The sequence below is a fragment of the Antechinus flavipes genome, chromosome 2 (genome assembly GCF_016432865.1).
Source record: "Antechinus flavipes isolate AdamAnt ecotype Samford, QLD, Australia chromosome 2, AdamAnt_v2, whole genome shotgun sequence".
NCBI lineage: Eukaryota > Metazoa > Chordata > Mammalia > Dasyuromorphia > Dasyuridae > Antechinus > Antechinus flavipes.
In genome coordinates this window covers 222,993,594-223,065,682 of record NC_067399.1, presented here as the reverse complement: position 1 = coordinate 223,065,682, position 72,089 = coordinate 222,993,594, and the positions used below count along the sequence as shown (strand labels likewise).

General features: G+C 41.6%; 1 protein-coding gene across 2 annotated transcripts; it reads left to right on the top strand.

Moving 5' to 3' along the window:
• Positions 1–29,225: 29,225 nt before the first annotated feature.
• Positions 29,226–64,654, top strand: FOSL2 (FOS like 2, AP-1 transcription factor subunit). 2 transcript variants are annotated; one of them, XM_051976224.1, is made up of 4 exons: positions 29,226–30,569; positions 43,394–43,645; positions 54,495–54,602; positions 58,666–64,654. In XM_051976224.1, exons 1-4 carry the CDS (start codon positions 30,465–30,467, stop codon positions 59,179–59,181), a joined length of 981 nt encoding a protein of 326 aa, XP_051832184.1. In that variant the 5' UTR covers positions 29,226–30,464; the 3' UTR covers positions 59,182–64,654. The 2 variants fall into 2 exon arrangements, with proteins under 2 accessions (XP_051832184.1, XP_051832185.1); XM_051976225.1 differs by lacking the exon at positions 29,226–30,569 and adding an exon at positions 43,172–43,281.
• The last annotated feature ends 7,435 nt before the right edge of the window (positions 64,655–72,089 follow it).

Sequence of the window (72,089 nt, the reverse complement as noted above, 5' to 3'; positions counted from 1 at the left end):
CTTCTGGCTTAGTCATTGATAAACCCCTTCTTTCCTTCAGTTCATATGAGGTACATACTTACCTTATATGCTTAGACCAGGAGAGCTAAGAAACTGCAATAATCCAGAGTCCAAGTAGCAGATATATGTATATATATAGAGAGAGGAATCCCATTTTAACAGCTGTGGGGGTATGAGCCTATTAGGGAGAAAGTAAGAAAAATAACAATTCATGTTTCTAGAACTTTACAGAGGACATTCTTCACACTAGGTCATTATGGTAAAAGGAAAAAGATTCAAAAGACTTGTGTTGCTATCTCAACTCTGCCCTTGACTACCTGTATGTCTTTGGGCATACTTTATCACTCTGAGCCTCACTGACCTCCTCTGTTGAATGGGGGGGAGGGGTTAGCTTAAGTTACAGATTTTTTATTTTTTATAATAATTGCTTTTTATTTTTATAAATATATGCAAATATAGTTTTCAACATTCACCCTTGTTAAACTTTGTGTTCCAAATTTTCCTCTCCACTCCTTCCTTTCCTTCCTCTAGGCAGCAAATAATCTAATATATTAAATATGTACAGTTCTTCTAAAAATATTTTCATATTTATCATTCTACATAAGAAAAATCAGATTAAAAGAAGAAAAATGAGAAAGAAAAAAAAAGCATGCAAACAACAACAGCAACAACAAAAGGTGAAAATACTATGCTGTGATTCACATTCAGTCCCCACAGTCCTCTTTGGATGCAGATGGTTCTCTTCATCACAAGTCTATTGGAATTGCTTTGAATCCATGTATTGCTGGGAAGAGCCAAATCTATCACAGTTGATCATTACATGATTTTGTTGTTACTGTGTACAATGTTCTCTTGGTTCTGCTCACTTCCCTCATCATCAGTTCATGTAAGTCCAAGTTTTTCTGAAATCAGCCTGCTGATTATTTCTTATAGAACAATAATATTCCATTATGTTCATTTACCATAACTTATTCGGCCATTTCTCAACTAATGGACATCTAGGTTATAGATTGATAGCTAAAGGGAACTTCAGGGGCCAGCTAGTGCCTTTAGTCTCTTGTTTTACAAATGAGGGAGCAGAGAGAAACTCAGAGAAGTTAAAAACCTTCTCCAGGGTCACACAGATATTAATGTCTGAGACCAATTTTGAATTCAGTTCTTCCTAATTCATATTCCAGTCCTCCATCCATTCTACAAAGCTGCCTCTATCTGTCCTCTAAATTCCATTCCAACACTAAATTTACAAACTCTGTGAGAAAAGGATAGTTAATTATTTCCATTTTACAGATGAGAAAAATGGATCTTAGCACAGTTGTGACTTGCCTTGTGTCATACTGCTAGAAAGTGTTGGAGATAATTAAGCATTGTGACAAAAATTAGTCTGTCCTTTTCATATTATTCCCTATTAAAAACAGTAATTACAACGAAAACAAAAAAGGGGAAGCAAAATGAGTCAAAATTGCTGTAAAATGAGCAATGTAATCTCTGCCACATTTGCCAATGTTTTAAGGAGCAAAGCAACATAGTAAAAAAAAGTAACTACAATATAAAATGTTTGCAGGTGTTTTATGGTAGATATGAAGTTTTAATCACTGCTTTCCAACAGTATAATTATGGTCAGTACTGCCATTTCCATCTATGACTATTATTTGGAGATAAAGTTGGAACCCAGATTTTTTTGCTCTATGTTTAAGATACCTGACTATAGACCTGTTTTGTCATCTTCTTTACATGTGGTCTTGGCAGTAAGATTAGAACTGGCAGATCAAACTGCTGGGGCACCATGCAGGGTCATCCATGGCCAAGGGAAAAGATTTGGGGGACAGTTTTATACTTCATAAAGAAATAGGAACAGCCTTAGTATAGGCAACCATGGGGAAGAGTATGATCCTCCTTTAGATGAAGTGCTAGAAAGAAGGTTGGAATCTTTCAAAAAACACACCAGCCAGATTCACTAAGAGGATGGAAGGGATGAAGAGAATGGAGGAATCAATAAGAACAAGCATAGAATCAGAAAGAACCACAGGGAAAATAGAGGCAAAACCAGATCACTGTGGAAAGCAATATTCTGGTTATATAGTAAGAGCCCTCCAACTTTGACATATTGATTTGGCTGGTAGAGGACCAGCCAATATCAATAATAATGATCAATAGATGGATTAAGGGTAAGATAAGACTCACAGGAATTCTGAGAGATTGAATGGGAAGTAGGTAAACTAGTCAAGGGTGTGCAACTAATGCCTTACTCCAAGTCAGCAACATTTGGAGAGTGTCAACAATACCTTCCCAAAGCACTGATCTTTACAAAGCAATCCCAATAGACTTTGAATAGAAAATTCCATCTGAAACCAGAAAAAGAACTATGGAGATTGAAAACAATACATGCTATATTCACTTCTTTTTTCTGTTTTTTTTCTCTTCCATGTTTTTTTCCTTCTGTTCTGATGTTTCTCTCCCAATATGATTCATAAAGCAATGTGTCTTAAAAATTAATTAATGAATTAAAAAAAACACCACTGATCTTTCCCCCAACAGCTATACTCTTCATCCTGAATCCATTCCACAACATAAGCTGGTCCATCGCCAATTTAGAAACATTATGATGGAACCCAATGAGTACCTCTTCTCCTTATAACAAGCATAGACATTTCTAATTATAATTCTGGTTGACAGTCTGGAGACCATTCAGCTTATGAGAAAGGACTTGTGATGACAAGAATCACTGCAGTAAGGAAATCAATTTGTCTTTCTCAAGGAGAGACTGGCTCTAAGGTGCCAGACATTTCAATAGAGTCTGGGGTCAATTCTTTAGAACATTTTAAATTTATCCAGGGGAAAGGCAAGAGGAAGCGTAAGGCAAAGTACATGTGGATACATCAAAATTCAAAGTCTAACAGAAAAAAAGAAGGAAAACTGATAGATCTAGCATTCTTAGAACCTCTAAAAAGGATTATGGATGGGGGAGGAAAGAAGGAGACATCTCAGACTCTTTATGACCCCATTTGGGGTTTTCTTGGCAGAGACTGGAGTGATTTGCCATTTGCTTTTCCAGCTCATTTGTACAAATGAGGAACCAGAGACAAACAGGATTAAGTAACTTAATCACATAACTGGTATATATATGAAGCTGGAGTTGAATTCAGGATTTCCTGAGTCAGGCCTAACCAGCTCTAACCACTGTGCCACCTAGCTTCCCAGAAAAAGTGATAGAAGAGCAATTAGCAAAGGAAAGCAGATAAAGAGAAAGGGAAGGGGAAAAGTATTATTAACTGTGCATTAAGTGATTTACAAATATCTCATTTGATCTTTGTGAAAACCCTGGTAGTAAGTGTTATTACTCCCCATTTTATACTTGAGGAAACTGAAATAGGTAGAGATTAATTGACTTGCCCCAAGTCACATAGCTAGGAAGTATCTGAGATAAAATTTAAAGTTAGGTCTTCAGACCTAAAACTCTAAACTCTGTGCCATTTAACTAAAAGACAGAGAGAACAATAGACAGGGAATAAACCAGAATAATCAAAATAAAGGGTTTCAATTACATGCATGTCAAGAACAGAAAGGAAGAAAATGGCCTAGTGCTCAAATTCGCTTGATTATGTTTTCAGGTGATGTCTAAATCTATTTCTTAGAAGTCTTTCTAAATTCTTGAGATCTTGATTGAAAAATCAATCCTATTCCCACCCACCACCTCCAACTTATGCAGCAACATTGCAGTGGGAAGCTCTGGGTCTGAATTTCATTTCTATTGCATGAGCTTGAGCATGAACTCTGAGCTTTGGTTTCTTCATCAGTAGAGAAATGGAAAGATTGGGCTAAGTGACCCATTTGGAACCTTTCCCACTTTGATCTTTTTCCAACTCTGATCTTATGAATTGTGACTCTTATCCTTTCAACCTTTTCAACTTTCAAGAAGAGTTTTCTATCAAAGGCCCCCATATTTAAGGTGGATTTATATAGAGCTAGGAGAGAACTTTGAATTCATATAGCCCAACCCCTTAATTTATAGGAGATTAAATTTTCTGTTCAGCTCTAGTCTTTTCATCAGAAATGATTGAAAACTCCCTATTTCATTATTTTTGCCCATCTTTCCCCTTTGAAAGATAATGCTTAATTTTGCTGGGTAGTTTATTTTTGGCTGTAACTCAAGCTCCTTTGCCTTCCAGAATATCATATTCTAGGAAGCTGCTAGGTCTTATGAAATCCTGATTGTGGTTCCTTGATATTTGAATTGTTTCTTTCTGGCTACTTGAAGTATTTTCTCTTTTATCTGACAATTCTAAAATTTAGCTACAATATTCTTTGGAGTTTTCATTTTGGAGTCTCTTTCAGGAGGTGATCAGTGGATTCTTTCAATGACTATTTTACCCTCTGGTTCTAGGATATCAGGGCAATTTTCCTTGATGATTTCTTGAAAGATATTGTGGAGGCTCCTTTTTTCATCATGGCTTTCAGATATTCCAATTATTCTTAGATTCTCCTGGATCTATTTTCCAGATCAGTTATTTCTTCAATGAGGTATTTTACATTTTTAAAAATTTTTTAATTTTAAAAATTTTATATGACTGATTCTTGATTTCTCATTGAGTCATTCACTCTATAGTCAGAGTTCTTTTTGATTTTTTGCTCACTTTTAGAGGTTGAAGTCTGCACTTAGGTCCTGAGTTTTCTCTACAGGGAGACAGGGGCTTTATCCCTGAATGCACTGGTGCTGGCATTGCAGGCTTCCTGAACTGAGTGGCTTAGTCAAGTCCCACCTGTTATGCTGGGGTTCAGGGGCTCATAATTTGCTTTCTGTTGTGTTGGAGATTTCATAGCTGGTCTGTTGCTCTGACCTTCTGAATTAGAACAGAGTATTTTGACTGTGTTTTGGCTAAGAACCTCTTGATAGATTCTCTGTACTGGGCCTCCCTGCACTAGGCTTCCCTGCACCTGACTTCCCCACATCAAGCCAGCATTGGATCTCGTTCCCCCTTGCCCAATTGAGATAGGCTTTTTCTGAAGTTCTTTCAAGATATATTAAGCTGGAAAATTATTGCACTTCGAATGTTTGTGGATTCTGTCCCTCCTAAATCAGTTCAGAGGCTTGATCTAATGTTGATTCTGAGGAAAGCTAGAAAGAGCTCAGGTCATGTCCTGCCTACTCTCTGTCATCTTGGCTCCATACCCTCCCATCAATTTACAGATGAAGAAACTGAGACATGAAGAAATAAAGCTCATGGTCACAGGGTAATAAGTTAGCCTATATTCAAATCTATAATCTTCTGACTCCAAACTCAATGCTCTCTCTACTTTATATAGAAAAACATAGTGAAGAGTTGAGATGGTGGAGGAGGAAAGGCAGAATGTAGTTCTATACCTATTAGTCAAGCTAAGGAACATACTATTTCTTGTTCTTAACTGTTCAAGACCATCTGGTAGTCTCCTAACATCTTCCCTTCTCTTCCCTTGGGTCTATTGTTCCTTTTCCTTTTAGACTTTGAGCAAGTTCTTTCTTCCTTCTGGTACCACAGTTTTGCAACACATTTAATAGGATTCAAAATATTTATTACTCCTTTCTTGCCTTCCAAGACTAGGCCCAAAGAACCTCATACATAAAAATCACTTAATAAATTGACTGAGTCAAATCACTTTGGAAGTGGATTTGGAGGTCTTTGTTAAGAAGCTAGAGCAAATCAAGCTTCCTTGTCTGCCCAACGGATAATGTGGGTAAGATTTAAATTTGGAGCTCTCATACATGGAGTTCCAGAAACCCCTTGATGATCTCATCCATGATTCATATCCTCCATCATTCCCCAACTCTGGGCTAGTCAGTCTTCCTGTTCTATTGTAAGTTCTTCAAGAATAATGCCTGGCCCTCCTTTACCTTTCCTTGGTGCTCAGGATAAAGCAATTGATTTTATAGGTTGGGAGACTGAGGTCCATATTGGTTTAATGATTTGTCCAACATTCAGAATGATTGCACTTTCTTTATAATTATGCTTCTGCTAATTAGAAACAAAGAGGAGACTGGAAGCCAGGATTACTGAATTCTTTCTACTATATTTTGTTGTTGAGCCATTTTCCAGTCATGTCCTATTTTTTGTGAACCATTTTGCGGATTTTCTTAGAAAAGTAGTTTGCCATTTCCTTCTCTAAATCATTTTATAGATGAGAAAAATGAGACAAACAGCGTTAACTGACTTACTCAGGGTAAGTGTCTGAGACTAGATTTGAACTCAGGAAGATGAGTCTTTTATTCTCTCTATCCACTACACCATCTAGTAACTTATCCACTGAAGTTTTTAGTTGCTCTCTATTATATTCAACTGCCTCCTATTCTAGGGAGGGCTCTACACTCTGTTCTTTACTCCTGCCTCTATCCATGTTGTCTTATGCCCCATTCTCTCCTAACTATGCTGTTTTTGATATTGACAATCAATATCTATTATGAACAAACTCTGCAAATCTATTTATGGAAGAAGGCAGACAGCATGGTGCCTTTAGAGGAGCACTGGACTGAAAATCAAGCTAGCTCTGTTACCTACTAGCCAAGTGACTTTAGGCAAATCATATTATTTCACTTGCACTGATTATTGACTATGAATAAATTTGTCCATGGTTAAGTACATTGATTGATTTTACTTTATGCCCCTGAAATCAAGACTTCTTGCCCTTGGCAAGCACAAGTGTGGAAGCCAGTTTTCCATGACTACTGCTGGGCCTTTTGCTTTTTTTTTTTTTTTTTTTTTTAAGCAGGCTCTCCTACATAGCACAATCCATATGAGTAGCTCAGCTGGCTTCATAGAGAAAGGGGCTCCCAATTATTTTCTGGAAGAAAAGAAGTTGCTTTATAAGAGGGTCTAATTAGTGTTTGAGTTATTATAGGATACTAATTTTTGAAATGGAAAGAATCTCAGAAGCCGTGGAATCCAAACCCCTCATTTTACAAATAAGGAAACTGAGGCCCTTGGAGGTTAAGTTTCTTGGCCAAGATCACAAGGACAGTAAATATCAGAGGCAGGAATTGAACCCAGGTCCTCAAATCTAGTGTTCTTTTCATTGTTTCATCTATAAAATGAACTGAGTCAGGGGAGAGAAGGAGAGTTCCTTTATGCTCTATTAATAGTCTCTCATATTTCTATGTTGACTTAATGTTTGCAAGATTGTTTCCTCATAATGGCCTTGTAAGTATTCTTAACCCTAATTTATAGGTGAAGAAATTAAATTTCTGAGAAAACAAGTGATATATTCATGATCACACAGGAAGGAGGGAAACAAGCATTTATTAACTTCTAGGTGCTATACTAAGTAATTTACAATTATTTACTTATTTAATCCTTAAAACAACCCTAGGAGGTAAATACTATTAATATTTTCATTTTATAGTTGAGGAGACTGAGACTGATAGGGGTTAAGTTAGTTGGCCAGGTCACATAGCCAGGAAATGGCTTGAAATTAGATTTGAACTCAGATCTAGTCACTACACTACTTAGCTGCCTCATAGTTGTTAAATATCTGAGGAAAGAGTTGTGCCTAGGGCCTCTGAACAGTACCTTCTGCACCACATCATACCATCCTTTCCTGTCCAACTGAGGACTCTAACATTATAGGATTCTCCAAGGCGAGTCTAGGTCTTCGTGGCCTTAGGTGGCCTCCCCTACCACAGGCTTGATTCCAATCACTGGCTTCTGATCACTTGGCTGAGTGAACATTATATGTTTTGAAAGATTAGCTGTCATGTGTTATCTGGTCATTCAGTCTTGTCCAATTCCTGGGGATCCTGTGAACATTTAATATAGCCCACCCAGTGCTATCTATGAGATTTTCTTGGCAAAGAAATTGGAATGGTTTGTTCTTTCCTTCTCCAGCTCATTTTACAGATGAGGAAACTGAGGCAATGATTCCTAGGGTCACACAGCTTGTAAGTGGGGCTAAATTTTAACTCAGATCTTCCTGTCTTTAGGCTTGGTATTATATACAAAGAGGAATCCGAAAAGGAGAAGAAGAAAAGGAGAGAGATGGGGATGACAGAGAAAATCTAAATGAAGTCTGAAAAGGAATGAGACATGGACAATCTGTGTAGGCGAATTCCTTTACCTAGAAATCTTAAGATTTCCTAAAAAATAATTCCTCCCATCTTGCATTTTTGACTGATAATCAATAAATGAAGAAGCAAGAGTAGAAGATAATAAATTAATTATTATCAGCAGATGGGCAGTTGCTAGATGGGGTTTGGGAGGAAAGCTCCATGGAATGGAAGAATCAGAGGAGTCAGGGGCTCTGGGATGCTTGTAAAGAACTCTTCTAGCCCTCTAGCCCCTTTGCTAACAGTTTTGTTCAAACACAGGAAGGGTCTGGGTTTGAGAGGGAGAAGCCTTGAGAGTGAAGAATCCTGATTTGATTCCTGTCTTTGCTATTTTTAACTCATGACCTGGTCTGACTTGGCTTCTCCCTCAGCTTAGGTTTTCCCATATGTGAAATGGGTCTAATCATCCTCAAAACACCCCTTCAAGGTACTAATTAGTGTCTATAAGGGGCTTTGAGATCCTTGGATGGAATAATAACAATAATAATAACGGATAATAATACTCTGCTCTTCTTCAGGGCCTTTCATCCACAGATCTCAAAGCATTTTATAAACCTTAATTAATTCTCACAACACCCAGTACGGGAGGCTGAGGATGATTAGTCTCATTTTACTGGTGGGGAAACTAGGAGACTGGCTCCAGGCCACACAGCAAGTCAACGGGCACAGCAAGGACTAGACTGGGAGTCCCTGATCTTTAGAGAGATGGTCAGATAGTTCAGGTTCCTAAAATCCAAACAGCAATGTCTATCGAGACCTAGGTAGGAGCCTGCTTCTGGAGTACCTTGCAACAGTCATGTCTCTTAGCAATATTGCACATTCTGCTCGGTGTTAGTGTTGCTGATTCCTTGGCAAATGTGGGTGGAGAGGCTCTGAGTTCTGGTCACCCTTGTAGCATTGGCAAGTCACTGGGCAGTAGCTTTTCTTAGATCATCCCAGATTCCTTTGAACATCACGAAGGGCCTTGTGTGTGAAGATGGTTGAGATCCCATCTGCAAAAACTTTAAAGTCTACTATTATAGCATAATAAATATCATTCCATTACACATATATTATCCCATTCCATTACATACAATTTGTTTAGCCATTCCCTAATTGATGGCATCTCCTCAGTTTCCAAATCTTTGCCATATAGTTTTAGGGTTTTTTGTCTATATGTTGATCATCTTTGCTGATTAGCTCCCTCTTCTTCCTTTTTTTTTTTTTTAAAGAATTATTTATTATGTAGGATAGTTCTCTGGGTAGGGGAGGGAAAAAAGTACAAGAGAAATTTATATTATAAAATATGAATTAAAAATTATTTTTAAAGTGACCCTGCCATATATCTGAAGGAGAACATTGACAAAAAGGAAAAACACTACTGTGTTACATATTATAGCATCACTGTTGATGGTAGCAAAGAACTGAGAACAAAATAGATACCCATAGTCAGGGAAATGGCTAAGCAAATCGTGGGGCTACTAGAAAAGACCATACAAAGACATATGGAAAGATCTACATGAACTGAAGCAAACTAAAGCAAGCAAAACTCAGAAAGCAATCTATACCAAGACTCCAACAACATAAATAGAGAGAAAAATCACCATGAAACAGTATAAACTACAAATTTCAAAACTGAGCCCCAAAGAGGAAAAATTAGAAGTGCCTTCCCCTTTCATTGTTTTTTTGCTGAGTGTAGTACTTGACCTAGAATCAGAAAGACCTGAATTTAAATCCAGCCTCAGATACTTCCTAGCAGTGTGATCCTGGACAAGTCCCTTAATTCCTGTCTGCTTCAGTTTCCTCACTCATAAAATATGTGTCACAATTGCACTGACCTCTTAAGATTGTAGTGAAGATCAAATGAACTCATATTTGTAAACTTAGCATGGGGCTTGGTACATAGTGGACACTTGATGCTTGTTTTCTTTCTCACTTCCTTCCCAAATTAAAAAAAAATTGTTTTTTGTTCTGGTCATTGGCCCTTTAGGAGGGGATAGTCAAGGATACAGAGAGAAATCCAGATGACATATAAACAGAAGATTTTAATTTTTTTTAAACTATTAATTGAAAAGAAAAGTAATTTTGTAAAGATAGACTAGGCTGGTAAAGAGAGTACTAGACTAGAAATTTGGACCTGCAAATTCAAGTCCTAATTTTGCCACTAATGAAATGTGTAACTTAGAGCCTTTTCCATGATGGCTCAGTTTCCCTTTCTGTAAAAAGAAGAGAGTGGATTATATAGTCCCTGCTGATTTGCAAAATCTGTGAAAGTTTTATGATTTAACACTTGTTTTTCACTGAATGGCTTGTAATTTGTGAATAATCTTGTGAATAGAAAGAATTCACCCACTGGGAGAGTCATCCTGGAGTGCCTCAAGGGCCCTGGGAATGGGGTAAAAGACTGACCATATGGCAAAGATTTGGGAATTGATGGGAAATTCATCAGTTGAGGAAAGTCTAAATATGTTCTGTATAATGGAATATTATTGTGCTGTAAGAAATGATGAGCAGGCTTATTTTAGAAAAACCTGGAAAAACTTACATAAACTGATGCAAACTGAAATGAATACAACCAGGAGAATGTTGTACACAATAACAACAGCATTTTGTATAAAATAAAGTCATTTAAAGTCTCCAAGCCTTTGCCCTGGCTATTCTCCATGCCTGATGAATCTCCATCTTTAGTTTTCTTTTTTAGAATCCTTTGCTTTCTTCAAGGTGTAAAGTTCAGCTAAAATATTGTCTTCTCTTGGAGACAAGAACTGAAGGTAGCGTGTGAAGAACAGCTGGAAGTTGAGGTTGCCTGGAAGGAGAGTCATGTGTAATAAGGACTCACAGCTAGGGCAGGGCCAGGTTTGAAGGGCTTTAAATGCCAATCTGAGGAGGTGATATATATTTGATCCTTCAGGATAATAGGGCGGCCTTGGAGGGAATGACACAGTCAGATCTGAGCTTCAGGAAAAATTCCATTGGCAGCCGAGTGAAGGATGGGAGAGGAAAGGCAGGGAGAGGAATTAGGAGGCTGTGCAATGGTTCTGCTGAGAGGGAACAGGGTCTTAATCCTGAGAGTGGAGAGGCAGAGAGAGTGTGGAGACAGAAAAGGCAATTATCAGGCCGCAGGAGTGAAAGGGTACAGTCTTACGTGACCCTGAGTGACTGAAAGGTTGAGGGTACCTTGACAGAAAGAGGAAAATCTGGAAAGGGAGTAGGTTTAGGGGAAGCGATAATGAGCCCCTTTATGGACATGTTGAGCCAGGAGAGGTTTAGTCCATTATGTCCAAAGGGTAGGTCAAGCAAGTAAGTCTCTGCAAAGCATGGTACTAAGCTCTGAGTATATAAAGACAAAAATAAAAGTGTTCCTTCCTTCCATGAGCTTATATTCCATAAGGAAGCAATGTAAATATGCATAAGTGTATAGATGTATATAGAAATATATATGGTTATATATGTAACAGCATATATATCATTGTTATATATAAATACATTGAGACTATTTGTGCATGATTCGTGGCAAAGATTATGAGCTTTTATTGTTCTGAATATTGTTCTGATTAGTCCCAGTCAGACACACTGTACTTTGACCCCAACGTAGTGATGTCATTTTGGTCCTCCTTGAGAATGAAGGACAACAGCCATATATAATGTACACAAAATAAAATCAGGTGATTTGGGAGTGGGGGAGGCGGAAACAGGAAAGGCCTCATGGGGGAGGTGGCTCTTGAGTTGAGCTTGAGGAAATAAAGGATTCCGAGAGGGGGAAAGAGAAGGAGAGTGTCTCAAACACGGGGGTGGCCTGTGGAGGCAGAAGATGGAATACTGTATGTGAGGCAATAACATTGTGCAATGATTAACAATGAACAACTTAGCTCTTGTCAGCAAAATAGTGATCCAAGACAATCTCAAAGGACTCATGATGGAAAATGCTATCCATCTCCAGGGAAAGAACTGGTGGAGACTGAATGCCAATCATTATTTTCACTTTCCTTTTGTCATTTTTTTTCCCTTTTCATCTGTTTCTTCTTTCACAATATGACTAATAGGAAGATATGTTTTATATGATTGTACATATATAAGTTATATTAAATTGCTTGCTATCTTAGGGAAGGGAAAAGGAGGAAGAAAATTTGGAATGCAAAATCTTTTTAAAAGGAATGTTAAAAATTGCCTCTATATTTAATTGGAAAAAATAAAATACTATTAAAACATTGTGTGTGAGAAACAGCAGAAGGCCAGCTTGGCTGGACCATAGGTTGTGTGAAGGGGAGTATCACATAATAAGACTAGAAAGTTAGGTAGGAGCCAGGTTATGAAAGGCTTTCAATGCCAAATAAAGGAATTTGTATTTGATCTCAAGAATAATAGTGAGTCACTGAATTTTATGGAGTACAGGATTGACATGATCAGACCTTTGCTTCAGGAAGATCATGTGGTCAGACATATGGAAGATGGATTCAAGAGAAGGGAGACTCGAGGAATGGAAAGTAATTCAGTTGCCATTATAATGGGCAAGGAGAGGCCGATGATTACCTTATGTAGTAGCTACCTAAATGTTTGCTGATTAATTACTGACTGCCTTATAAGCCAGGGCTCTGAACAAGAAGGGGATGCATTCTAAGCTTAGTGTGTGCTGAAATATAGAGTTAAAAGACTGGATTTCAAATCCTGACTCTGCCATAATACCTGTGTGACCCTGAACCTGCCTTCTCTTGGTCTCAATTTCCTTATCTGGGGCAAAGCTAGCCCATAGGTTCCTTGAATGTCTGAGCCTATTAAACGGGGTCAGGCAGGTGGCTTGGCCCAGCACATAGGCCCGTGTCTGCCTGAGCCAGAGGAAGGTACTAGCTCACCTGAGCCCCAGAGAATTGCTGCTGCCTCCACAGCACAAGGCTGAGGTGGGAGGGAGGGGAACTGGAGAAAACATTCAGAACCCTGCCAGTGCTTTTGCCAAGAGGCTGCCCTGTTTGTGGAGAAAGGTCCCTGCCCTACAGAAATGAAGCAAGTCTCTACTTCACTGTGCCAGAGGAGACACCACCCCATCGCCTCTAGGATAAAATAGCAACTTCTTAGCCTGGCATTTAAGCTCTCCACAGTCTAGCTCTAGCCTGCCTTTTCAGATATTTCATATCGCTCCATTTTCTAGCCAAACTGGTCTCCTAGATGCTCCCCAAATTCAGGAAGGATTCCTTCTTCCACCTCAGTGTTTTTCTCTATATAGGGAAGGCTTCTCCTTCATACACAGAACACAGTCCATTTTTCTTCCTTAAAGTCTCTACCTACCTTTAAGGCTCAGTTCAGGGGTTGTCTTCTATGGAGAACCTTTCCAGATGCCCATAGTTGACAAAATGTTCTGTCCTTTCTCAAATTATCTTGTAACTACTTTTCTATAAACATGCTGCTTCCTTCAGTAGAATATAGCAAGGTCCTTGAAAAATGAGTGATTTTATTTTCATCTGTGTAATCTCAGCCCTTAGCACAGTGCCTGGAACATAGTAGGAGCTTAATAAATACTTGTTTAAAAGGGAGATGGGGGAGAGAGTCAGGAGAGGGGACACCATGTCTGAGTCCCAATCTCAGCAGCATCCTGATTCAATGGAACCACAGCCTGGCCACACTTCCTTTTCCATGAGAGGGAAATAGCTCGTATTTTGGGAGGTACCCAGACGAGGACTTGGTCCCAGCAGTCAAAGGACAAATTTAACCTTGCTAATGAGACAAAGTACACCCTTTGGATGGAGTTAGCCAAGATTGCAAAGAAGCTGGGCGGGAGAGACTAGGGTGGAGATGCCCTAGGCTGGAGTTCATAAGGGCTGGGTGAGGTTTAGAGAACAGGGTGACCTGGACAGAGTGACCCGGGAGATAATTAAACGAGACACCAGGACAAATCGTGTGTGTGTGTGTGTGTGTGTGTGTGTGTGTGTGTGTGTGTGTTCCACTATGTATTTCTGCTAGGGGGCCTGTTGGGACACCTTCCAGCAGCTTCAGCAACAGGAGCTGCTGGATGCTCTCCATCTCTGGTTTGCCACATACAGAAGCTTTTTGGAGGGCTTGTCCCCTTTTCTTTTTCTTCTCTAGAAAGTTTCCCTTGGGTCCAGGAGGTATCTGAATTTTTTTTTTCCTCCCGTCAGGTGTTCAGTCACCTGAGTGCCTGCTCAGGCCTGCCCACCCCCACAATGTACAGCAGGGAACTCCCTCGGGCAAAAAATGTCTCTTCTTGAAGCCAGACAAGAGTTTAATTAAGCCCTAAATGCACACAGTTGAGCCTGAAATTAAGGCAGTGAGGGAGGGAAGCAACTAAAGCATCTGAAGATAGAAAGGACTTCACCCTTAATCTGCCTTAGAGGCTCTTGGTACAGTGGGAAAGAACACTGACTGGAGACTCACGGGACTTGCCTTTGAGTTCTCTCTCTGTCTCTTTCTAGCCACATGACCTTAAACAAGTCACTTTACCCTTACCCTCAAATTTTCCCAGCTGAAAAATTGAGATGGGGTAGGGTAGTCAGACTATGGACCCCGAGGTCCCTTCAAGCACCAGGTCCATGAGACTGTGGGCCAGGTCAAGGAAAGGTTCACCTCACCAGACTTAGGAAAAACAAGACTCCAAAAACCAAAATATTTACAAAACCTCAAATGTTCCTTTACAAAGGTATTTTCTGACTATTTTTTTTCTTTTTGGTTTCTCAAGAATTGGGGGATGGGGAAACAGTAAAAAGTTACAGGCTCTGGCTGCATTCCTGTCTCTGCCTGACTCTTGCATAAGTGATTTTCACTGCCTTCAGAGGCAAGCAGGTGGGCCCATAGCACCACCTCCCAGCTGAGGCTCAAGCTTTGGAGGGAGAAGGGTGTGAAGCCCTAAGATTCTGGCAGTCCTGAGGCTCGGGCTGTTCTGTCAACTATCACACAGATGGTACAAGATAAGAGATGTTTCTGTCTCTGGACAGCTGAAGCCAGCTATGGTGGCCAAGCTCCCAAGACAGATGTTTGCCAGAGGTGCCTGCCGTTTATCTTGCTGGGTTTCAGCTTTTCTGACAATCTGATGTATTTATTTATCTCTTTATTTTTACAAGAAGGGAAGAGTGACAGTCAGAATATTGGTTTGTCCAGCTACATGCACACATTCTTCATGAAAGGTCAAGGTCCTGGACTGGGAGAATGGTGAATAGATGTTTAAAAACTCAGGCTACAGGGGATGGAATGGGGCAGGATTTGGGAAATCTCATGAAGGAAGGAAGGAAGGAAGGTACTTCCTTTCAGAACTTCCCCCCCAAAATTAAAAAAAAAACCTCTAAAATGTAGGGTCGAGTTTTCCTGGTAATTGATGTTCTTTTGCCCTGCAACTTGGGCTGGTCCTAATTTGCCTGGGACTGGGGGCAAGAGTAGACGAGACAGGCGGGCATGTTATCTCTTGTCTTTCAACAGCTTCTAGGTTACCAAAGAGGGAGTTCGTGGAGACGTGCACGCATGAACTTTAGAGAGAACAGCATGTGTGCGGGTGTTTTGGTCAGCATGCTTATGTGCTGGAGGAAGTGTGTGTGTGTGTGTGTGTGTGTGTGTGTGTGTGTGTGTGTACACACCAGAGAACCCTGCTCAGTCCCCCTGAAATGCCCCTCAAAGACAGACCGGACCCCTTCTCTAACTAGCCATCTGGTGGAGAGCAAAGTCTGGACTTGAAAGCCAAAGAAACTGGTTTCAAATCTATCACTCTCTGGGCAAGTCATCAAGGTTCCTGCCTCTTCAAACTCTAAGTTTCTGAGATCTCACTTCCAAACCTAAATCTCTGATCCAGTTGTCAGCTAGGGTGGGACGATCCAGTAGTCTACAGCAGGTGGTAGATCTAGGTAGAAGCCTGTGTGACAGCACCCTGAAACCTGGTTGAAAATGTGCAGATCCATGTAAAAGAGGTCCCCTGGGTTTCAAGAGACAATAGTGGTGGCAGGATTCTGAGAGGTGATTTCCCCTCATTGAGCTGCCTTTACTTGTCTTTCCAACGAAATGCTGCCCTGCTCTTTCTGCATCCTGTAATGTAACATCCTTTCCAACCTGTAGGAGAGTCCTGGGCATGGGTCATCTGATAATCAAGTCAAAAGGAGATGATTTAACCTTTTATTTTTTTGATGAAATTAAGCCCCCTCAAAAAAACAAACAAACAAACCCAAACTGATCAAAGAAAGCATATAGAGCAGAAAGCCCAAGAATGAAGTTCCCTTTTTAAATTAATTTTTTCAAAAATCTATCTTCTTTTCCTTCTACCTCCCCATGCCCATAAAGAAAACAAGAAAAGTAAAATCCCTTATTACAAATATGTATAGTCAAGCAAAACAAATCCCAGCATTAGCCATGTCCAAAAAAAGGTCTCAATCTGCGTTCTGAGTCCATTATCTCTCTACTGTTTCTACCTGTTTCATCAGGAGCCTTCCTGTGTTCATCAGTCCTAACACTTTCCAATGAATTGTCTTTATCACATTGTTGGGGAAGCTAGGTGGCGCCATTGTGCACAGAGCACCAGGGCTGGAGTCAGAAAATTCATCGTGAGTTCAAATCTGTCTGGACACTTGCTAGCTGGGGGGACCCTGAGCAACTCACTCAAGCCTGTTTGCCAAGAAATTGCCAAAAACAGGGAGAGGAAGAGCCGGATCCGACGGAACAACAGCCACCATATTGTTGTTATTGCACAAATTGAACCCTGGGTTTTGCTCATTTCACCCTGCACAAGTCTTTTGGGGCTTCTCTGAAATCCTCCTCTTCATCATTTCTTACAGATCATCAGGATTCCACCACAATCATATACTATAACTTGTTCAGCTGTTCCTCAGTAGGTGGACACCTCCCTCAGTTTCCAGTTCTATGCCATTGCTAATGAAGTTGCTAAAAACTATTTTTGTACATATAGGACCTTTTTCTCTTTCTTTGATCCCCCTAAGAGAATTTCTACTAGTTTTGCATGCATATCCATGTGCAAATTATAGAAACATAGATGCAAACTGGATGGACCTTCTGAGATCCCTATTAGAATTCAGCAGGATAGAGTAGAAAGAACTCTTGCTCCAGAATCAGAAGGCCTGGGTTCAAATCCTGCCTATGTGACTTTGGTCAAGTCATTTAATTTCCCTGGGTGTTATTTTTCTTATCTGTCAAATGAGTAGGTTGGAATATTTGGTCTCTGAGACTATATGTAAGCTTTAGATTGAGGTGCACACAGAATTTAATAAATCTTAAGTAGAACTGAAGTGAGTTAGCTTTGTTCTTTTTCCCATTTTCTGCCCCATCCCTTAGTTGTTTATTGTGAGGGAAAAGAAGATAGCTTTGGAAGGTGAGTTTCTGTTATCTGGAAAATGAAAGTCCCATATTGACAGCCTTTATCTGCAGCTAGTTGGTAGGGCTAATTGCCTCCAGGGAGACCCTCTTCTCTTCCTGGAAGCAGGGACGTGGTCTTAGGGATTAGGTCAGCCGATGTACCTAGAGTCCATAGGGACTGTAGGAGGAAGGAAGAAGAGGAAGGTAGAGTTTCCGCTGGGCGGCTCAAGGCAGAACATGGCAAGAGCTTGGACTCTTGGGATTTAGAAGTCTTTATCTGAACAAGTGGCTAAGCACTGCTCAGGTCTGAATCCCCTGGGCCATCTGGAAGCGCACCTGAGCCTGAAGGTAGGGCTGGGAAAGAAAGCAAGTTGATGAATAGGAAAGGAAAGTGACACTGGATTCAACTCTGGGTGTGAAGAGAGGGAAAGGGTTATTTGGATATGGAATTTACTTTGCAACTTTCAAGATAGCAGGAACCTAACAAAGCCACCAAATTCATCCCTTTGACTTCAGGAAGGACCGGATTTTAAAGGGACAGAAAATTATCTTGGAACAGCCAATTGGCTCTGTGGCCTAGAGTCAGGAAGATCCAAGTTTAAATACAACCTCAGGTTTCTACTAGCTGTGCAACCCTGAAAAAGTCACTTTACTTCTTTGCCTTAATCCCCTGGAAAAAGAAATGGCAAATCACTCCAGGATCCTAACCAAGAAAAATCAATGGACAGTATGGTCCACAGACCAACTGACCACCAACAACAATGCAGTTTTTCTCAGCCAATAAATCAATCTACAAGGATTTATCAAATGCCTACAGTGTGCTCAGAACTGTCAAAGGTGCTGGAGAAATGCAAAGATAAACATGAAATAATTCCTGCCCTCTAGAAGCTTACATTCCACTACTCAATGGCTGTGTTTCTGAATTATTTCCGAGCAGGAAGTTTTTCCTTATGTCTTACCTGAGGCCCCTCCTGTCCCAGGCTAAAAACATTCTAGGTAGTTGGCTCTTGGGGCAGAATCACTCCACCCCAGTCTCAGCCTTTCCCAGTGATAAGCTATACAACTGTGAGGGAGTGGACTCCTAATTGCTAGGGTGGGAATGTTTGCCTTTTGCTAATGAAAATAAGTAAAAGAGATACTGTAGGAATGCCCAGCCCAGTCCAGCAGTTCACCCAGTAATCAGTGTCCCTAACAATAGACCTTGTATTTGCCCATATTTATGCCCTATAGTTATTGGCTCCAGTCCCTACTTAGAAGCACACCTCTAGGCACTAAGTCACTGTTAGGGGGCCAGAGTAATGTCTACCTTCTGTTCTGGCTTAAAATCTAGTCAGTGTCTAGGAGAACGTCTGTTTTTGAAATTCAATTCCAATTCAATTCAGTTTAATCCCACAAATTTATTATGTGTCTACCATCAGCCCTAGGAAATACAATAATGAAATCCGCTACCTGACTTCAAGGAGCTTACTTTTTATTGGGTAAACAAGAGCTATAAAAATACAAGAAAAATAGAAAGAATGAGAAAAAATATATGTTTCCGTTTGCACTCAGAACATATTTTTTCACTTTGTCTGCCTTTTTTTTTCCCCAATGTGGCTAATATGGAAATATGTTTTGCATGACTTCACATGTACAATGGGTATCATATTGCTTGCCATCTCAGTGGGAGGAGAGACTTAAAGGAGGTGGGGGGAATTTGGAACTAAAAATACAAAAAAAAAAAAAAAAAAACACACACTACATGAATTCTATTATTTGGTCCTGACACAGGGTACACAGACCCCTTCAAGGGCCCTTACTGCTTTAGAAGTCTTTTCCTCTTTTTTTCCCTAATTCTAAAGCATAGCATCCCTGAACTTCTTCATGCTCCTAGGTCTATAATACAGGATCAAGAATCATTCTCCAAAGAATTGTCAAAGGAGATAGGATGCAAAATTTATATACCTAAAAATGGAAATAGTCCCACTCCATAAACAAATAAAGAAATTGACGCTCATTGAATTTAAGTGATCAGACAGTAAAGAGGATAGATAAAATTTAAATCTAGGTCCTCTGACTTCAAATGTAGCATCTTCCTACTCTACATACTGCTTCTCCATAAGAACAGTTCTCAAAAGCAACATTGCAAAATGTAACAACCTTATCATAGATTGCTCTAAATCATAAACAATCCGAGAAATGCAAATTTAAAAACAACAATAATAACAAACCTCAAGTTTCACTTCTTACGTAAAAAATAGGGAAAAAAAAATCTTTTAAACAAAAAAGAGTCAGTACTGGAGAAGCTATCTCTGGAAAAGACGGGCATGCTACTATACTACTGATGGAACATCGAATTGATCCAACCATTTGAAAAATCAGAAATGCCCATACCCTATGACCTAGAGATCTCCGTGCTCAATACCTAGCTACCACAGGAGGTCAGTGATAAAATGGAAACATCCGTGTACCTCAAAGTAGTAAAGAACATGATCCTGATGCAACTTCCCCAGATTAACCCAGCCCAGGGGGCAGAGTTCAGAACACTGGGCGGCCAGGCTACTTTCCCATGGACACATAAATAGACAATAAATTCTCATTGCACTTTCTCTGGAATTCTCCTTTAACCCCTATCATAGTTATTTATAGACATTTCTTATTCCTTAGATTTTAAGCTTCTTGAAGGTAGGGATCTTTTTTGTTTTTTTAATCTTTGTATTTGCTAGTGCCTAGCATAGTCACTTCCCTATAGTTAGGAGATGGGAATAGATGCTAGTTAGATTGAATTGGATTTCCTATTTCATCATCTAAAAAAAAGTTTGCGAGCTATTTGTCTTCCTGCTTAATTTCCTTCCTTCCTTCCTTCTTTCCTTCCTTCCTTGAACAGCTTATTCTCTTCTTGCAAGTACTAAAAAATCATTGGCAGGAAATGGTGAGATTTACTGTTTTCTGAGGACAAGGAAGCCAAAGTACCGGAGAGTTTCTAAATTTGCCTGGGGCAGGGGGAGGGAGCACGTGGGGTGGTGAGAGGAGGAAATGATGATTGGCTGCTGGTTCCAGTGGGGATAGCCCACTGACCCACAACTGTAAACTCATCACTCCGGAACTCTATTCCCTGCAGGTGTCCAATCCCAGGAGAGCCAATGCTAGCAAAATAATCTACAGAACTAAAATAGCTGGGGTTTTTTGGTGTTAGAGCTCATAGATTTCTATAGCTAGAAAAGGCTTTAGAACTCACAGATTCAGAACCTAAGAGGCCATTGGTCCAGAGGAATGTAGAAAAATGGAGACCTAGAAAAGTTTAATAATCTGTTCAAGATACGCAGCTATTAAGTGTAGAAGTGCTAGTTGAATCATAGATCTGGAGTTGGAAGGGGATTCAGAGGCTTTTAGTCTAATCCTCCATCTCCTACCCCATGACCATTTTACAGATGGGTAAATTGAAGCAAAATTTCCCTTTATGTAATAAGTGGCAAAAATAGGATTTTGATCACAAAGTCCTCTGAATCCAGAGTTAGCTCTTTCCCTGTACCACGTCAGTCAAAAGGCTCCCACTTATTTGATCGCCTCTAATGCATGGCATGCATTATTTTCTCCATAACATGTGAGATGTAGAGTGCTGTCAAATAGAAACAGGGATCGCTGAATAATATATAAGGCTCCCATGGATAGTATATTGACTTAGAAAACCAGAGGTTTCTTTTTTAAATTAATATATCAACACATTAAAAGAAGATAGGAAGCACATTTTAATTTGGTTTGAGCCACATGCAGGAGGGTTATGGGCCTCAGCTGGAATCCCCATGTTTCATTTGTCTACTGTAATGGATAGAGAGACATCCTCAGAGCTAAGGACATTCTGGGTTAAATGCCTATGATATATAGTAGCTGATTTATCTTGAACTTAACTGCTTTAGATGGTTCTCTGAGACCATAAGGGCAGCTAGGTAATAGAGAATCAGACCTGGACTCAGGAAACCTTCCTGAGTTCAAATCTGGCCTCAGACACTTACAAGCTGTGTGATCCTGGACAAGTCACTTAACTCTATTTGCCTCTGTTTCCTCATCTATAAAATGAGCTGGAGAAGGAAATGGCAAATCACTCTATTTGTCTTTGCCAAGAAAACACCAAAATGGGGTCTCAAAGAGTTGACACAACTGAAATGACAGAACAATGACTAAGACTATGAGTTGCTGAGAATCTACCTTAGTAGTAGAAGGAGTTTCTTCACCTGGGAATACCTTGTATCAGTTAAATCGCAGGTCTTTAACGGTGAGGAAGCTAAAAAGTTCCAGAGAGGATTGGGGAATGTGCTCATGGTCAGTCATTAGCTGTAGTTGAGGCTGGAGCTCAGGGCTCCGGCTTCCTAATCTGCTGTCCTTCCCCTCTATACACTGATCTATCTCTAGAAAGGGAACTGAGAGGAATTTTTCCTCTGTTCCTCTTCTCTGGACACGGCAAACATTCCAACCATGCATGATTTTTTTCTTGACTCATAAAGATATTTCTGGATATTGTTGCTGTTTATTTATCACGGAGCTTTATCAGGCATTTAAAAAAAATCTTTGTAAAGAATTCCCCTCTTTCCACTGTAAACCCATCCATCCATATTGTCAAGTGAATTCCTGGAGGAGTTGAAAGGGGTCGGCTGTTCAATAGTAGAAAGGACCTTGTTTTCATATGGTTTGTGGGAGATTTTGCATCTAATTTAAGTATACTTGTATCAATTTACACCATCTGATCTTAGGAAAATTTCAGTGTTTAAATATTATTATTGTCCTAAAAGTCATCATTTTAAAAAAAATGTCCTCTTTATCTGGATTCCTGGAAAGAGCACTTGCACTTTGAAGTCACTAACCTCTTTGAGCTTCTGACAACTTATTTGAGATACTGACTTGGCCATTTACTACCTGTGGCAAGTCATAATAAATCAGAGACAGTAAAGAATAGTTGAGGCCTTCTAATTCTTATAAGAATGAGAATATACCTGTCAATTGGCCATTTAGCTTTTGCCTGAAAACTTCTGGGTACTGGAAGCCCAAGACATCCCTTTCTGCTTTTGTATAATCCTAATTGCTGAGGCAGCTGGATAGATGGGTCAGGGGATAGAGTGTTGGGCCTGGAGTCAAGAAGATCTGAATTCAAATTCAGTGTAAATCTAAACGCTTTTTAACTGTTTGTTTTAATCTACTGAAGAAGGAAATGGCAAACCCTTCCAGTATCCTGATCAAGAAAACTTTATTCGAGTTCACAAAAGTGTCTGACTTGACTAAACAACAATTTAGTGGGAAGTTTTTCCAGTCAAGTATAAATCTGAAATCTAGGCAACTTCTTTCTATCATTTGTTGTGCTGTCTTTAGACCAATTAGAACAAGTGGTGAGATAGCCCTCTGTGATCCGGAAGGCAGCTATCATGTCCTTGTTGTCGTCATAAAATCATAGGATTTTAGATTAGGGCTAGAAGGGATCTGAGAGGTAATTTAAAACAGCCTATTCATCTTACAGATAAAGAAACAGACCTTTAAAGAAGTAAAATGACCTGCTCAAGATTTTGTCGTTTTTTTCTGGAAGAGGACCATGACATCAGGGAGGGGATGTCATGACATGCAAGTGAATTGGATTGAAGTGAGGGAGTACTGGGCAAGGTCACCTGCCTCATTTTCCTCCTCAGAACCATCTAGGTCCAGTGGACAGAAATAGATCAGGATGATTGGAAATGGCCCTGGATGCAGGGGAAGACCTTAAGAGTAAGGTCTTCAACAGGTCTCATTTTGACTGAGGCTGCATCCATTCAGTCATTAAAGCTAGGCAGCAATTGAGACAAAGAATCTCCTCTTTAAAAGAAGTCAAAAAACAGAGCTAGAATTTGAACCTACCTCTAATTCAAAATATGATATTGTCACAACTCCTTAATATAAGGAAAGCAATTTATACAATGATTTCAACAATAGAAATTGAAAGAATTGTTAAAATTAAACAGAATCTTGTGCAATTAAAATGACTAAGCTAGGTCCAGAAGAAGGGATGAGAAAAGAATCTCAGTCCCGCTCCCCTTATTTTTTGAAGAGGTGGGGAGTATGAATTGTGGAATGTGATGTATACTATCAGACTTGGTTGATTGATATATTGTTGGGTTTTTTTTTTTTTTTTTGGCTGAGCTTTTTTTCTTGTTCTCAGGGTAAAAGGACTCTCAGGGTGAGGGAGAGGGGAAGGATATATTTAGAAATGAAGGATATATCAAAACAAAACATTTCAAAAGCATTTAAATTTTTTATCTCATTATTGCTCTATGGAAAATGATGAGCAGGATGTTCTCAGAAAAACCTAGAAAGTCTTCACTGAACTCAAGCAAAATGAAATGTCCTGTGTACAAAGTAATAGCAATGTTGTGGGATGAGCAGCGTGAATGAGTTTGCTATTCTCAGCAAGACAATGATTCAAAACTACTCTGAAGGATTTATGATGAAAAATATGACCACATAACTAGAGAAAGATAATGTCTGAATACAGATCGAAGCATACCTTTTTTACTTTATTTTTCTTGAGGGTTTTTTTTTTGGAGAGGGGGGGAAATCTATGTTTCCCTTTGTAACAAAACTTTGATGGAAATGTTTTGTATAACTTCACATATGCCTTCTCAATTGGTGGGGTGGGGTGGAACTCAAAGATTTTTTTCATTTTAATTTTTATTATTATTATAGCTTTTTATTTGCAAAACATATGCATGGGTAATTTTTCAACATTGACCCTTGCAAAACCTTCTGTCCCCCCCTACCTGTTTTCCCCACCTTCCCCCCTTTCTCCTAGATGGCAGATAGTCCAATACATGTTAAATATGTTAAAAATATGTTAAATCCAGTATATGTATACATATTTATACAGTTACCTGGCTGCACAAGAAAAATTGGATCTAGAAAGAAAGGGAAAAAAAACCAGAAGGAAAACAAAAATGCAAGCAAACAATAACAGAAACAATGAAAATGCTATGTTGTGGTCCACACTCATTTCCCATAGTTCTCTCTCTGGGTGTAGATGATTTATCTTCATTACTGAACAATTGGAACTGGTTTGAATCATCTCATTGTTGAAGAGAGCCACGTTTGTCAAAATTCATCTTCATATAATATTGTTGTTGAAGTGTATAATGATCTCCTGGTTCTACTCACTTCACTCAGCATCAGTTCATGTAAGTCTCTCCAGGCCTCTCTGAAATCATCCTGCTGGCCATTTTTTACAAAACAATAACATTCTATAACATTCATATACTATAATTTTTTCAGCCATTCTCCAATCGATGGGCATCCACTCCATTTCCAGTTTCTTGCCACTATGAAAAGGGCTGCCACAAATATTTTTGCACATGTGGGTCCCTTTCCCTCCTTTAAGCTCTCTTTTGGATATAAGCCCAATAGAAACACTACTGGGTCAAAGTGTATGCACAGTTTGATAACTTTTTGAGCATAGTTCCAAACTGCTTTCCAGAATGGTTGGATTTGTTCACAGTGGAACTCAAAGTTTTAAGAACAAATGTAAAAAAGAAATTATTTTACATGTAACTAGAGAAAATAAAAATATTAAATAAATTTTTAAATGCTTTATTTAATTTTTATTTAACCACTTAAAGTGACTCTCTTCACCGCGTTCTACATCTGTAAAATGAGACGTGTTGGTTTAGGTGATCTCTAAATTTCCTTCTATTTTAAAATCTTAATGTGATACTTAAATTCCACACATCAAATAAGGAATAAACCTGGAGTAAAAGATAAATGCATCAAGCCTGGACACTAGCTTTTTGAGAAACTTACTCTCTTCCTTAGAACCTGAAGGCTTAGGACATATTAAGGCAGTCCTCAGTAATTCATTAATTTCTCTAAGAGAAAGCTTTCCCTTTTGGTAAAAAATGAAAAACATATATAGCTTCAAAAAGGAAGGAGAGAAATTCAGAGATGATAAATGGATAAGATTTTGTTATTAGGAAGACAAAGGCATGCTTGGACCATGTTTCTAAGATCTATATTAGGGAAAACAACTGCCATGTCATGCTCTATCACAGACCATTCCTTGGTGTTCTTGCCAGAGACCAAATGTTACCCTGGGTTGGACAACTGAGTTAATCTAGTCTTCAGTGAGAGTGACAGAAGTCAGTAAAATGAACACAAGTCAGATTTGGGTCCTAGTTCCAGCTCTGTTATTGACTCACTGTGTGACAAAAGACAAATCAATTCCTTTCTCTGACCCTCAGTTTCCCCATTTCTAAGGTGTGAAGGGCAAACTGATTTGCAAAGGATATTCCAGATGTGCCATTCTGATTTCATGGCTTTAGGTCAATTGAAGAAAGTTGATGAGAAGTCACCCTTTCTCAGCTTCTTTCCTCTTTAGCCTATACACTTCTTCACCTGGAAATTAAAGGAGGGTTTATTCATTCATTCATTTGACAAATTTATTGAGTATTTTCTCAACTGGTTAGGAGTTGTGAAGAATTAAAAAAAAAAAAAAAGACAATTGTTACCCCTAAGAATTTTATAATCTATCAGAGCAGAAAGCCTTGTAGAAAGAAGTCTACTTGCAACTCTAGTTGCAACCCTTGCAACCCTTGCTTAATTGATTCTAGAAACATACAGTGTTTAGTGAAACAATGTTTTGGGGGCCATGTGTTCCATGAAAGGAAGCAAAAAATAGCAGATAGAGTATTGGATTTGAAGGCAAGAAAATATGGTTTCAAATCCTACATCTGGTACTTTCTAGCTATGTGACTTTAGGCACGTTCACTTAAACTCTTTGAACCTGTTATCTGTAAAATGGGGTTAATAACGCCTATAAAAGTATCTCCCAGAGTTATTGAAAGGAGTAAATGTAATAACATTTGTAAAATGTTATATTCATGTCAATATGATTATAGGAACAATGTTCTAATAATAGCTCACGTTTACTTAACTTTTAAAAGTTTGTAGCTCTATTGTCTCTTTTAAGTTTCACAATAACCTTCTAAATGATAAACAGTCTGTGGAATTGAAGTATTATCTGCTTATCATGTATTAAATAGGTTGGATCAAATTCATGCAATGTGTTCCTTTACTGTATTCAAATAGCTAAAATAACAAGGCAACATTCTCTTAGTGCCATAAAGATACTATAGGGTCCGAGTTGAGATGGCTTGGGATGATCAGTCCTAGACGGGAGAAAACAGTGGCAAGGAAGGGCACCAGCAAAAGAACAGGTGTGGTAAAGTGCAAAGTGAGACTCAGACTGTCTGGAGTGACAAAATCGTGTGGGGGAGCAGAAGGATGTGAGTCTGAAAACATAGTATAGCTACACCAAGGTTGTGGAATTGGGGCTTTTCTTAAGTATTAAGCCTTGGGGAGCCATAGAAGGCTTTTCATCGTAGTTGTAGCGAGAGGGACAAAGGGGTTGCTTGAAGGTTGCTTGTACTGGTTCCATGATGCTCTGTAGACGTATCTGGGACTCCCCACCTTGACTAGAACCCACCAGAAAGGAAAAGGACTGGGGAGTGGGGTGTGTACGATGGAAGCAGAGGGTGGGCTTGAGAGACAGCGCCTGGGAGGGAACGGTTAAATTTAGTCAGGGGGCTCAGAGCGCCCAGCTCAAGTCCTCGGCCAAACTCTCCGGCTGTACCCTGAGAGGAAGTTTTCTCCCTCCCAGGTATGACTGGAAAGGGTGTGTGGGTGAGACTCGCAACATCAGGCTTTTTGAACGTGGAGGTGGAGGCGGGGATCCCACGGGGAAGCAGCTTCTATCTCGAAGAATCGGAAAACCAAAGCAAAACTAAAAGTGCTCTTGCTCTGCCGGCTCTCGAGCCGAACTGGGGAGGGGATCCGATAACTGTTTGGCCGATAGAACAGCCTCAGTCCCCTGCCTTCGCTCTCCCGCTCCCCCTGCCCCAAACCCCAGTAAATTTGGTAAAGTCTGGGGGGAAAGTCAATTTCTGCAACAGCTACCCGCGGGTAAACTAGGCGCTGGTGTCAGGAGGGGAACGAGGGCGGGGAGGTAAGTGGAAAAAATCGCGATTGTTCTTTCTCCGCTTCCCCCATCCCCCCGCCCTGAGCTTTCGGGGTTTGCTGCCGGTGAAGGATCTGATCCGTTTTGCGTCAAAGATCTGCATTTACTCATCCTTCTGGGAAAGTTACATAAATAAATAAGCCAGCGAGGCCAAAAAGCCAAACCAAACACAAGCAAGAAACAAAACACAAGCAAACCCCTAAACCTTTGTTTCCATTGTCGCTGACATCTCTTCTCCTCCCCCTGCAAGTTCCGAGATCTGGATTGCCTCCTTCCAAGCGTACACTAGGTTGGGTAGGAGGGGAAAAGAAGCACTCTCTCCGAGCTGGCTGGGTCAGGGGCAGAGACACAGCCGGGGCCCGCCCCATGCTGGCCTCGGTTGGGACTAAATGTGCGTTAGAAATGTAAACAACAGCCCTGAGAGAGCGCTCGGCCGCATTCCTAGGTTTCAGCGGCTGGGGAAAGGCTCAAAATGCCCCCCGACCTGGCGTTTTAGAGAATGCTTGGGACACGGAGTCCGAGGGCCCCGGCTCTGGGAAGTCACTGTCCCCTCCCCCACCATACACCTTGCACAAATAAAGAAACCTAATGACGAAAAGACAATCACAGATTAGGGAATCTTTTATATAGAGCCTATTATGTGCTAGGCACTGTGCTGAGTCCTTTCCAAATACCTCACTGGATCACGGAATCAAAGAGACTTTAAATGGGGAAAAAAATGACCTGACACGTCCAAGGCCACACAACCAATCAGCGGCAGATCTGGGATTCGAATAACTGAGATGCTGACTAGAAACGTTCGCATTCCACCGAATCACAGCTTTTCGGCCCAGGGATCGGCTAGAATTTTGGCCAAAGAGCCCGGGCTCCCACTATCTAACTCGTTGGAGGAGAGATAAGGACGTGACCCCTTCTTTTACTCCCTCTCCCCCGCCCCCAATCAATTATAGTTTGGGATTTGCTTATGACGTATTATTAACACGTAACAGAAGCGTTCTAATTGTGCTGCACGGAAGCAACAGGGATGTCATTAGAATCATTCATTCCATCTTTGAGGATCCTAGGAAGCAAGCAATCAATCCAGCTGCAAGCAGCTGGCATCACAACCCAGCAGCCAGATTCTACCGCGTTTCTCCGGGGCCAAGTACGGCGCTCTGGGAGCGCCAGAGTGAACCAGTCTCCGGCCCCACCCAGGGCTGCAAAAGGCTTTGGTCTTTGGACCTCCACCTCTCAGTGGCCCTGAATACAGCAGGCAGCCAGGCACCAGACAGATCCCTCGGCCGCGCCTCACAACGTTCCCTAAGTGTCCTTTGTCACTGTAATTAAAACAAAAGAAAGGCTAAGCCGAAACCCGGTCCGACGAGGGCCCTCTCTCTGTTCTCCCGCCCCTGTTCCCCTTTAAGTGGAGTTCTGAAGCCTCTTTTAAGCTAGGGAGCGAGGGAATCCCTCTCGCACCACGTCACCCTAACCAAGGAAACCCGCACTCACGTCCTGCAACGCAAATGACCATCTTTGGCAAAGTGCGCCAATGGAACAGACCAAAGCGAGCACGGGGGGAAGGGGTGGGGGTGAGGGTGGGGGTGGGGAGAAGTGCCAGAAATCCACTCCGGTGCGTTCCACTCCAGGAGGGGGAGAGAGAAGCTCCCACTCGGGGCGTGCCCTGTCCCCTTTTCAGCCCCTTTCCCCAGTCTCTACGCCCCCCGCCATCTCTTTCCTTCTTTCCTCATTCCAGGGTATCGGACTGGTGTCAAGTGCCCTTTAGCTGAGGAGGGGATAGAAAAAAAAGAAGCCTCTTCTTTCTTCCTCCTCTCTCTTCCTCCCTCCCCTTTCTTCCCCTCCCTTCCCCTACCCGCCCGCTCCACCCCGCAAGGTGGGGTTTGGTGAGCTGCGGGTTGACGTGAGTGAAAGATCCACATGGTACAAGGGGCTGGATAATAAAGAGTGTGGAGTTGAACTAATGCCATTGCACTGAGTCATCCCAGGCAAGCAGAGCTCTGGGGCTTGGAGCGCTCCATCGGGAGAGAGCTAAAGAGAAAGAGACCCACAGAGACGGGGATAGGGCGAGGCAAGGAGGGGGAATTGCAGTTGCAACCAGGAAAGAGAAAGATAGAAAAGGAGAGAAGGAGAGAGAGAGAGAGAGAGAAAAAAAAAAAAAAAAAAAAGAGCCCCACCGCCACCTCTCGCGTGCCGGAGAGAGGGCAGGGAAAGCAGTGTCAGGATTCCTAATTAAAGGAGAGCGCCGCTCTACTCTAAAAGGCAAGAGGGCTCCGCTCGCTCTTTCTTGGGCTTGACACTCCGCAGCCGCGAGGATTCGGGCAGGAGGGACCAAGCTTTGCTCGGTGCCCATTCAAAGGAAAAAGATTTTCCCTCCCTTAGAGTGGTGTTCGAGGGGAGCCTTCGGGCTAGTGGAGAAGGTTTTTGGTTTTGGCTTTTTGTTTTTCAAAGCATTTTTTTTTTCAGATTATTATCTTTTTGTCAAGTGTCAGCGCCTCTCTGAAACTCGGGCGGCTATTCGATCCACAGGAAGTTTATTCTCAACCTTTTTTTTAAAGGAGGAAATAGCCGCAGAAGTTTCTTAAAGCGAGCTTTTTCAGCTGAATGTCTAAGACTCCCACTGACGGGGCTCACTAGTTTGTTGTCTAGGCTTATTTTTTCTCTTTATTCTCCCTGCCTCATTTTTCTTTGCGGACATCGATTCCGTTCCTCTTCCACTAGGTTTCAGGTTCCCCCCGCCCCCAACTACCCGCTCTCGGGTTGAGAAGGGGAGGGCGAGTGGGAGGGCCCGAAGGGAGGGTCGGACTTTGGGGAGAGAGAGAGAGAGAGAGAGAAAGGGCCAGGCGGCCAGCTGGTGCCGGGCAGAAGTTCTGAGCGCGCCACTCCGGGACTCAGCGCAGTCGACTTCTCGCTTCTTCGTCCCCCCCCCAGGAGCGTTTGGAAGCACTCGGCCTGGGGGTGGGGGGTGGGAAGGGTTTAAAAATACTGAGACTACCGGGAGAGGAGATCGTCAGGGGCAAGAGCGCTCCAGCAAGTGCGAGGCGGGGAGGAGGAGAAGGAGGAGGAGGAGGAAGAAGAAGAGGGTGGGGGAAAACAAACACCCTGTTTCCTCTCGGGCTCCCACCGCGGATCATGTACCAGGATTATCCCGGGAACTTTGACACCTCGTCCCGGGGCAGCAGCGGCTCTCCAGCGCACGCCGAGTCTTATTCCAGCGGCGGCGGCGGTGGCCAGCAGGTAAGCAGGACTACGTGCTGGCTTCCTGGATGCACCTGGCGGGGATCGAGATCTTCCTTTTCCTCTTTCCCTCCCTTCCCTCTCCCAAAAAGCCTTTTTTTTTTTTTTTTAAACTACCTTTCTTTTTTCTCTTTGGGCAAAGAACCGCAACCGAAAGCGTTGCTCAGGGTCTCGTTTCTTCGAACCTTTCCTATTTCCTTGCCTTCCCCCCTCCCCCCGGGAAAATAGAGGGAGCTTGTAGATGTGAAATGCTGACAATGACTTCCCACCTACTCCATCATCCCAACTCTTTCCTCAGATGGAATTATATGCTTCTCCAAGACCCCATCCCTTTACATAAAATATAGTCATCCCAGGGCTAGCCTGCTGGCTTCTTGGTGTTTTTCCCTTCCTTTACTCCCAGAATCCCCATAGATGGACAGGAAAGGCTGGAAAACATCCACCTTCCCCAGAAACCATTGCTTGATACCCATGGTATGAAATCTTTGATACCTTCCCCTCCCCCCCCCCCCATTCACCATACTGTAGAGAGATCTTCTGACTAAAGAGGTCGGGCTTGGAATATTCTCTGAACTACCTCTAGTTGGGGAGCAGCACACCATAGAGGAAAGAGTGGGGGATTGGGAGCTGGGTTCAAATCCCAGGTTGCACTTTGTGGTTTTGTGACATGGGACAGGTAACTTTATTATTCTGGGTCTCATTTTCAGATTTACATCTGAATGACAAGATGGGACTAGATAATCCGGATGACTCCTTCTAGTTTTTGATATCGGGGTTCTATTCGGTTATATGCCTAGGTGAGTGAGGGTAAATGGTTAGAGGTCCAGGACATGGCAGGAGTGAAAGGCTCATCATCAAAGTCTGACCCATGCTCTACTAACTAGCCTTTCCCTAAGGCAGTTTTTGCCAAAGGGATTCAGTACCTACCTGCCCACTTTTGGAGGGGTCCACCCTCACCTTCAGCCTCTCTCACTTCTCACCTTCTCTGTAGAGACTTCTCCATTCCAGAAAAGACCTGGCAGTGGATCTTTTTGTGTGCAACAAAGCTTTATTGAAGAGAGAATGGAGAGAAAAGTAGGGGAAAGGAGCTGTTGTGGCAGAGTGCTCTCTGGTTTTTGGGTGGTACTTGAAGCTGAAAAAGCAAGTCGGTATATTTTTTAAAGTAGCTCAATTAGTTTGAAATCAGAACAATTGTGTATATGGAGCTGTGCTTGCCTATAAAAACCAGAAAGATAGTGGTAGAGAGGGGGCCCCATGAGGTATTATCATCTTCACACAGACCTTTACATGTATGGGCTTGTCTTATGTATTGCATTAACTCAAGAGGCCCACCAAAATCCAGAGTAGCCTCTACTTCCCTAGGTTTATGTTTCTGAAGAGTTGCAGGCTACAGGTCAGAAGTTGCCATCCAAACCACTTTCTGATTTGAGATCTATCTGTCTATCTATCTGGAAGGAGTTGTAGAAAACAATTTAGAAAGAGGGTTGAGAGAACTCTATCTTGGATTTGGGGGAGAAGAGGGGAAACACAAGTTTTTTTATTCCTATAAAAGAATATTTTATTACAAAGTGATATTCAGAATCAGTAATATTCCATTCCTTAGTAGACCTATCCTTAGATCTCTAATTCTACTTCTCCCCTTTGAAAACAACAGCCAACACTGCCCCTCTCCCCTCACACTCCTTCCCTAGATTGTATAGTATTCTGAATGTGAGCACTCAATTGTTTTATTTAAGTCCAATAAAATTAACCAGATTTCACTGGAAAGAAATACATAGATTTATATCTTTGTCAAAAAGGTGCCACTGATTTCACACCCATTTCTACTGCTGGATTGTAATCATTTGTTCTCTCTGCCTTCCGTCCTCTCCCCTCAATCTTAAATTCACTCAGCTCTAGAGCAGACCACCTTGAAATCCTATCCATTTGACTTTTTCTTATTTCTTATCTATCTGCTTTTTTTGTCATTTGAGTGGGAAACAGTCATTTTCAGTGTTACAGTCACTTTGCTGAAACTTATTTCTGACCTAGTTGGGATGGAATAAGAAGTTGGGGAAGTTAAAGAATCATTCCTAGTTGGTTAATGTGTGTCACTGAGGCCTTGGAGCCCACAATATTAATTGAAGCAATGGCTTACTGTGGATCAGAATTCAACAGGGAAACAGCAATAGGAAGGAGGAAGAGAAATGACTCCAGCCGAGCATAATGGAGACTCATTAGCAAAACAGCAAGCAAGTGTTGGCTAATTCCTAGCATGCTGCAACACATGAAGGTTTTGCAATTGATAATAACCTGGTATACTGCTTCTCTCATATGGCCTGCCAGTTTTGCTCAGCCATCCGAAGTCTGAGGCGCCTTTCAAACTAGAGAGATTTTCAAGGTAATTCGGGCATTAGACAAGCACTGGAGCCACCCTCTCCTTTTATAGTTCTGGAGGATTTGTATGTTCTTTCTTTTTCCTTTTTAATTTTTTAATTTTTTTTTATTTTTGGTCTGGTCATTCGGGTTTTTTCCATCATGGTTGCAGCTTCTGTGCAAAACTGTATTGAAGTTAGGGAGTGGTTGTTGGTCTGGCCTTAGTTACTTCACAAGTAGGTGCTAGGGCCCTTTCAGAGACACAGGCTGGCAAGGCTCAAGGTAAATGACTCTAGGCCAGAGAGCCCGCCATCACTTTATTTCCCCTAGTTTCCTTTAGTCTGGGACATGAATGGTGGGAAGAGGATGGACAACTGCCCCCTTTCTAGAAGTCTTAACAGACCAGATCAACTGAATTGGGTGGTTCCTTTCCAATTAAATCTCCTCCCGCCCCCCAAGCCACATTTTCCTAGTCCCTTGCTTCTTGGAGATCAAACCTTCCTGGTAGCACAAACATGTTGCCCTAACAAAATAGCAATCCTTTTCCACCCATCTCCTTCAAAGGGCTTAGGCTGACTTAGCACAGGACCATGCGGCAGAGTGACATTTTTTCCAGAGAACTTTTTTTTTTTTTTTTTTTAAAGCTTTTAGTCTTGAATGTGGCTGGAACTTGAAGCATGAAAAATATTTCCTGCTCCAATTCATGGTTTTATTCCCAAAGATTGCTTGTCTGTGATTCTTTGTCTCTCTCCCCACTCCCCAAGTTTTCTTCATATATATATATATATTTTTTTTTTTTAGGAGATTTTTTTTTCTTCTTCTCCCTTTCCTAGGAAAACACCTCCCAGATCTGTATGCCTTCTCTGCCTCTCTTCTCAACACTTACGGTCTCTGGGAGGGAGCATTACGCAATCTAGCCAGTTACACAAACATAGGTTATTTCATAACTTGTTTTCATCAGCTGAGCCCCTCTTTATTAAAACACACACACATAAAAGACAACAAAAACAAAAAGCCAGAACTTTTCCAAGGTTGACCATTTCTCAGATAACCTGGGATAATAAATCAAGGGCACCAGAATTCTGTTTTTCTATCAAGGAATACTAGAATCAGTCTCCTGCCTTCTCCTCCTCCCCTTCAGCCTCCCCAGCCCATGCTTGCACGCACACACACAATATTCTCTGGGAGTGAACTTTACCAACAGTACCAGGCTGGGACATTCCTAAGTTCAAACAACTTTACCAGAAATGACTGAGATTCCCAAGACATCTCCAGCCGTACTTCTTGAGTGCCCCCTAGGGGGCACTCTTAAGAATGTCCCCAGAATTGTCTTCCTTGGAATCCCAAGCTTTAACTGGACTTTTAGTCTTCTTGTGGTCTGGTTTTTAGAGGGAGATAAATACTAATATGCTTAATCTGTCCTTAATTGGGAAACTGTTTTCTCTTTGAACTGTATCTCCTAATGAGAAAGGTATTCATTAGTTTGAATGCACCTGGTTGGAGCAGAGATGGTTTTCTCTTTTGGGTTACCAAAATGCATATGGGTGCTATTATTCATTTTCCTTGGTTACTCTCCTAATGACACTTAAATAGGAACATAGAAATTTCCCCCCATGAATATGGTGGTGGAGGTGCAGTGTTTGTACTTTGATCAGAAAGATGTTATAAATCAGTATCTGATAACAATGTTGTCGAAGGGACTGGGGCTGTTCCTGTTGATTCTTGGTGGGAATCAGCTTTACTTTACCCAATATAAATAGATGTTTTGGTTCCTCCCGCTCCTCTCAGAACATAAATGTAACTGTCTAGAAATGGATGAGTGAGGCTTTGGGTCTCCAGACAGAAATCCTAATTATTTTGCATTACTTGACTTCCCTCCTGTTGAACACCATCTTACTGGTGTAAAACGCTTTTCAACGTGGCAGATCAGAGCTTTGACTTCCTGATGTGGTGCCGGAGTAGCCCCTTTGGGGAGGCCGTACCCTTAGGCCACTGATGCCGTCTTGTTTCATGCAACATGGATGATCTCCATGGGATGGCGTGGGGGGCGTGCAGGAGAAGGGGAGCAGCAGTCAGTCTTAGCCTCTGAGGGTGGATTTTGTCTTTGATCAGGGTCTCCAACCTTTGGAAGCTGGTGAAGAAGGAGAGTGTTCAAGATATAACAGACAGTCTCTTGTCAAAAACGAACTACGGTTAGAAAAATGATAGAACCAAGCAGTAGTAACAAGCAGAGATAAATGTATATTCTCTTTAGGAGATAGCCTCTTCTAGTGGAAAGGGCTCTAGGGTTGGAGTCAGAGGAACTTGGGTTCAAATCCCAGCTTTATCACTTAATACATGTGTACCCTTGGCCACATTTAATTTTTCTGGATCTCAGTTTCCTGGATTGTTAAAATGTGGGAGTTGGACTAATTGACCTCTAAAATCCTGTTCAACTCTAAGTCAACCATCCTACTTTAAAGATAGTGCTCATTTGCATGTGTACATGCTAATTCTAGTGGAATGTTAGCTCCTGAAGGGTAGGTACTGTATGTTATTTATCTCTGTTTTGCCCCTTATCCCTTGGACATAGATGGTACCTAACAAATGCTTGTCTTGATAATCTTGCCATATACATTTTGTGTGTGATGGCAGTAACCATACATTCGTAACCCTATACTGCTTTGACTGAGTGGCAATTTTAATTTGTTGGGTTTGGAGAGAAAAAATACAGTATACAGATTTTCTTGGTCCTCCCTGCTGTTTGCCAGACCTACATACAACGTGGCAGGATTTGCCACTGTGCTCAAAAAAGAAAAAAAGATGGATATTTGTCAGTTTAAAAATGTAACCGTTTTAGGATCAGTGAGACAGAGTGGATGCTTAGTTAATGCTTGTTGATTTGATTTGAGTAGAGAACATAGTCTCAGCTCTGCCCTAGCCCAAGCTCAGTGCCTTCTCTAAATGATAGGGAATTCAATCACTCAATACTAGGCTTTGTTTTTAGAAAGACCTCTATCCAAAGCGTCTTCCTGTGGTTTTCTTTTTACAGAAGCTTTGAGAAGAAGGAACCCTAAATATTCACATCATCACAACGATCATTAACTTACTCAAAAACTCTTCTAAGTGATTCCTAGGTTTAAGTCTAATATTAGGATCCTCCTTCCTTTTTTTAAACATCAAATAATTTCTTACTCTCCTCAAATGGTGATAGAAAAATGGAATATAAGGGAAAGAATATGAGTGTGATTTGGGGCAACTTCCCCTCACTTTGTTTCTTCATATGTCAAATGAAGGAGTTGAACTGGATGACTTTTAAGCTACCTGACAACTCTTAAGTCAATGATTCTATGATTTTTCATTCTGATAGTTATGCATGGAATTAATTTGCCACTAAATATGTCACCCAGAATTTCTTAGATATTTTTTCATTTTTCTTGCTTTGTTAAAAATAAAGTCCCCGAAAAAGTTCTGGATAAATCTAGACTTAAATGTTTTCTAGTTACCTTTCTTTCCCTCAACTGGCAAATTATACAGAGCAAGTAGACAAAATTCTATCCATTCATCCCTGACAGAATAAAAGCTGCTTGAGGACAGAAACTATTTTATTTTTGTCTCTGGGTCCCAGGAAGAAGTAACTCTCAAATTCTTATATCCAAGAAGGAGGCAAAGACCTAGATTCAAATCCTGATTCTGCGTTTGCTATTATTTGTGTGATCTTGAGCAAATTAATTCACTTTTCTAAGCCTCAGTTTCTTGATCTGTAAAATGAAGAAGGATTGGATTAGATGTGTCTTATCTCTTCCAACATTCAGATTCATGTTTTTATAATTTTAAATGATTGTAGATTTTTTTCTTTTTTTTATGCCTTTCCAAGATGGCAAAGAATACAAAGGAAATCAATTATATTGCAGTAGAAAATATTTAAAGTCCACACATTTCAATTTTAAAATTTGCAGAGGGAAGATGGAATAGCTTTTCCTAAGATCAGAAGGTTTGCTTGTTTTAAATTGTAGGATAATGTAATTCAATTTTATTTAATATAAATTTAATAAAGTACCTGCTATGTGTCAGGCACTGTACTAGGTAACTGGGATTCAAAGACAAAAATGAAACAATCTCTGTCTCAAGAAGCTTATGTTTCATTGAGGAGAAGAGATTGGTGTAAGACAAAATATAATTCCCTGTGAGATGAATGGAAGTTCTTCAGATAGGTGAAAATCCAATGGAGGATTGAGATATAGGGTAGGACATTTCAATCATTTAATCAATAAGCCTTTATTAAATAACTTATATGTAGGGTATTGTGCTAAATGCTAGGGACTCAGAGAAAAAAAATCACATAGACCCTGTCCTCAAACAGTTTTTATTCTATCAGGGATGAATGGACAGAATTTCATCTATCTATTATGTATAATTTGTCAGTTGAGGGAAAGAAAGATAACTAGAAACTTGTTCAAGGACTTTTTTTTTTTTAAACAAAGCAAGGAAAATGAAAAGATACCTGAGGAATTCATCCTTATCCTTCAGAATTGTATACTTACTTTACCTCATTCATCTTCTATGAAGATAGAGGTTTATTCTGACCACCTTAGGAAGCTGGAGAAGAATCCATGGGAGAGGAAACACAATACCCAATCCTGTAACATCAGGAGAAGACTGGGAGCTTTGCTAAGAAAACACTCAGGGACATTGTGGCATTAGTGGGAAGAAGTCTGTTCCTCACTCAGATTTATATCCTAGCTCTGCTACTTACTACCTATGTGATTTAAGGCAAATCTATATCCTAGGGTCTCAGTGTTTTCATCTATAAAAAGAGGTTGGATTAAATGACCTTTAGAGGTCATTTAGCTCCAAACTTATAAGCTTATGATCCAGAGATTTCTGACTTTTTTTTTTCCCTTTCTATATTTTTTTCCCTTGGTGGGGGAGGGGAGGTGTGTGTTGGCAGTCTGATGAAACCTATGGACTCCTCAGAGCAATGTTTTAAGTGCATAAATGAAGTACATATGAGTACAAAGGAAATCAATTATATTAAAGTACAAATTTTTTAAAAAAGACTCCACAACCCCAATTTTAGAATCCTATTTGAAAGAATGCCATTCCAATTACAAAATGCCAAAAAATGGGGTTGGAACAAGACCGGCTGCCTTGGATTTCCATTTCTGGTGCCATTTTTGACCAGCTTAGGTGACTTTATCTGAAATAGGTCATTTGTTTATTTCAAATAGGATTTCAAATTCTAAACCTTTGTCAATACTTAAATAAGATGTTAAAGGCATTCGCTGTTTAAAGCAAACTCACAATTTGGAATTAAATTGACTACTGAGATACTGAATTCCAGATCTTAGAATCCCTCAGGCTCCCTAATTGGCAAGGAACTCAGAAGTCCAATCCATAGCTGATCAGGAGAGCGAGCGGTCATTCAGCTTCTTCTTCTTAAAGGCTTTTTAGTCACCTGGAAGCACACTGGAAAACAGCTGTAGTTGTTAGGAAGTTCTTTCAGACTGGACAAATCTAATCTCTTTCACATGACAGTCCTTCCTTCAGATACTTAGAGATAGCTATCAAGTCTGCCTTCCTGTGGCTGTGGGGGAAAGGAGGGGGAGGGAAAGGAGGAGGAAGAGGAGGAGGAGGAAGAAGAAGAAAGAAAGAGAGAGAGAGAGAGAGACAGAGACAGAGACAGACAGAGACAGAGAAACAGAGGGATAGAGAGACAGAGAGAAGAAGCAGAGAGAGACAGAAGAGACAGAGAGGCAGAGAGAAGAGATAGAGAGAAAGAAGGACAAAAAGGGCTGAGGATGGGGAGACTGAGAGAGAGAGCTACAAATATCCATGGTAGTAAGTAGTGTGTGTTCTCAGAAACGTAGTTTTCCCCAAGGCTCAGACTTGCTCTTCATCTTTTGGACTGCAGTGACCTGTCTGGTTGCTTCACTGTACATCCTCAGGTGCTGACAATAGGCCCAGTGATGTCATTTTCATACACGGGTTGGGTGGAGGTGGAGGTGGGTCTGAGCCCAGTATTTTCAGCCAACACCCTGCCGGGATGTCTTTTAGATACTGGTCTATTCAGGAGTTTAGTAAGGCCTCTGGAGCCTGAAGATGAAACAGCAATGGGTCTTTTGACCAATGAATGCTTTAATTTCCTCCATTTGGTCTAAAGTCTTAAGAAACTTAGGGAAAGGAACCAGGACAACATGGCTTTTGGGGTACACAAAAGCTTGTTTTTTCTTTCTTTATTTTTTGCTTGTTTCTGAGGATATGGTTTCTCCAAAATTTCACAGGGCCTTAATAGATACTCCCTTATCTTTTTCTGGGACTTCTACCCCCTGGAAACTGCCAAGGTATCCCAACAGTATGTTGCCTTGTGTATAGCACTTCACACAGTGCCCAAAACATAGTAGGTACTTAATATGTGTATTGACTGACTGTTGCAAATGATTTAATCTTTGAGCTGGAAGATGACACATGTCTGGGCACAAATGGCACAGTAGAGTTCCCCGGCACCCCCAAGTCTGCCCAAATGAGGGTCTCCACGCAGTCGAAGGCATCCCCAGAAACCAGTTCAAGTGAAATCAGCTCAATTCAACAAACATTCATTAAGTGCCTCTGATGTGCCAGGCACTGTGCTAACCACTGAGGGTACAAAGACAGAAATAAGATCCTTCTGCATTTATAGTTGCAGCACTTAGAACATGTTCTTGTCAGTTCCACTATTTTACTCATTCAGGTTCCTTTCCCACTATAGCATTTCCCATTAATGTAGCATGATGCCTTAGCACGTAGAAGAAATTTAATAAATGCTTTTTACAAATGTTGCATGTGAAGGACCAGGAGCCTTCCTTAAGTGTACTGTTTTGGGGATGCATGATTTATTCTCAGTGTGACATTATTGACCTAATTCTAGGGTCATGTTTGCACAGAGGGATGCCAGGATCATTTCAGGGACCACAAACTGCCAATCTCACCACTTTTCTCCTGCATCATCGTAACTTCCTGAATAATGCTTTCAGAGCTGGGACATGGCACATCTGCCAGACCTAATTTAGACTTTTGTGTGTCTCCCAGAAAGGCTCCTCAGAGACAAAAGCATTCTTTATCAGGGCCCCAGGCCCCTCTGGGGATGGGACATGGCTTTTCTTGCAGTTCTGTGCCAGGGTGTTATCCAGATGGATTTACCTCCTGTCTGAAACAAGGTGTACAAGCATTTCAGAGGCCCTCATTACCTACAACCTTGTTTTTACTGCTGGCTTGTTTTGTCTAGACAGGACCAATTGCTGTAAGGAATCTGGCGAACGAGATCTCTGGAATACATTTAGTAGACCTGCTGTCTACAAAGCAAACTAAAGTGCCAGCAGCAAGTTTAGCCAAGCTTTTCTTGGGGGCTTTTTGCCTCTTAGTCTCTGTTGTCCAACCCCTGTTTTTTTCCAGTAGTTCAGTGTATGAACCTGGGAGTTTCCTTCATAAGAAAGTGGAGTACACTTTGCATTCCTCAAAACTTATTGTTCCCCTGAGCTCAAGAGGGCTCAGATCAAATTATAGAACCACTTATCTTCAGAGGGCTCCAAACCAAGATTTCTGTGCTCACTGAGGACCCCAAGTTAAAAGTAGGGAAATAGAATGTAAATTTGGGGCATTTCCTCTAAAAGGAGAAAGAGAAAGCAGTTTTCCCAAGAGTTGTTTGCTTTGTGACATAAAAACACAAATGACTACTGATGCAATTTTGGGCAAGTCTCCGCTGAGCCTCAGTTTCTTCATCTTCTGTAAATTGAAAGGGTTGGAGGAAATGACCTCTGGGATTCCTTTCAGCTCTTATGAGCTTAAGAAGGATAGAACTGTGGGTGCTCTAAGTTGAACATAGTCACACACATTCATAGACTCACTCACTCATTCCCCCCAAACATGACCTCTTCCCACTGGCTTAGCTGTTCTCTCTGTGGAGCATAATATGCACTTGGCTTCCTGCCTTTTCTTTTCCTTCTTTCCAGGCAGATCCCTTCCAGATTCAGCTTGTGTCATCCCCTACATGTAGTCCTTGATTTCCTCAGTGATGGGTGCCTTCCCTGCTGCTTGAAACTGCTTTATTTTGTACATATTTTGCACATATTTATATTTAGTTCTATATGCATTATTATGTAAGCTCCTTGAGGACAGGAACTGTTGTATTTTTAGTTTGAAAACCTGGTGTCTAGCATTTAGTAGACAATATAGATAATTGAATAAGTCATCTCAAATCTAGTCATTGTTGCCCTTGAAAGTACAATTCAAAATCCATCACAGGGGCAGTGTTTCTTATAGAATGCTAAAAGAGGGGGTCCTTGGAGCAGCCACATTCTACTCAAAGACATCTAGTTTATAGAATCATTCTTTGGAAATAGAAGGACTTTTAGACTATACACCAACTCCCTGGAGCCAGAATAGTTAAATGGCTTGCCCAAGGTAGCAAGTAGCACAGGAAGATTTACATAGAGGTCCTCTGACTCCAAAGCCATTGCTCTTCCCTCTAAATCATATTGGTTATCTTCACTAAGGCAGGATTTAGATCCTTGTCTTCCTGAGTTCAGCATTCCTGTGTCTGCTATGTCACTAGCTGCCTCAAGGTTAGCACTCTTTAAGCCTTATAGTTCCTTGTTTTAAAATGAAAACATTCTGTCCCCACTTGCCATCTCCAAGATCCCCATTTCCATTGAAGGAACCCAAGAAGAGTTGATGGATGATTTTTAGGGCTCTATGAGAGGAGTTGTAGTGGTAGGTGATTCTGTACCTCTGGCCATACCAGAAGTGTGCTCTCTCTCTCTCTGTCTCTCTTTCTCTCTTTCTGTCTGTCTCTGTCTGTCTGTCTGTCTGTCTGTCTCTCTCTGTCTCTCTTCTCTCTCTCTTTGTTTTTCTCGGTGTCTCTGTCTCTCTCTCTCCCTGTGTGTGTCTTTGTCTCTGTCTCTCTCTCTCTATCTCTCTTTCAAGGATGCCATGGTCACCAGTGAATTATTGAGTCCTGACATGGGTCATCTAGCTAAAAGAACAGATATTTCCAAGTTGTGGTCTGTCTCAATCCAACCCAGGAAAGCTATGAAGATCTTTGGTAGGGTCAGGCTAACTGCCAGAGTAAGCTGATATAATGACAGAGCAGGATGTCGGACTGTGGGTGTGTTATATTCTGTTTCTCCCCCAGGTGAATTGGTTAATCAATGAGCATGTATTATGTACTTACTATATTCATGGCAGTGCATTGTATATGGAGGAGACACTGGCAAAGATGAAATAATTTCTTCCTTCTTCAAGCTTAATTCTATAGGTTAGAAATACACAGAGATTTTGGTGGAAACCCTAGGAGTGTGTGGTTTTCTGGTTATTCTTCATCTCTAAAGGCTAGAATCTTTGGGGCTCTGGGCCTCTGCTCCCTGACTAGAAGATACCAGGGTTCCATGAGACGATTTCTGAGATCACTTCTGGTTCTAAATTCTATGATACTGTAATTTCTCCTTTTACAGCTGTATCTCTGAAGGTTGTTGACTTTTTCCTGTAATTGGGAGCTATGTTGTTTCCCTTATTTTTAAAATAGATTTCTTCAAAAAGTATACTACACACAAAAAAAGCTTTACAATGTGATCTGGCAGGGGTAGGATAGAGACAAAAAGTACTCTTCCAAACATTCTGGAATAATGAATTTGTATTTCTTTCTGAGTCCCCAGGAAATTTTTTAAGACTGTAAATTGCTAATTTGTATCAGTAGAAAGATTTTCCCACACTGAGAGTTTCCTACACTAATGAAATCATAGATTTTAATTTTTTATTGTCAACTGCATTTCTTGGAGGATGAAATAGGAGACAAAGAGCATTTTATACCTATAAAGTCTCTCAAGAAAAAGACTCTCCCAAATAACCCCCAAGAGGATGGAGAGATAGATGGATGCCTGGATAGATTGGATGCATGAAAAGAAGGATACATATACTCTGGTAGAGCAGAGTAGTATGGAGGCTGAAATGGAAAGAGCTGCCTGTTTGCATCCTTAGGGGCCCCAGGCCCCTCTCCTGCAATGCTAATCGGTCTGTTCTGAAGGCTTCTCTTATTGATCATTGGCCACAGAGTCCCTGCACCTGGGGGAGTGATTGACAGCTGTGAATCCAGAATGAACACCCAGGCAGGAGGCCCTTCTGCTGAATACCACGACAGCTTGCATGGGTGAGGTGCAGAGAGTGCCTGGTTGTGTGCATACTGATGGGCTGCTGCATCTATTTTAAAAGTCAGCTTTGGATGTGTTGACAGCCTTATTTCTCCGTCACATTCCTATAGTTGGGCTGCAGGCTGGGATGGAAAGACTCGTGCCCGGAAGGCTTCCTTTGCGTCATGGGTGCAGCAGACTTTGTCTGAGGCCCCTGGGTCAGTCCCTCTTTGGTCCAGCCGCCTCCCGGCTCTTTCCTCTTGCTACCTTTGCTCAGATTAGCTTCTCATCTCGATTCATTGTGGTGTCTCTCTTTTTTCTTTCCCTCAGAAATTCCGGGTAGATATGCCAGGATCTGGCAGTGCCTTCATCCCCACCATCAATGCCATTACCACTAGTCAGGACCTCCAGTGGATGGTGCAGCCCACAGTCATCACCTCCATGTCGAATCCGTACACCCGCTCCCACCCCTACAGCCCGCTGCCGGGCTTAGCCTCCGTCCCAGGACACATGACGCTGGCCAGGCCCGGGGTCATCAAAACCATCGGCACCACCGTGGGCAGGAGGAGGAGAGATGAACAGGTAAGGCTCGGGATCTACCCCGCAAGGGCGCGTGGGAGACCACGGCAGGGCAGGCATTTCTTTGCAGAACTGGAGAAGGGGGCGGTGAGGGGCGCAATTTACTGGCAAGTTCTTGCCCAGGAGGGAGAATTATAGAATCAGGAAAATTTGGGTTTGAATCCAGCCTCCGACATTCATTAGCTAATCCAGTTAACAAGTCGTTTCATTTCAAATCCAGCTGTGTAAATTGGAGCAAAATGGATATTATTGTTATTATCATGCATCTTAATTTCTTGGAACATGAGGCAGAAGAGGAGCACTTTATACTTATGAAGTTGTCAGTCGTGTCTTTGATAAAATGGACAGAGCACTAGCTCTGGAGGCGGAGAACTTTGGTTTAAATTCTATTTTTGAGGCATCCTGGATAATCTTCCTGGGCTTTATGTTTCTCATTTATAAAATCAAGGGATTAGATTAGATGGCCTCTGGAGTCTTAATATCATACTTGGTGAAGGAGGAGACCCAAATCATTAATTTTACAGTTGGGGAAACTGAGACCTGAGGAAATCATTTGCTTGCACAAGGTCACCCAGATTGTCATTGTCAGAGGTGGTATGTGGAGGGCAAAGCCCTGTGGTATCTCCACGCCCCTGGAGGATCCAGGAAATGGTTTCTATTGAGCATTTATGGAGCTCTTATAGAACTTTCAAAGTGTGTGTCAGGAAGTTTTATGAGCTGCTTTCTAAATATCCTTATGAATAGGGTTAGCATCAAGTTTTCCATGTTGCAAAGGAAAAGGAGGCACAGGCTGGGGGTAACACATTGTTTACTAGGGTCCCGAGTTGAATCTGGCACTGTGACCAGTGGCTGAAAGGGGACTGAGAAGTCATCTGGTCTGAATTCCTGCATTTTATGGGTCCACTGAGGGGAAATGACTTTCCTGATGAGACACAGGTAGTGTTAGAGTAGGGATTTGATCTTTGCCCCCCTGATTTCTCACCCAGTACTTTTTCTACTGCTGAATTTTCTAATAAGAAAATATAATAGAGAAGAGTTCTGACTATAAAGTTAGACAATCTAGATTCAAATTTCACATTTGCTATTTACTACCCTTTTGAGTTAGTCACTTACTCTCAAGGGGACTCAGTTTCCCCATCTGTAAAATGATGCCTTTGGACTAGCTAGTCTCTGAGTTACCTTTTAGCTCTGAAGATAAAATGTTATGATCAAAGAAAAAAATTCTTTTCAATTCAATTAATGCCAGAGATAGGATGGCGTAGTGGATAGTATTAGATTTTGCAACAGGTTTAGAATCAATCCTCCCATTAGTTGTATGTGACTCTAAGCAACTCAGTCTTTCTGAGCTCCAGTTTTCTCATTTCTAAAAGGGGGCTAAAAGCTACCTCACAGGGTCATTGTGAAGACCAAATAAGAAAATGTATATAAAAGGAAGTAAGGAAACAAGCATTTATTAAGTGCCTACTCTGTGTTAGTCCGGGGCCATCTCTAGCCTTCTTGACCTATACCTGGCCACCGGATGCAGCAGATGGCTCTGGAGGGGAAAATGAGGCAAGTGACTTTGCAAAGCCCTCCCTCACTTAAATGCAATTCATTTATATATCATGATATCACCTCTCTGATGTCATGGTCCTCTTTGAGAACAAAGGACAAACAACAGCTACGTGCTAGGTACTGGACTAAGTGCTTTACAAATTTTTTTTTGATGCTTAGGAGAGGTAGGTGCTGTTATGATACCCATATTAAAGTTGTGGAAACTGAGGCAGAAAGCCAGTGACACACAGCTAGTAAGTGTCAGTTCTTTCTGACTCCAGGCCCCATGCTCTATTTACTGTGATAATTAGTTGCTCCTGAAATGCTTTGCCAACTTTAAAGCAGTATACAACTATGAGGGAATATTCTTTTCTAATAAATATTTCTTAAGCACTGATAATGTGTTGTCGATGTTAGATGCTAGAGATATGAAGACAAAAATGAAACGGTGGCTATGCTCAGGAAGCTTATATTCTTTGAGGGAAATATAACATTTTTATTGTTTTGGAATTCTGGTCTTCTTAACTCCAAACCCAGAACTCTATCTGCTCAGCCACCTAAAATAATATTTACCTGAATAAGTAACTGCAAATTAATTAGGAGGGAGAGGGAGATGGAGGAAGAGAGAGAAAGAAGGAGAGGGAGAAAGAGAGAGAGACAGAGACAGAGATAGAGAGAAGGAGGGAGGAAAGAGAGAGAGGAGGGAGAGGAAAGGAGAGAGGGAGATGGATGAAAGGAGAGAGACGCGCATCCAGAGAAGGTGATATCTGAACTAAACCCTGAAGGAAGAAAGAGATCCTTGAAGGTAGAGATGAAGTGAAGATTCCTTCCAGGCACAGGACCAGCAGGCCAAGGCAGTCATCCACACCTGGCTTACCAGTACAGCTTCTTGAGATGCCTACTCTACTTGTCCTCTTAGAGGAGGAGCAGCTCCAGGTCCTTTTTTATCCTGAGCAGCTTATGAATCTGTCCTTTCATTGAAAGGGGAATAGTGTTCACCCGGCCATTATCATTGATAGTTTCAATATTGTTTGGAGTTATAGAGCTTGTTTCTCCCAAGAGACCAGCATTTTCCTAGGGCACCATATATGTATCTCAACAAGTTATGGAGAAAGCAGCTAGACAGTGCAGTGATTAGAATGCAAGGAGTCAAGAAGGTGAATTTTCCTGAATTCAAATCTGGCCTCAGACACTTAACTAGCTGTGTTAAGTCACTTAACCCTGTTTATCTCAGTTTCCTCATTGATAAAATGAGCTGGAAAAGGAAATGGCTAATTACTCTAGTATCTTTGCAAAGAAGATCCCCAAAGACATATTTTAGAATGGACATTCCTAAAAGGGTAATTAGGATGGTCAAGGATCTCAAGATTAGGTTTTATGAGGACTTGTTTGAAAAAACTGACAGGGATTGAGGGAAAAGGTGAGAAGAACTTGACTGGGGTGTGGGACTTGGTACATGATAGCTGTGTTTGTAGTGGGGGAAAAAAACTATAGACTTGTTGGCTCAAAAATTGAAGCAAAGAGGAGAAATTCTAATGAAGGAAGTGTTAATTTAGTGGAAGTAAATTAGAGCTAGCTGTTAGAGATATCCAAAAGTAGGATAGGTGGGTTTGAGAAGTAGTGTGTTTCCCTTCACTTTTGGAGGTAGTGAGTTCTTCCTTATTAAAGGTCTTAATCAAAGTATTGGATGAAAATTTCTTAGGGATGTGGTAGGCAGGGATCCTTGTTCAAATTATACTTTGTGGCCTTAGATCCTTTTGAGCTTAGATTTTCTGTATTTCTGTAATCTGTCCAATCCCTTCATTTTATTTTAAAAAATTATTGATGGTTTTTAAGAAACACTAGTCATTTTCCAATATACCCTTCTCACATTGAACTGTCTCTTGTAACAAAGGGGAATAGATAGCAAAAAGTGGCAGTGTATGTACCTTTTTGTATGTGTAGTCCATCAACTCTACTGAAAGGGCTTGTATTCTCTCAGACCAAGAATCAACCATTTCATTTTACTGATGAAGTATCCTGGAGTGAGAGGGAAGACACAGAGACACAGAGAAACAGACACAAAGACAAAGAGGCAGACAGAAAGATACACAGGGAGACAGAAACACAGAGATTGAAACAGAAAGAGAAACAGAGACAGAGACAAACACACCAAGACAGAGAGACAGACAGACAGAGAGGGGAAAAACTGAAAGATTAAGTCATTTACTTAATGTCACACAAAACTGATTAGTGGCAAACGTGGGAATCATCTGAATTCAGATCTACCACCTAGACTGCTAATCTTCTGTATCAAACTGTGAATATCTGCAGGTCCTCCCGGCAATGGCTGTATGACAGGAGCTTCTCCTTGTGCTGCTTTGCTACTGTTCCTTCTCCAAAAAGCTAAAATTTCTTTATTATTAAGTAGGGTCAAATGTTGTGCTGGAACTGAGAGACTTCAAGCAGAGCTGGAAAACCCCCAAAGCCCAAAAGGGAAAGAAAAAGGGAAGATGGAAGTCATTCCATGAGAATGATGTCAGGGGAGCCCTCAACTAATTTGGAACACTGTCTATTGTAGTGATTAACCACTGTGCAAGTCAGACAGGGCAGCTAATATTAATCAGACTTCATTCACTAAGTGCCCTGATGTTTCCAATGAGGTCTCTTGTAATTGAGCCATCCTTCAGGATCAGCAGTCATAATAATGTCTCCTATTAATGTGCTTTTCTCCATGAACCTCAAAAGATTTTACAGCCGTTGGTGAGCCGGACTCTCCCAGGACATAAATGACCCCAGGGGTGAGTCAGGCACCCTGGGAGAGGCATTGACTCTTTGGGGCTGCAAGGAACCACGGCGGGAAGATGCTGAATGGCATCCATTTCCTCTCTATGAGTGATGTCTAACTCACACTAATACCCCAGGACAATCTGGCTGGAGGTTTTTATTTGTTTGTGAGAGAAGGAAAGGAACAAGAGACATTTTCTGATGATCCATCATGAACTTGGAACTCAGAACCATCATTTTTCAAGAAGAACAGAAATATCATTGAACTGGTAGGCAGGAGACCTGGGCTGTGGTCCCAGATCTGTCCTAACTAGGTGGTGACACTGGACAATTCTCCTCACTTATTGGAGCCTCAGTTTCCTCATGTGTTAAGTGAAGGGATTGTTTTCTTTCATCCAGCAAGAATTTGTTGAGTATTTGGTAGGTTCCAGGTGCCAGAGATACAAAGTCAAAAGCAAAGTGTTCAAGGAGCTTGAATGTTAGGTTGTGATAGGTGATCACTTCACAGCTTTGTAATTCTATTTTAGGATCAAAGATTTGGACCAGGAAGGGTTCTAGAGGCCATATAGACCCAACTCCTCATTTTACAAAAGAGGCTTAGAAAGATTAAATGATTATTCAGGTTCACCCATATGATGTTCAGTCTGAAGTGGGATTTGAACCCAAGTTCCCTGGATTCTCCAGAATCTTCTATTTTATCTATTTTTCTGTTCTGTCCTGTCCTGTCCTGTTCTGTCCTATCCTGACCTGTCCTATTCTGTTCTGTCCTGTCCTGTCCTATCCTATCCTGTCCTGTTCTGTCCTTCCTGTCCTGTCCTGTCCTGTTCTGTCCTGTCTTGTCCTGTCCTGTTCTGTCCTGTCTTGTCCTGTCCTGTTCTATCTTGTCCTAGCCTGTCCTCTTTCTTATCTTGTTCTGCCCTGTCCTATTTTATTTTGTCCTGTCCTGTCCCATCCTATCCTCTCCTATCCTATCCTATCCTATCCTATCTTATCCTATCCTATCCGATGTTATCCTGTCCTGTTCCGTCCTGTCCTGTCTTGTCCTATCTGATGCTAACTTGTCATGTCTGCCCTTTCCCATACTCTTTTCCATTTCCTTGTAACTCATAAGGCTTTCTTGCCTCAAAGAAAATATTTCTTTCACTAGACTCAGTTTCATGAAAGGGGATCCACAGCAAAGGAAAGCTCTGTCTTAGAGCTGAGTCTCTCTTTCTCTAAAGCATGACAAACACCTGGAGGAAATGGATAAGTCAGCTTCATTATCAAAATCCCCAGATCCTCATGCTGGCATCATGGGAGGAATGTTGACTCTGAAGCCAGAAGACCTGAGTTCAAATTCATTTCTACCATTTATTTTCTAGAATATCTTTCTCTAACTTGCAGTTTATTTGGTTGGGTTAAAGTTCCTTCCAGTTCTCTGGCTAGTGTCCTGTGATCCTATTACCTGGGGGGAGGAACGCTTTAGCAGAAGATGGGCCTAGCACCTGCTTGTGTTCCAAGAGCTTGTCTTCCAGAGGCCTGGGGCTCTGAGGGAAGGGTGCGTGCAGTGTGTGGGTGGGTAGGGCTCTAGTGCTGACACACACACGCTCTGTTGATCTCATGTTCCCTGGATACTTCCCATGTTGACAGTTCCCACAACTTGCCATATACCTCCCAAGACTGGGATTTGGGAAGGGGAGGGCGGAGAGCTTGGGAGCAGGCATGGAGACCTCTGGGCCAAACTTTTTCTAGGATCTAGGGATGTGGGGAAGGGAAGAACTGAAATAGTGGTGAAGATGCTACCAATGCTGGACCTACGTGGGGCTTGAATTTGAGCATTTCAAGGGTGTATTATGTTGTTTACTAACCCAGATGGCAACTTCTCTCTTACTTAGTAGGTGGTCTCTGACACTTGGTATGGTAAAAAATTAAAACCTCGTCCTACATCCAGTCTGGTGACAAGCCTTTCTAAGCTTAGCTCGGATGGTGCTCAAATAACACATAAAAGAACATGGTACCTACTCATGATAATAAAAATAATAGTAATAATTTGTTTAGGACCCGACCTATGATTTCACTGGGACAGGGAACTCCCAAGAATTCCTACTGCACAACAATACATCCCAACAGTTCTGTAGTTAATGGTCTCAGAGAGGCCTCAAGAGTTTGAATGATTTGCTCAGGATCTCATGGCCAGTGTTGGAGGTAGGATTTGAACCTGTTTTCCTGCCTCTATTCACAATGCCATGATCCTTTTCTAATCCTAATAGTAATCATCCATGTGTATGTGTCATATATATGTGTGTGTGTGTGTGTGTGTGTGTGTATGGATATATGTCATAGATATAATATGGATACTTGTGTATCCATGATTTCATTTAATACCATACTCAAAGAAGTAGGCATTTACAAGAACCTGAAGAGGTGAACAGCTCTGAGTCTTTTTTTAGGAAGCTTCAGGACAACCCATGGTAGGGTCATGTCTCTATGTGACCTAATGTCGACACTTTGTGCCTTCTGTACAATACCTAAATGCTGCTACTAAGCTTGTTTCACCTGGTCCTCCTAAAATTCACCAATCTCAAAGAAAACAGGTTTGAAACCGTGGTGATTCTAGCCCAAACTCAAGTATCAGAGGGGTTATTCTTTTAGGTGATAAGAATTCTATTGTAACTTTAACCCAGTTCCATGCCATCATATGCCATCATGACAGAATCTCAGGGGTAGAAGGGACTTCAGAGTTCACCCAATCCATCTAGAAAAGCATATAGTAAGTGCCTGCTATGGACCAAGCACTGTCCTAAATGCTGGGGACACAAAGTCAAAAATGTTCCTTCCCTCAAGGAGCTTATTTAATCCTCTATTGTAGAGGAGCAATGTCCATTAGTAACTATATGTTGAATAAATACCAAATCTGCTAGGTAGTTTAGAGACAGGGTACCAGCAGCTGGATGGATCTGGAAAGACTTCCTATAGTCAGTAGTGAGTTTGAATCTGCAAGGAAGTGAGACAAAGGTATGGTAGGAGAGCCTTGATAAATATGGAAGATGGTCAGTGTAAAGCATGGAGAAAGGAGATGTAGAGTATTGTGGGAAGAAGAAAAAAAGGAGAAATTTGAACTGAGGGCAGACCTTAGAGTTTGGAGAACTCTAAAGATCAGAGAGAAGAGTTTTATTTTTAATTCAGTCCTTCCCTTGAGGAAAATTACATTGACAGCTTCATGGAAGATGGATAGGAGAGAGGAGGGGCATCCATTAAGGGTTGTTAGAATGCTCCAGGTGAGAGATGATGCAGGCTTGTATTAAGATGTGGCTATGTCCATTGAGAGAGGGGAGAAGAAGAACAAATCTTGTGAAGATAGAATCAACAAGATCTGGTAGCTGATTGGGTGTGTAGGATAACAGGTTATAGAATAACACTGAGGTTGTGAACCCGAGAGACCAGAAGAATGATGGCTGGGGGAATATTCCATATGGTCATACCACATAGGGAAAAAACCCCAACTGGGAGTTAGACCTGGTTTGAAGCTTTGCTCTACACTAATTGTGTCATTTGACTTAACTTGGCCCAGTGTCTTTGTCTATAAAATAGGGATAATAAGACTTGACTGATAGGGCTGGAGTGACCTCAGATAAGAAGCCTTTTATAGGAAATTTTAAAGTGCTCTATACACAGAGGAGGCAGTGAAGTACAATGGAAAGAGCTTTGGTTTGGAAGTCAGAGGATTTGAACTCATATCCTATAACTTGTTGACTAAGTGACTATAAGCAGGTTCCTTTGCTTTTCTGGGTCTCAGTCTTCTCATCTGTACAAAGAAGGGGAGGATTGGATTAGAAAACTAAAGTTCCTTCTACATACATCTATGAGCCTCTGATCTGGTGTATGTAAGACATTATAACTATTATTATTTTTATTATGATCATTTTTGTTAGACATTGGAAGTTTATTTGGAGAAGCTCATCATCAGATCGCCGGCTACGGGATGAATTTTTTGCTTTAAAATTTTTGCTACTTTGACAGAAGCAAAAGTATAAGTAGAGAGTAGGAGTTGGAGCAGAACTTAGCCATAGCAAACTTTTAGTCAAAGTTTGTTGTTATTGTTCATTCATTTCAATCATGTTTGATTCTTGGTGACCCCGTTTGGTGTTTTCTTGGCAAAGATACTGGAGTGGTTTGTTATTTCCTTCTCCAGCTCATTTTACAAATAAGAAAACTGAGGCAAACAAGTTTTAAGTGCCTTGCCCAGGTCATGCAGCCAGTAAAGATCTGAGATTGGATTTGAACTTAGGTATCCTGCCTCCAGGCCTGGTGCCCTACCCACTGCACCTGTAGGTAGACAGCTAAAGAGTCAAATCAGAAAGCATCCCCATGTCTGAGGAGGCTTCAATGGACGAGGGATCCCCGGTGCTTCTGGGGGACATTAGTATTGTCTTTTCTCTCCTCCTCACACTGTGTGTTTTACTCTTCATCTTCCTCTGTACCCCCCAAAGTGCCTTTATGTGCAGGCAGTGACCTCACTTTTTTTGAGTGCTGGGTTTTTGAGGGTCTCCACCTGAGTGAGGATTTTAAGATCGTACACATGGGTCATATGCTGAGCAGTAGAATGTACGCTTCTGGTGAAGAGAAGCAGAATTGTCTTTGTCTTTCATTCTTCATGTGCAGTTCTTGGCACATAGCAGAAGCTCATTAAATGTCTGCTAAATTGAATTTGTTGTATGGGATCATCAGGTTTAGTTAGTTGGCTAGGTCCTTTGATGCACTGGAGGATCTTGTTGAAGAGGACCCTGGAATGAAGAATTCAGACAGTTGTGGGGACACAGCTTTTTCTATTTTTGTTCTCCTTAACTATCTGGGAATTGAGCCTTGAGCCAGATGTTCCATTTAGCAAGGTCACTCAGTCAACAGACATTTATAAAGAAACAAATATATGCAAAACCCTGTACTGGGTACATTCTGGGAATACAAAGTCAAAACGAATTCCCTGTACACAAGGAGCTTATATTCTTGATAAAATCAACAACAAAAGAGGTGTTGAATGCTTTTATGTTTAGATCACAGTCATTTCTATAAATGTTCCTCTTCCCTTCTCCCATCAAACCTTTTGCCATAATGAAGAAAAACAGTTTTGAGTGTCTGACAGCATATACATGATTCTGCTTCTGTGGTCCACCCACTTCTTTTTGGAAAGTGGAAGGATGATACATTAGCTGTCTAAGAAGTCAATGGAATGGCTGTCAGAATGGATGCTATCCTACATCCTTTGACTCCAGCTGCTTCCTAGGGTGGGCAACAGTCTCACACATCCAGTGCCCAGTGAAGATGATTCAGGCTTTCACTTTAGAGATCACTGAGTTGTGGCAATATTCCTTGAAAGTAACATCCCCAACAGGGCCTGGCACTTTTGCAGAGCGTTTTACTCAGTGAGTATTTGTTGATTAAGATAATACATGCAAAGCAGTTTGTCATCTTTAAAGAAGTATGTAAATGTCAGCTATTATTAGTATTACCATTATTATTATTATTATTATGTTAATGAAAATTTGTTGTTTAATCATGTCCCACTCTTTATAACCACATTGGCGGTTTTTTTTTGACAGAGGCTGAAGTGGTTGGCCATTTCCTTCTCTAGTTCATTTCACAAATGGGGAAACTGAGGCAAGCCAAGTTGAGTGACTTGCCCAGAGTCTTACAGCTAGAAAGTGTCTGAGGTTAGATTTGCCAGCCTGTTGCTCTATCCACTTCATCACCTTAACACTCCAGGATCATTAATCTGTGTGCAGTAACTGAATCATAGATCTAGAGCCCATTACCTCTGATTCCAGACCCAAAGCTCTTTCCCCACTCTTCCACATAGCATCATTGGAATTGGATCATTCATTTCCAGGACTTCCTTCCAGTGCCAGGTGAAGGTCTAAGGAAGGTTTAAGTGTTGGTAGCATCACAAGATCCCTCTGACTGTCCCAATACATCATCCTGAACCCCACTTGTACCGGGAGAGACTCCTGTTGTTCTTGCTTCTCCAGGAGCTCCAGGGCTGGGTTCCTCATCTGCCAAATGGGGATAATGAATCCAGGGATGACATAGGTGCTGGGAGGGATAATTAGTTAAAGTTTGGAAGAAGCTGCTTTATATAGGTGGGGTCAGGCCAGGCAAGGAGTGGAAATCTTTCCAGTGTGCATTCCCAGCTTTTACTCTTTGTTCTTGGCAAAGAATCAGGGGCTGACATGACAAAATATGTCATCTTGCCACGTCTGGCAAGTCCCAGTGTCCATTTCTGCCTCAGAGAGAGCAGACCCTGTTCTTTTTGTCAGTATTGGACATCTCCTTCTTCATGTGCTCACTGAGCTACTCACTCCTAACTGTGAAAGAGGCTTGAACCACATCTCAAGTGAGATCTCTCTCCCTTCTGTACCCCAGACTAGCTTCCTTCCTACACAACTTCTATCTCATCCCCAAATTGTATCTGAGCGGGTTTAAAATGTTTCCTTCTGAAAAAAGCAATCTAAAGATTGGCTCAATTCTTACTGTTTGTCTCTTGTCTATTTTCTCCTCTCCTTTCTGTCCACGTATCCAGCTATCTCCTGAAGAAGAGGAGAAGCGAAGAATTCGGAGAGAGCGGAACAAGCTTGCTGCAGCCAAATGCCGCAACCGTCGCCGGGAGCTGACTGAGAAGCTGCAAGCGGTAAGAACTGTGGCTTGGAGTGAAGGGCTCTGGGCTTTGCTCTGACACCGTGCCCTCTCTAGCCTCTGGAGTCCCTCAATTCTAAAAGCAGGTGCTGGCAGGAATCTGCCCTAATATGAAAACTTCTGGCCTTCAAGAGCCAGTGTAAGCCTGGTCTGCCACAGTCAGCCCGCTCTCCAGGACTCAGCCCCTCCATTTTTAAACACTGCAGGCATTAGGGACTACCTCTCTCTCAGAGCTCTAGCTTTAAAAAGATATTTTCCCTGAACTCCGTAGCCTGGGTTCCATTTTTGACAAAGATGAGTCATATTCTATGACTGTGCACCTTATATTCTTCATGGCCTTTGCTGGCATGAACTTCCTAACCTCACCACACACCATGTCAAATGAGCCTTTCTCTGTGGTCTTGGCTCTTCCATTCTGACCTTGTGAGTCACTCTCTCTGGCTCCTTAATCACCCCAAGCTCTTGGGTGTCCGTGACCTTTCCTTCCCTGACCCTTGAGCTGACCAGTCTCAACATCATCCTAGCTAACGAGTCTCTAACTCAACCCCCTAAGTAGAGAGAACAGAAGATCTGCATTGGGTCCAAATCCTTCTGCCTCGTTCCAAAATGTCTAGGGGGGGGGGGGGAGAGTGCATCTTGGGTACATCTCTTTTGGTATGAGAGACACCACCTTCTACATGAACAATTCTCTTTTAGTTTGCCAGGAAACAAAGGAAGGGACCAGGCAGTTCATGGAGTTCAGTTCCCTCATTTCATAGATAAGAAAGCCTAGATACAGAGAGTGGAAGGCACTTGTTCAGAATTACAGAGGTAAGAAATGGGAGGATCAGACTGTAAACCCATGTCCAGAGTCCAAATCTAGGATTTCATCTCCTTCCCGTAATACTCTTCCTGGAGTCCTTGGGGCCTTTCAATAATGACTCTTTCCCAAGTGAATTCTGTAGTGTTGAATTTACAAGATTAGACAGCGGGGATATTGTCAGAGATTGCATGAGGATACTTTTTTTCTTCAAACTCTTAAGTGATTGGGCAAATTCATGATAATAGATCCACAGAAATGGGTTAAAAAATGGGGAAGAGTGGAAAAAGTGAAGAGATAAAGATGAAAACATAATTTAGGATCATTTGATCGATGCTCCAGAGCTTGAAAATTCAGAAGTCATTGAGTGTAAACCCCAATTTGATAGATGAGGAAACTGAGGCCCACAGGAAGTTGTATGGTTTCCCCAAGGTCACATGGGAAGCAGAAGTGATTATTCTTTATCTTGGTATCTAGACAGTGTTTTTATTGGTGTTTGAAAATTTTCCACTTTGTCTTTCCCCATTAAACCTAATTCACTGAATTCAAAAAAGCATAGATGTAAAGCTGGCAGGGACCTTAGGCTCATCTAGGCCAATTTCCTCATGGTTTTACATATAAGAAGACTGAGGGCCAGAGAGATTAGCCACTTGCCCAAAGGTCATATGTAGTAATTAGCAAGAGTGGGATTTAAACCCTAGTGTCTCTGACTGCTGAGTCCTCCTTGCTTCAATTTGACAAATATTAATTAAACACCTCCTAGGGACTGAGGCTGCAAAGACCAAAACAAAACAATTTCTGCCCTCAAAAAGTTGTATCTTCTCCTGATCCTTAGAAAATCCTGTCCCTCCAAAGCCTAGACTAAACCCTTACAAAGTCCCCACGTCTTTCTTTAAGGCCATAACGCCTCGCTCCTCCCTTCCCCTCACAGTTCCCTCGGCCACATCCTCCACAGGAAACCTCTTATAAGCCCATGACGCTTGTCAAGCTCTTGAGGGAGATGGAAACTTTTCTTTTCTCCTGTAACTTTCCTTCACGTCCGGCTTTGTGACTCTTGTCTACTACTCTTCCTTAAATACGAGCTTGCATTGGGTAGGAGGGGTCGGGGGCAGCGTGTAGAGAGAAGAGGAGATTGATATTTACTCCCTCAGAAATTTCTTGGCATACCTTATCTGGTTATATGATCGACTTTAAAAAGTGAAGAACAAAAGTTCACCCCCTAAATCTTGAGCTCTATTTTGGTGGAATTGGAGAAGAAATGAAAAGAAAGGGAAGAGTATAAGTATTCATATAGTACCTACTATATGCCAGGCACTATGTTAAATGCCTTGCAAATATTATCTCATTTGATCCTCACAACAACCCTGAGGGGTAGACACTATTATTATTTCCATTTTACAGTTGAGGAAACTGAGGCAAACGGGTTAAGTGACTTGCCCAGGGTCTCTCAGCTAGCAAGTATCTAAGGTTGAATTTGAACTCAGTCTTCCTGACTCCAGGCTCAGCACTCTATCCTCTGCACTGCCTAACTAAGACAATTCATGTACATATTACTGATTCTAGTAGATGAGTTCTGTTTTGGATATATTGGTTTTTAAATGTCAGCTGCCTGAAAGAAAAAGCAAGTTTGGGTTTGAGGATAGCAGTTGGGAGGGAGGAATGGAGCATAGAAAGAAAAGGGGAGATTTCCAAGAGATTCTGCATTTTCAGTTCTCACTTTAAATCTGCTGAGCTTGCGATGCACATGGGACATTGAACTGGAGATTCCTCTGTGATATTTATTGCTGGTATTATCTTGGGAAAGTTGATCACCCTCAGTTTCCTCATCTGTAACATGAAAAGATGGGATTGAGGTCTTATGAGGCTCCTTCCATATCTAAGACATGATTCTATGACCTCACTCAGCATCCCCACATATGGGCAATGAATACCCAGTGACTATTCTAGGAGACGGCATTTTTCAAATACACTTTTCTGCATGTTGTGTGCTAACCTGGATCCAACTATGGAGACCAGAAAGTATCTTATCTTCCAAGTGTTTTAGAATTCTTAACTTTGGGTCCAAGCTTATGACGTGGGATACTGTTATTCATTTATGTGTTTGTTCATTCACTCTAAGGACTTTAATTAAGTACTTACTGTGCACTAGGCCCTGAGAGAGAAACTAAGCTTAGAGGATCAGAAAATAAAGGATAACAGAGGTAGAACACAGAAGAACATCAAGATTATCTAGCCTAATTCTTTATGATGGGAATTTATAATCTAGTAGAATATCAGCCTTGTAAAGTACAAACGCAAAAATTAGAATACTGACATGACAAGTTCATTTGAAGGTTGCAAACAATATGCTATATGAGGTCTTGGGAGGATGCCATTACCCATAGGGAGAGCAGGGTAACCTTCATGGAGGAAGTGCATTTGAACTATAGTTTAAAGGATGAGTAAGAATTCAATGGGGAAAAAGAGGAGAGCAAGACATTTTGGGCATCAGGAATAGTGTATTAGGATGCCTAGAGAGCAGTGGACTTTGTCTTAGGACACAGGGGGAATGTTACAAGACAAAGATGGAAAAGGAGCGTAGAACTAGTAGTATGTGGTCTGTTTTGTTCAAGTCCAGGTTAAATTAGATGTCTTCATGGGGTTCCTTCCAGCTTTTATGTATCCAAGTTTGATAGATTTTGCATCTGGATCCAGAGAAATTATTAGCGGTAGAGCAGGTGGATGGCACAGTGGATAGAGCACTGGCCTTGGAGTCAGGAGGACCTGAGTTTAAAACCAGCCTCAGACACTTGCTAGCTGAGAGACTGTGGGCAAGTCATTTAACTTGTTTGCCTCAGTTTCCTCAACTGTAAAAGTGGAAATAATAATGGTACCTATTCTTCAGGGTTGTTGTGAGGATCAAATGAAATAATAATCCTACTTAACACAGTGCCTGACATATAGTAGGTACTACTAGCACACACTTCCCAGCTGTGTGTCTCTCCAAAAATGCATCGTGGTCACTCCTGAGCCTGGATTTGAGGCATTGTATAGAGGTCTTCTGCAATCAGGGGCCTGAATTTCAGTCTTGATGTTTGATACTCATGTGATCTTGGGCCTCAATCTTCTCATCTGTAAAATGAAAAGATTAGGCCAAATGACCTCTGAGATTCCTTTTTAGCTCTCTCTTTTAGTCCTGCAGTACATTTATATAAAGAGCATAGAAGGGAAAATGGAGGTTCCTTCCTCTGATTTCACTTAATTTGTCTTCTCTCAATAGGAAACAGAAGAGCTAGAGGAAGAAAAGTCGGGGTTGCAGAAGGAGATAGCTGAGCTGCAGAAAGAGAAGGAGAAACTAGAGTTTATGCTGGTGGCCCATGGGCCTGTGTGCAAAATCAGCCCCGAAGAGCGTCGGACCCCGCCGTCTCACAGCCTGCAGTCCATGCGCCCCGGCAGCGGGGTAGGTACTGTGGTGGTGAAACAAGAGCCCTTGGAAGAAGAGATTCCATCCTCCTCCTCTTCAGCCCTGGACAAGGCCCAGCGGTCCGTCATTAAGCCCATCAACATTGCTGGGGGCTTTTATGGGGAGGAGCCCCTCAACACCCCTATCGTGGTGAACTCCACTCCAGCCATCACCCCGGGCACCTCCAACCTGGTCTTTACCTACCCCAACGTGCTGGAGCAGGAGTCCCCTGCGTCCCCTTCTGAGTCCTGCTCCAAGGCCCACCGGAGAAGTAGCAGCAGTGGGGACCAGTCTTCAGATTCCTTGAACTCTCCCACTCTCCTGGCTTTGTAACCCAGCTCTGGAGGGGCATGAAGGGAAGCCGCCCTCCACCTTCTCCACTGCCTCCTTCCTAGGGACCAGCACACTGGCAATGAGTGACAGCAGACAGAGGGACACTACAGGAGAGCTTGGCTCTGGGGAGAATGAAGGGGACTCTGGCCATGAGGAGGACAGAGGAGCTCAGGGCAGACCCGTGGATCAAGTGGGAACTCCCTCCTTAATCCCACAGGCCATTCCTGTTACCTTCAAAACTTGGGAGAACTCTTGTTTTGTGGACTGGCATCTCTCCCTGAAGTTGGTCTGGACATTGCTTTCCCTTTCTTCTGATATTGTATCTTGGAGTGATGGTTTCTTTCCTTGACTTCCTTTCCCCTTTGGGGCACATTTGGTGCCTTCCCTCCCACTCAAACCATTCCTGTTGAGCTTTACTCCCCTTATATCCGTTTCTCTCCCTTTTTATTCCTTACCCTTCCAGGACATTTCACGAGGGTGGTCTCAGCACTTAAGACCCCCTTAAAGATCTTTATTTGTTTCTGGAGGTAGGGCTGTGAGTAAATGATTTTCCTTGAGTCTGAAGTGTGTGGCTTGGGATACTGGGCCAGGAAACAGGCCACCAAAAGCTCCCCCAGAGACTCGCCCGCTCCTGCCTCCCGGGGTCTGCGACAGTCAGTCCCCTGGCCTTTCCCACCCTCCGCAGAGCTGGGAGATGCAGCTGCTGGAAGAAGGTGCTCGCGGAGGCAGGAGATGGGAGCCCAGCCCCCGTGTGCGTGCAGTCAGAGCTGGCTCTGCAAAATGCTTAATTACCAGCCCAGGAATAGCGCCAACAAAGCCGGGAGGTTGCCAGCACCGGCTTCCCCCTCTCCGCTGCTGCCTCGAACAGGGCGTCTCCCATAATTACTGCCTCTCCACTCGGGCCGGGGACCCTTCTCCCTCCTGCCTGCCTCCCCTGGGAATCGAGGCAGCCCTCTGCAGGCTCCACCCTCCCCCTACAGACGCTCAGAGTGACGCCACCCACGGAGCTTTAATGAGCGTGGGCCAACTCTCCCCATCCCTGCCGGGGCGGCCCCTCCCCACACCGAGGGCAGACACCGAGCTCAAGCCTTGGCCCGGGATAAAAAGGGAATGGGGAGGGGGTGGGGGGAGGGAAGGAGCTGCGGGAATGGCTGTTTGCAGCTCGGGCAGACCGATCTCAGCCCTTCTGCCCTTACTTGTCTCCGACCGCAGCTCCTGTCCCCTCGGGCGCTTTGCTACCTGGCCCAGAGAGAGCTTTTCCACTTTAGCCTCCCTTCTCCCCAACCTTCTCTTCTGGCTCAGCCCGTGCGGTGATGGGCGCATGTAGGGGGTCACTGAGCTGGGGCCAGGCCCCTGACGGCTAATTCCTCCTCCGGCTGCTGTTGGAGAGCGGGGAGCTTCGTTTGCCGTGTAGGAAGAGTCCCCCCCTTGAGAATACAGCTTCTATCTGACCCCTTCCCCGCTTTCCTTCATTCCTCTAACTAAAGCCTCTGGTCCTAGGATCAGGTAGAGACTCTCTTTTGGGTTCATTGACTTATTGGTTCTTATTGATCCTCCTGACTAGTAACTAATTACTCCGGCCACTTTGGCAGGTTTTTCTTTGGTTTAAATCCATTCCCACTAAGACATTCCTTCGAAGGAGATCCACTTGCTGGCAATTAGGTTCCAAAGATCAGTTGGTGTTTTTTAAACATTTATTTAAATCAAATCCAGTGGGGGCAAGTTTGCTAAATCAGGCGCTGGAGTGGGCAAGGAGACATGAAGTTGTTTCATTGTCTCCCCCAGATCACTTCCTGTGGCTATCGCTAATACAGACTGAGCAGCCAACACTCATTGATCACCAAGGAATTTGCCATAGCTCCTTTCTAGTGATCCCTTCCATCTGGGGCAGTGTGTGTGATTGCCACTGAAGATGATGAGAAAACTTAGATGAGGGGGATGATGGGATCTCATTGAAATGCACATTTTTCTTGAAACAAAACACTCCAGTGCAAAATGCTTTAAAAACCAGTTTCATTTCCACATTCCCAGGCCCTGTTGGAAACTCCTTCCTGGTGGCTCAGGAGGCTCTGGGAAGGTGAGCCCCTAGGTGAACCTGAATGTTTTAGGGTTTCTGACTTCCTGTTAAGCAAAGGTTTCCTGAGTCAGCTGAACCCCAGCATGAGGTGGTGGAAAGTGAATGAGGTATGCTTTCCTCTTAAAGGGTTAATCATCTCTAGTTGCATTGGAATCCAAGTCGGAGCCCTTTGCTTTTATATGCATATACATATATATATTAAAAGAAGCTGCTTTTTTCCTGGTCTTAAAAGATCTCCTTTACTTCCCCTCTTTGCTCAGAACTGACTTGAAGGTTGATCAAAGTCTCTTCCACTGAGGCTCCTCTGGACAATGAATAGGCATGAATCTTGGGGCTCCATTTATTTATTCAACAAGCATCTATTTAAGTACCTACTGTGTGCCAGAAAACCCATTACGCTCTGGGGATACAAAAGCAGAAGCAAAAAGGGTCCCTGACTTGGAGGAGCTTACTTTCTTCACATTTAGCTCAATCAGGCAACCAACATTTATTAAGTACCTACTGTGTCCCAGGTACTATTAAGTCCTGGAGATACAAAGACAAAAATTGCAGTCCTCGCCTTCGGGGATGTTTGTTGAGTTGACCAGAAAGCCATGTTGACTTTGGGACCATTTGTGAGCCAAAGCGAGGTGACCCATATAACATCTTCAGAAGGCCTTATCTCTTGAGGCCTTCCCCACTCAGGACCTGCTCTTCTGTGGGAGCTCTCACAAAGATAATGGTTTTATTCAGGGAAGATGAAATTTGCACCTAAGTGATGATTAATATTTTCAGTTTTCTGACCACTTCCTTCCAGGGGAACAGTCAGAGAGATTGATGCAGCTAACACACGAATACTCACATATTTCTCTAAGTAGGATTTAGTGCCAGGACAGCTGACTCCTAGTAAAGCGTGTTGAGTTGGTTGGGACAGGGACTTCGTGGCTTCCCAGGGTATTGGGGTCAATGAGACAGCTCTTCAGTCTGGAGTCAGACTGGGCTGGGAGCAGCTTTCTGAGAAGGCCGAGCCACGTTTTGGCCAGGATCTGGAACGCCCAGTCCTTTCTGCTGCCTGGCTGACCTCTCTGAGAACAAACTATTCTCTGGCTGAACTGAGGAGGGCTAACTGACAGGGAAGAGAGGGAGGATCTAGGTGAAGCTTAGGAAATTGCCAGGGTTAGTTCCAAGAAAAGATTGGTTTTTGTTTTTTTGGGAAAAAATAAACATTTTCTTTTGCCTGCCTGGAGAGCTGTGCACAGCCATTCTGGTCCACTGTCTTGAGTCATTCTCTGAAAAAACAAAGGCTTATTTCTTTTTTCTGCCCCCATAGAGGCTTTGCCCCTCCTTGGGTTGCAGTCTTCCCCATAGCTTGTGGGCTGGAGAGATGAAAGGATTCTTCTCTTCTTGAAGAGCAGTCAGTGCTGCTAAAGTCTCCTGGATTTTACCCCTGGCTAGTATTCCCCCCCCCAACTAGAACCCCTCAGGATTGCCTGTTTCCTCCTTTTATTTTCTCTTTCTGAGATTAGATTTGGGGGAATAGCATATAGTGCCCTGCTAGGGTTCCATAGTAATGGTCAATCAGTTTGTTAGAAATGAAAAGGTTATCATTACAGTATCTGCTGTCTTTGTCTTCCCCATTCGACTCCCTTTTCCCCTCCCATCCTTTTTCCACATTCTGTTGATGAGAGGTTTGAAGTAGATGACTTCTCTGATTCTTCATAGCCCCAAATCTCTGATCCTCTGATTTTCTTCCTCTTCCTCCTTTCCCTTGTTTCTCCCTTCTTCTCTGCTTACTTCTCTTGAAGTTGACAATTTTCATCCCTCTACTTGGCTTTATCTCCTGGAAAGAACAGTGGCTTTGAAGTCAGTCATAATTATTACCTTTGTGAACTTTGGACAAGTCACAACTTCCTTGGGTCTCAGTTTCCTAATTTGTAAAACAATAGAATAACTGGTCTCTGAGGTCCCTTCAAGCTCTAAATCTATGATATGATAATATTGTTGCTTCTCCTTCTCTTAGCACCTTTACTTTGGGGGTACAGTCCAAGACTAGCTTGGAATAGTCTAGGACATGTAGTAAATTCAGGGCAAGACGGTTTGTGGCTGATTTTATTTTCAATGCTTAATCAAACCTGTCTGAAGCCTTCATCATTTGTTTGTTTAGTTCTCTTTTAAAAGCCAAAATCTTATTGGCAGGTGTGTGTGTGTGTGTGTGTGTGTGTGTGTGTGTGAGAGAGAGAGAGAGAGAGAGAGAGAGAGAGAGACTGCTCCAACAAATAAAACCCAATCTAACCACCACTAACAATAACTTCCCATGCTCCTTTTCCCCCTTAAAAATTAAAAAAGAGGCTATTTTGTGTGTTTTTATTTCCCTAATCCCCTAGCATGCTAGCAACAGCAGGATCCTAAAGTCTTGGGTCAAACATTGGGGGATGGAGGGAGAATTAAATCTACATTTATTTCATTATTTATTAAAATGTTTACATTTTCTTTGTGTTATTCTAAACCTGACTATAAAAAGAAAGCATTAAAATACTCAGTTCTGGGTTTTTTGTTTTTGTTTTTGTTTTGTTAAGATTTTTTTAAGGCAAATGATGCTTTTTTTTTCCTTCTAAAATGGTTTGTGACTTGTGTTTGTATAAAATGTACAAAGAGGTTTTGTGTCTAAAAATGGATGGTCATTCCTTTTGGGGCAGAGGTCAGGAAGAAGTCCAGCAGAGCCCTGTTCCCTAGAAATTGTTTTCTCTCCCTGTGTGATTAAAAGCCAATTCCATTTATTCTAGTTTGTGGGTAATTAATAGTGAAAAAGAAAATACTCGTCTGTGTATAGAGAATAGGTATCAGGGTGTCTTTTTTTGGCAGGGGAGGAGAAAGAAATTGTATATATTTTGATATATGTTCAAAGTAATAAATCATTGTGTATTAGAGATATGTTGTTGATGGACACTGAAGCCTGCTTTTAAGACCCTGAAAGGCAAAACAAGTCAAAAAGATTAATACAGATCTATGGGAAATTGAACTATTTCTTGAGCATCAGTTTGGGGTTTTATTTTTTATTTTTTGCTTCCTTCTTAAATTGATAGTGATTTTTTTTTTTTTTTTTTGCCTGAGATGAGGCCCAAGGCAGAGCGTGGGGCTGCCTTTTGTGTAAGTATGAAGATCAGGACCTAGCTCAGCCCCTGAAGCATCTCTGGCAGTGTATGATTTTTGTTTTGTTATTTTACTGTAATACAAACCTACAGTATTTGCACTAAACAAAAAAAAAATTAAGAAAAGAGAAAGCTTGTTAGAAAAAGCTTGCTGCTATGGAAGAAAGAACATATTGAAAAGTTTTTGTTTTGGGTTTTTTGTTTTGTTTTTTGCTTTTTCAATTTAAACTGAGTAGCATTTTGTAGAATAAAATTAATTAAGATTGAAGAGCTTGATGTTGGTTTTTTTTTCTTTTCCATCCTTCCTCATGCCATTGGAATTGCCTGTAGAGTTTTTTGTTTTGTTTTGTTTTATACATCCTTTCTCCATGGTAAAGTGTTCGATCTTTGATGGAAATCAGGACCTGAGTTCTCATTTGGCCTCAGACACTTCCTGGCTGTGTGACCCTGGGCTGATCACTTAATTGTCTCAGCAAAAAAAAAAAGGAAAAGAAAAGAAAAAAAAGGAGGAAGTACTAACAACTAGACATGGTAGGATTAGAAAAGACTTCTTGTAGGAGGTAGTCCATGAGCTGTACCTTGGAGGAAACCAGGGGTTATAATAGCTGCAGGTGAGAGAGAGCATGGTATGTGTGGGGGAACAGTCTGAGTTGAGGGATCTTACAGGGTCTGCCATCAGCAAAACTATGAACATAGACTAAGTTTAAGCTTAGGGGTGTGTTTGTGTGTGTGTGTGTGTGTGTGTGTGTGTGTGTGTGTGTGTGCATGTGTGCGTTTCAAAAAGCAAAGAAATGAAACTGATTGTGAAATCTAAGGGAAGATGTTTGGGATCTGAAGGGCCTTCTCAGATTATACCTCCTGCTATCCTGCTGACTCTCTCTCTCCCCATATTTTTTTCAGTGTTTAGGAATCCCCTCCCCTCTCCACACTCACTATTTTTTTTGGGGGGTGGGGGGAAGATGGGGTTAAGTGACTTGCTTAGGAGCCACACAATTAATGAGTGTCTGAGATTGAATTTAAACTCAGGTCTTGAATCCAGGGTCATTGCTCTCTGTATCCACTGTATCACCTAGTTTCCCATAGCATTCACTTTGAAAAAATTATTGGATCTAAGTGTAGGGCTTTCTCAGAAGAGGCAGTTCTTATTGTTGGGATATACCTAGAGCACACAATCAAATACTTGTATTTATATAGGCATGAAGATGTTCATTAAGTTGCTGCTAGGAGGAAGGTCTTATATTAGGGACTGAGGGGAATCAAAAGCACATAAACACAGGCCTGGTTCCTAAAGACCTTAAATTCATGGAGAAGAGATAAGATACTACTACCAATAATACTGATGCAAGATAGAACATATAAATGCCACAGTAGTGCAAACAAAGTGATTTAATCTTTGATATGGAAAAGAGATTCTTCCTGATGGGGTGATTTGGGAAGTTTACATGGAGAAAGGGGCATTTGAAGTGGGCTCATGGAGAGGGGGAAGGTCATTCTAGGAGGCGGGAACAGCAAGGGATTGGAGGAGAAAAGCATGAGCTGGATTATGAATGGTTCACTTTGGCTGGAAAAGACAAGGAAGAAGAAGGGGATAAAGTTGAACAGGTAAGCGGAAGTCAGGTAGAAAACAGAAACCATTGAAATTTTATGAGCAGGAAAGTGATATGATGAGACTTGTGTATGAGGAAGATTAAGCCTATATCCATGTGGAAAGTGCATTGGAATGGAGAGATATAGAAGGTGGGGAAACCGATAAGAAGGCTCTTACTAGACTGTGTAAGAAAAAAAGGAGGCTTAAAGCAGGGAGGGGAAGAATATACAAATGTGAATGTACCATCCTAAGCAAATCTAGGACTTAATAGATAAATCCTAGAAAGCTATCTGAGGTTCTCAGAGGGTTAGCAGAAGGATTTGAACGTAGGCAAGGGAGGGGAAGAATAAACAAATATGAACGCACCACCCTAACTAAATCTAGGACTTAATAGATAAATCCTAGAAAGTTATCTGAGATTCTCAGAGGGTTAACAGAAGGATTTGAACCAGAGAGCTTTCTAATTTCAGTGGGATGAGTACTATCCCATAACTATTTTTAAGAGAGATATTTACTTTATTTATGAGGCAAAGAGATTACATTATAATCTTGCTAAAAGCTACACTGTAGCTTGCTAAAGAAAAGGTTTCTAAAAAGCCCCCATCATCACTGATGCAATCACAGTAAAAACAGACCAAAAACAACAAAAACAAAAAACCAGCTAATGAAAGAAATGATTATTTATCTCTTGTATTAATAAGTGCTTATTGAACTAGGATCAGGATTTCACCCCCACCCCTTTCCACTTCCTTATTCATAAATCAGCCCCTTTAGGTAATTCAGGCAACCTTTGAAGTAAGTGTAGAGCTGATACTGACCGGGAGAACTCAGATCTGTTCAAAAGATAAAGAAATTTTTCTTCAGGTAAATTCCATTCTATTGTGTTTTATTTAGGCAGGTCTGGGAAAATGTGGATTCTCCCTTTTGTAAGAGGGGTGATATGAATATAGATAAGTCTCTTTGACCAAGACTTGAGTGATCAATCATGTACCTCAGGTCCTTGTTAGAATAGGCCTACCTCTCATTATAATATTAATTTTCTTACTAGTTATCCACTCTCCAAACCATCCACTTTTCCAGAGGCAAATGTTCAGTGAATTTCATGAGGAGTCGTTTGTATCTGAGGATGTCACTGACCTCTTTTATTAATTATATACTAGCATGACTAATAAAATCATCAATTATCCAGAAACTATGTCTTTCAAGCTTTTAAAACATCATACAAAGTATTTCTATTTTTCCTTTTTATCCTACCCTTGTTCCAGGAAACTGGATCAGATTTTTCTAAATGATCACAGAAATACTTTCTTATATTGGTAATTCCATTTTAAACTTTTACCTTTGCCCCTCATATAACATTTCTGGGAAGCAGCTAGATGACTCAGTGGATAGAACTCTGAGTCGGCAGTCAAGAAGATTGGAATTCAAGTGAAGCCTCAGAAATTTATTAGCTGTATGATCCTGAGCAAGTCACTTAATTCTGTTTGCCTTAATTCACTAGAGAAAGAAATGGCAAAACAGTCCAGTATCTTTGCTAAGAAAATCCCATGGACAATATGGTTCATGAGATCATAAAAAGTCGGACATGACTGAACAACATTAATACTTCAAAATCCTTTGAAGATCAGTAGGAGAGAGTGTGTCTAGATCAGAGTTAGGTGAGTTCCCCTTCCCCCAAAAAGAGGTTTTTTTGTATTATCTCTAGTTTTTCTTTCTTTTTAAATTTTTTTTCCTTTAATAAAGCTTTTTATTTTTCAAAACATATGCGTGGACAATTATTCAATATTAGCCCTTGCAAAACCTTGTGTTCCAATTTCCCCCCTTCCCCCACCCTCTCATCTAGATGACAAATAGTCCAATATATGTTAAACATGTAGAAATATGTGTTAAATCCAATATGTACATACATATTTATACAATTGCGGCACAAGAAAAATCAAATCAAACCAGAAAAAAAGATGAGAAGCAAAATAAAATGTAAGCAAACAACAACAAAAAGCGTGAAACTGCTATGTTGTGAACCAAACTCAGTTCCCACGGTCCTCTCTCTGGGTGTAGATGGCTCTCTTCATCTCTAAACAATTGGAACTGGTTTGAATCATTTTGTTGTTGAAGAGAGACATGTCCATCTATCTCTAGTTTTTAGCTGCCTTTTTCCTCTGTTCTATTTCCTGAGCACCAGTAACTAAACAGAGCCTATGTGGGAGTTTCTAGCCTTGGTGGTAACCTTGTGAGTTTAAGTGGGAACTCCTGGATCTGGGTGTCAGGTGCCACACAGGAAGTGAGCCTCTAAAACACCTTTTGAAAGAAGAATATGATCATTTTCAGAAGATGAGGCCGTGTCATTCTCCACCTTGCCAGAAGATAGGGACCTTGAATAAATTGTTCACACTAACTTCAGTGTCAAGGCAAAGGAGAAATATCTGTTCCACAATCCCATGAAATGATATATATTTTAATGTTTTAACTCTCAACCTCTTGGGAAAGTATAATAGGAGCAATGGGTTATTGTATCATGATTTAAGTATTTATCAATGTATGCTGATGAGTCTTTTGGTGTATTTTTTTTTTTTTTTGTGATGGAGAAAACCAATAGCTTTCCTATTGAAGCATAATTAGCTAGGAAGTAGAAGGAAAACTGTACTCCCTTTTGGGGAAAATCCGGCTCCCCCAAGACTAAATCCAAAACACTTGAACCCAGAACCACGTTTCTTGGTTGGAAAGGGAACTGCCTTAAATGTAAAATCCCTCAGCTCCTGGTCAACCTTGCACCTGTCATTTCAATATACCTGAGGACCTCAACTGAGGAGGAATTCACAACCTTCTGAGGTACCTCACTCTACTCCTGGATAGCCCTAATTAGGAGGGATCTATCTGTTCCATAAGTCAAGGCTAAATTACTTGTTTAAGTAGAGGCTGGATAGCCACTGGTCAGATGTATGCTGTGAATCCCTTTTTCAGATATGGATTGAACTAGTTGACCCTCCTGAGGCCTCTTCTGATTTTAAAATTCTATGACTCTGTGGTCTGTTCTTGAAATATCTAAGAGAGGGAAAGATTTCAAAGGATTGAAAAAAAATCACAAGCCACATTGTTTGTTATAAAAATGCTGCAAAGATAAAAAGGTCTCAGGAGTGTATGAAGTAAGTTGGTTTATTTCCAGTTTTTGCAAGAAACTTGCAAGAAACCCAGGGTGGATCCAAGTTTACACACTCAGGAATGAGCCTTTTATTTGCTGTCCTGAAGTGTAAAATCCCTTCCTCATTCCCCGAATTAGCTGGGGTTGATGAAATTAACAGATTTCTTAGTCCTCTCATTCCATGTTTCTCTTTGATATGTTCCCTCTCCCTTATACAACACATGCTCAAAAATGGTGGAAAACCGCTCCTTTGGGGAGAAGTTAATATTAATTAACTCATTAAGCATATACACACTTAGTGCTTGCACCTTTCACCCACTTCTTGTGATTTTTATCAGTTTATCAGTTCAGTGGCTCAATATCTTATTTTGTACAACTACCTCTGTCAGCTGACATGACCTTTCTCTAAAAGTTCTTGTTCCTATATGGAAATACAACACTGTAGGGTGGTCACATTATTACTCCTGAGGGATCATTGGCAACTATTAATCCACATTCCTACTTTTTAATCTCTATTAAATATTTTGGGAAATATTCACAAATGCATCAAGGGTATCCATTCACAATGAAAACAGGAGAAGAGAATAAATTATTTGGGCAGTGGCTCCAGATTCATAGAACATGTGTTCAAATCTTGTCTTTGGTTCTCACTATATGGGGGGACCTTGTTTAAGTAGAATTTGATCCTCAGGTTTTTCTGACTCTGACTCCATAATACTACTCTACCTTAGAGTACTATACAAATATGAATTTTTATTTTTACTCTTATCCATAAGGTCCATTACACAGAGACTTCGCTTTTTTTCTTTTGCTGGTCTAGTACACAATAGGTGTTAAATAAGTGCTTATTGAATCAAAGTATAATTGAAAGGCTGAATAGGCCCTCAGCATTTCAATTGGATGGTCAGTGTGGTGGATCGTTCCTGCCACTGAGGATGCTCCTCAGTGGGCCTGGGATTCAGGAGATATGTATTCAAATCCTGCCTTCAATACTTACCAACCACAAGTGTCAATCAATCTAAGTTTTCCTCATCCCTACCTTGCAGGGGTGTTTTGAGGAAAGGGCATTTTAAAAAGCCTTAAAGTGCTATATAAAGGTGAGTAATTAATATGAGGCCAGGCCTGATTGGTGACATTTCTTGAAGTTAGGGATAAGGGTGGGGACTGACATAGCCTATAAAATGAGAGTTTGACCTAGATGTCCTCTGAGGTCCCTGGCAGCTCTAGATCCAAAGTCCAGCCAGTCTATCATTCACCCTTTCTAACCTTAACCCATCCTTTTAAGTGGCACAGCGGTCACAACTTATTGCCTGATGTGGTAAGGGCAGTTCACAACCTGGGCTGGACTCTCCCTTCCTCCCCTCCTCCTTTTGGAATGCTTTGGTCTCCTACCCTATCCCTCTGGAAAATTTTGTATTTATTTTGTGTTTACTTCTCTCAAAGCTGTAAGTGCCTTGAGGGCAGGGGTTGTTGTTTTAAAATCTTCAAACTCCTACCACCTAGCACAGTGCCAGAAAAAAAAAAAATAGGCGCTTAATAAATACATGTTACCTTTGGTTGCCTTGAATTGAATTAAGGTTTCTAGCAAAAAGAGTCTTCTTGTGGAAAAGTAAGGGGGTACCTTCACAGGCTGGGATCCACTGGCTAGACTTTGTACAAGTACCTGTTCACCACTATGAGTTCTTTGTAAGCTGGGGTTGGCAACCCTGGCCAGCCAGCCACTAATAAACCAGAATCTACCCAGTGTGGACCCCTTGCATGTGCCCCTTTCCCCAGACTTCCCCCTGTTGTTACTGCTCAGGAACAGCAATCAAAGCAACATGGCAGTAGCACAGAGAGGGGGCTGACCATCTACTGTCCTAGGCTTCCACTCACAACCCTAGGGGCACTCTAGATCAGAATTCCCCACTTGGCCCCGGTATATTCTACTATTAGGGTTTAAGTTCCTCGATGGTGGAGATTCTCACTTGTCTCTTTCTTAGTGCAATGCCTGATACACATTTATTTTGCTTTGGTTTGATTTTTGAAGGTGATCAGGATTAAGGGACTTGCTTAGTCATTCACACAGCCTAATGTCTGAAGCTGCATTTGAACCTCTTCCTGGCTTCCGCCTATTTAACCCTTAGAATAGGCACTTTAATAAATACTTCCTGACACATTCATTAGTAAGACGTAGGCCTGGCCTAGGCCCAAGTACATAAAAGGACCTGGGGACCACCAAGGGGAAATGTGCTTTGGAATTCTGACAACTCTGCAAGAGAGAGGTGGCTGGTTGATTGGATGGGGGTACAGTAATATAGTTCCTCTTCCAGGTTTGGGGAACCTAAGTACCAGGAAGAGAAAATAGCACTTTCCACAGTCACTTCTACCTCCAGCCCCACTTTGGTATAGCAAGTTCTTGGCTTGACTGGCAATAGAAACCCACCTGGGGCTTATTAACACTTCTCTTTTAGGGTTTGGCAGGGACAAAGTTAGGGGATACCAATGTAATTCTTTGTTAGGGGCCATGGCTGGAGGAGTGAGCCAGGAAAGAGATTGGCTTAGTGGTGGGCCTGGCCCTGAAGTCAGAGAGCCTAGAAATCGCTTCCTCATCCATCCCTTTTTGCTTTTCTCAATACAAATCACTGGATGATGTCAGAAAGGCCTGGATGCTGAACTGTTACATGAACTGATGCTGAGTGAAATGAGCAGGACCAGGAGATCATTATATACTTCAACAACAATACTATATGATGATCAATTATTCTAATGGACGTGGCCATCTTCAGCAATGAGATGAACCAGATCAGTTCCAATAGAGCAGTAAATGAACTGAACCAGCTACACCCAGTGAAAGAACTCTGGGAAATGACTATGAACCACTACATAGAATTCCCAATCCCTCTATTTTTGTCCGCCTGCATTTTTGATTTCCTTCACAGGCTAATTGTACACTATTTCAAAGTCTGATTCTTCTTGTGCATCAAAATAACTGTT

Coding starts and splice junctions, on each gene's coding strand:
- FOSL2 (XM_051976224.1), top strand. CDS start 30,465: ATGTACCAGGATTATCCCGGGAACTTTGACACCTCGTCCCGGGGCAGC. Junction 30,570..43,393: donor GCGGCGGCGGTGGCCAGCAG/GTAAGCAGGACT, acceptor TCTTTCCCTCAG/AAATTCCGGGTAGATATGCC. Junction 43,646..54,494: donor GGAGGAGGAGAGATGAACAG/GTAAGGCTCGGG, acceptor CCACGTATCCAG/CTATCTCCTGAAGAAGAGGA.